This window comes from Ictalurus furcatus, chromosome 18, assembly GCF_023375685.1.
Source record: "Ictalurus furcatus strain D&B chromosome 18, Billie_1.0, whole genome shotgun sequence".
NCBI classification, from domain to species: Eukaryota; Metazoa; Chordata; class Actinopteri; order Siluriformes; family Ictaluridae; genus Ictalurus; species Ictalurus furcatus.
In genome coordinates, this window is record NC_071272.1 from 20,333,525 (window position 1) to 20,391,998 (window position 58,474).

Sequence of the window (58,474 nt, forward strand, 5' to 3'; positions counted from 1 at the left end):
TTAAAGGACCAAAGCAAAGCAGACTGCAAACTGTGCTCTGTGAATTTATCATCAAGATGAGCAGCAACTACGGCGTCTTTCTAACCTGAGAAAACGTTCTAAAGATAAATCCCAGCATAAGGAGTTCATTGCCGTGAGTAAATGCTAACATGCATGGCAACGCACAACGCTCTATCCAGCTGTGGCTTCTTTGGGAACTAATTTTGTTGACAGAGCAAAAACAAACAAATATTTGGCCATATTATGTCCGAAATGTCATTTACTCACTCAGTATTACTTTCTTTTGTTGTACGAAAGCAATATCGGACAAGCAAGAGTGCTGCGATTACCTTCGTATCGAGTGCAAACCAAACTAGCACGTGTTCCACCATTTTGAGAAATATTAGCATTGCCACAACTCGCACAAGACCGATCCATTCAAGGTTAAATTTTCTGTTCAAGATGAAGTCATGACGTGTTCTCTGCCTTAGATACTTAATACATACACAACACTTTTTTTTTCCCTTGTGGAAAGAAATGGATACACAATACCCCCCCCCGGGTGTAATCACACCAGACATCTCCAGAAGGCGAGATCCGTTTACCTGTACAGTTCATCATCTGTTCACAGGTTTCTGTAAAGATTAAATAAAAAGGTAAGGTTTCAAATCAGACTCGGAGCCGAGGAAACGTCCGAGCAAGCCCGCACGTGGACTTTCAAAAAGGACTGAAGAGTGGGAACGAGATCCTATTTTACCTGAAAGGAAGACAATCAGCGTCAAGTAAAGTGGTGCTTTGGAATGAAAGAAGGTAATCAGTCTGGACTATTAGCGTTTGAAATGAAGCCAAACTCATGGTCAAATCTCAGCTGATGTAAAATTACACAAATTAAAGCCATCAGTGTTAACATGTGCACGAATGCCAATGCATGACTGATCAGGCGTATCCACTTTCTTCATCTTTGAAGCAGGCTTTTCTTCTCAATCTTAAATGTTATTGATGAACACTTCATCTTTTCATCTTAATGGAAAAAAAAAAAAAACCCTGTCCATTTGCCCTGATAAGTATATAATATTTCCCTCATAATAAGAGGAGTTTCATTTCAAAGCAAGATTAGGTCATAAGGACATCTAGTGCAAGACAAACAACAAGCAAGTAAAAGACATAATGATGGCCCATTCATGACCCTTTATGCTAGTTGCAATATTCATTGTCCTTTTTAACACTACCATGATTTTTCCCTTTCATTTCAGCCATATTGTCAGAAGCTCAAGATCGATATGCTCCATCATCTCCGCTTTAAATAACAATTCTGTATTCGGAAATTTCAGCTCAAACTGGACCTGTACAATACCGTGCTCAAACTTCGGGAGATGGAGCGATACCACAATATTAAATATAGCTATAAACAGATAAAACGTATGATGAATGAAACACTTCAGGGTGGCAACAATAACTCTGATTCGTCACGGATTATTTTACTATAACGGCCCGACAGTGAGTGTTTTCTTTGTTGCATATAGAGTCGTATAGTGCACATATACGAGTACAGGATAAAAGTATGTAAAAGCTAGAGAGAATCAGTTCTCATAAGCAGGCACTCGTGTGAAATGACCTACCCAAGACGCTGCATTGTTCTTGATAAAATCAACATGACAGCCAGGAAAATCTGTTTTGTTAGAAAACGTGAAAGCAATTATACAGCATTTGTATTTGATTGAGTTAAGCTGTGTTTGTTTTAATTGAGTGGATGCTGGGGTTTCTCTTCATGTCCTATATATTGTTCATTGGTCACACAAAGAAAACAATCTGCCAAGCATTAATTAAGCACGGCATAAAAAGGTTCTGTGTGTAATCAATACGGCTAGCGATAAAAATTCCAAATTCAACGCGATACTATATGGTGATGTTTTGATTTGATGCATTTTTTTTTCGATCCAGGAAACATATACATCGAATATATATGTATGCATCTTAGGTTTCCATTTCCAATTTAGTAAAACATAGAACGCTATAAATGTACAACAAATGAAAAGTTATAACGACACGGGGTATTTTCGCCCGATCCATTCAGCCAGGAAATGCAGCAGAGAGGTGTTCTTATGTGTATTTGGGTAGCTTTGAGTTTTTGTCTAGTTCCACACAAAAGGGTGCTTGCTGTCTGCACATATGCGTGGATATATTTGTGATCTTCGGTATATAGTACACTCTTATTTGGCAGATTCAGCACACTGTAAATGTTTCAGTTCACCACTCTTTGGCTGACGGAATCATATCTCACCAGGAAACTAAAGCGTTTCCATACACCAGACCTTAAAAATTTGGGGGAATCTTGCTACTTGTCCATAGACATTGGCGTTTTTCTGAGCTACAGTGCTGTGAAAAAGAATTTGCACACTGATCTCTTGTGTTTTTGTGTATGTCTCGTACTAAATTGTTTCAGAAATGAAAACAAAATCTAAGATAGAACCAAGGCAAACCGAGTAAACACAAAATGCAGGTTTTTAAGTGATAATGCTGTTTATTGAAGCTAAAAAGTTATCCAATAGCAACTGGGCCTGTGTGAAAATGTATTTGCCCCATAGTTACTAATTAACCAAATCTACGAAACTGCATTCATAATGGACTGGACGCAACCAGGCCTGATTACTGCAAACCCTGTTCAATCAAATCAACACTTAAATAGAACTTTTTCAACAGGATGAAGTCGGTTAAAAGATCTTACTCAATAACACACTATGCCAAAGTTGAAAGAAATTCCAGAAATGATGAGGAAGAAGGTGATTGAAATACATCAGTCTGGGAAGGGTTACAAAGCTATTTCAAAGGCTCTGAGACTCCAAAGAACCACAGTGAGACTCATCTCCAAATGGAAAAACTCAGCACAGTAGTGAACCTTCCCAGAAGTGGCCGACCTTCCAAAATTCCTCCAGGAGCACAGCATCGACTCATCCAGCAAGTCACAAAAGAGCTAAGGACAACATTAAAAGGACCTACAGGCCTCTCTTGCATCAATAAATGTCTCCACTATGAGAAAGACTCTGGGCAAAAATGGCATCCTGGAAGAGTGGTGAGGTGAAAACCAGGTGCTAACCCAGAAGAACATGAAGACTCGTCTGAATTTTGCCGAAGCAGACCTTGATGATCCTCAAACCTTTTGGGAGAATGTTCTGTGGATTGATGAGTTGAAAGTGGAACTGTTGGAAGATGGGAGTCCTGTTACATCTGGTATAAACCAAACACAGAATTCCACTAAAAGATCATCATACCTACAGTCAAGCATGGTGGTGGCAGTGTGATGGTGTGGGGATGCTTTGCTGCTTCAGGGCCTGCGCAACTTGCAATAATTGAGAGAAACGTGAATTCTACTCTCTACCAGAAAATCCTAAAGGAGAATGTCCGATCTTCAGTCTCTAAGTTGAAACACAAGCACAGCTGGAAGCTACTTTTTCAGAGGATTGACCGTGAGCTTGATTAATTTTAAATGTTTATTACACCTCATGTAATATAAGCGGTATTTTATAACAAACAGCACACATTGAACACATTGTTCAATACCCAACCATATTGAATCAAGAGCCGTGAAGAAGAAGAAGGAGGATGAGAAGATTACGACTTTGTCACGTATACATTACAACACAGTGAAATTCTTTTTTTTTTTTTTTTTGGCATACCTCGGCTTGTTAGGAAGCTGGGGTCAGAGTGCAGCGTCGGACATGATATGAATACAAATGATATTGCACCCCTGGAACAAAGAGGGTTAAAAGCCTTGCTCAAGGGCGCAACAGTGGCAGCTTGGCTGTGCTGGGGCTTGACCCAGAGCCACCTCTGCCTACATATTAAACACAACACTACAATGAACCATATTGTTACCTTTACTAAGCAATACAACATTAAATATTTCCATTAGTGTTAATATAAAATATTTAAAACACACAATGCTGGGGCTAAACCTTTCAAATGTGAAGAAAACGTAATACAAAACTGATGCATGTCTAGTGCGCAACCCAGGAATGTGATAACACAAAGGTCCTTATTCATGTATTCACTGAATATTGAACTAAACATAAAAACGATAAGAAATAAAGCAGTTATGTAGCTTTTGGATAAATACCATATTTAACCGAAAATTTTATTGCACACATCTTTCATGTTCTTGGCTGCTAAAGACCGACATGACAGGATGCATACTGGAACACATATACAACGTTATCAGGTCAGGTCACTACCAGTCTTCTAGTCCAAAACAAACTCCTAATTCTGGAATTCGATGCTTAAATGGATTTCACCGGGAGCAATTCCAGACCAAACGTTTGCTGTTTGCTGTGACAAATTGCAGTCTGGTCCCAGACACCGCAGTTGCCCTCTAGCGCCCCTCGCACCCACTAAAACAGCCGAGTAATATCTGTAGCCGTCTCCGACGAAGTACGAGGAACGCATAGTCTCTCTGGTGATGACCAGTAATTAATTACGCCGAGGATGTGGTCCTGCATTCTTGGCCTTGAATTGTAGATCCTGTTTAGGCTGGGAAGGACCTGCTCTCATACATCATTATTCCAGCACCGAGTCACCGAGCAATCAGACTAACGAGGACTTCTCTTCACCCTCACAAACCTCAGCACCGTTTTTCCTCTATTAATTACGTTTGCTGGGTACGAGGTCACTAAACGCGACCGTATTGAACCATAACGAGATGTGATGATCAAGCGTTCGAGAGAGCAAAAAGTCAGCTGAACAAATGTTTGAGTCTGAGTTTGACGGGCAGTCTGGCCCATGCACGTCCCTCCTAAATTATGATAAAGCACAGACACAAGTCAAACACGGGACTGGAGTTTTCCTACGCATTTGTTCGCAAAGGTGAGGAGCCAAGACAAATACACTAAACGCAACTCGATCGCAACATTCATCGGAGCTTTCACCGAGACCATCAGCAGTCCTCGGCCAAAACGAATCACAGTTTCACAGCACTAATATTCGGCAAGTTTCACTGGAAACAGAGAAATGACATTGATGTAAATGTTTCCTACTAAATAAACCTTTTAATGGCTTGTTTGCAATACTCCCACCCACCAAAAAAAAAACTCTCACATCATGATGCACAAAAATTGTGTTGTTTGACTAATAACAGATTCAATTTTGGGGTAACACACCGACACTATCCGTGTCTGTTTAGTGCTCCAAAGGGTCATGTCTGTAGCTGGATTCGGATTTAAGTGGGCGTGGCAATACTAGGTTCAACACGATTTTTTTTTTTTTTAGGTTGAATGAATGCAGTTTTTCTTCGTCCTGTGAACTTCATATCTGAACATAAACTAAATATGTCCTGCCCGCTTGACTTTGTCGCATCCCGATACACACCTCTAATCTCAACTTGGTGCCATGTGAACCTTCACATCATACAGTAACATCATTTGTAAAGACACAAAGATTATCCTATGACTGTACATTATGCATCGGCACATGATTCAAACCCCTTGACTTTAAAAATGATTGGTTTAGAATCGGTGACTAACACACTTAGGAAGGGGGATAGGTTACAAAGACTGCTTCAAAGAGAGGCTTTTTGGAGCCTTCATTTAAAAGCTTTTCCTGGTTTGAATTAAGAACTAGATCTGACTCCATTCCTGTCAAACATATACATATAATTATAATATATAATTATTATATTATATATATATAATTATTATATTATATTATATATATATATATACATATATACACACATACATACATATACATACACACACACACATACACACACGCACACACATTTTTATTTAATATTTTCTTTTTGTTGTGCATACTTATGTTTTCCTGTACATGCATGTTGACTGTCTTGTGGTGTGTTGTGGTGGGACAGTGTCACTTTAGAAGATCCAAGATCTTACACTCCATTGACTACTTAATTACACTTGCACCTGCTACTCATTTAGGTCTCGAACACACTCTGAGGAAGGCTGTATAAGAAAATGCATCAGTGTGGCTTTTAATTTTTGTACGTCCTAATGTAACTAGCCAAATAACAAAAGGCTTTTTAACTTTTGTACCAGTTTAATGCCTTGGATTTTTCCTTCTTCATGATCGACACCCAACCAAAGAGCACCTTCTGGGATTCCTACATGAGGTTCATCCAGCAAGCAGCGTTCCAAGATGTCTATTTCTAGTATATAGTTGGTATTAGGAACGTATTTTTGAGTGATAACTAATACTGACCATCTCCAGTGTTACACTGTGCAGCTCCTACGCAAAATGTGTAATGGATAACAGGAGGGTCCAATCTTACACGCAAAGAGCCGGTGTGGGTGCAGGCTTTTCATTCCAATCAAGCAGGAGCCACACCTGATTCCACCTGTTTAATCAGTTGATCTTGGCTTTCAGTAGATTCAGGTCTGGCTTCTGCTCGATTAGAATGAAAACCTGCATCCACGCTATCCTTTCCGTATAAGATCGGAACTTGGAATAAATGGCACTGATCTGTAGTAGTGATAAAATCATGGAGTCACCCAAGCCTAAATATGAACAACTTCTAAACGCACAAACGTTAGAACAAGCCCCCTATCGGAGTGATTCTGGCACAACGTGACACCAAAATGAAGAGATGGAGGTGCAGTTTTGTTTTTAGCTCTGCAACATCATTTTGCTCATTGCTAAACTAGAAGCTGTAAAAAAAAATGTCCCCGTTTTTCTTTTATTTGTAAGCATTTCTTATGAGCATGCACCAAGCAGGTAACATAGTAGCATCCATAAACAAGTCCACGCAGTTGTGTGAGAACGGTGTGTGATTGTTAATCCTGTTTGGAGGAGGTGGAGAGCTCATTCCTTTGTGCCTCATGCTCACGAACAGAAGCTTCGCATGCTCAGGGAGGGACCCAAAACTCTACACTCTCTTCCCGTGGCACGAAAGGCTATTGTCTGTCCCCCACCTTGGGAAAAGTGCGAGAGATAAGGTGCTCGCCAGGCACAAAGCTGCGAGCAATGAGGGCACCAAGCCTGCCTTTGGGCTCATCAGCTGCCAACGACGACAAATCAGACTTTGGCATGATAAGAGGTACAATTTGTGTTTTCATTTTTCCATGTGCTCCTGTTGATTCATCCTCGACCCTCGTTTCAGTGGGACACACCCTTCTCAATTAAAAGGATCTAATCACTCACTATGGTGGCCATTTTGGAGCATTTTTGCGTACCGTCAGAGGTAGACTTTCAAGTGGTGAAAATTCCTTTAGTGGTGAGACATCTTGACCCGCATGAGTTCTTTCGCTGCCTTTCAAAGAAAAAAAAAATAATAATAATGAGAGAGGGAGGGAGAGGGTGATGTTTTCCTTTTCATGCTCAGCCTCTGAAACTCCATCCCTCTTTTCTGGTGTCATTCGTTCTTTTGTGTGGGGCAGTAGTGGCTCCCTTTGACACTGCACTGGTTATCCTCTTGATACCCGACTCCACCGAGGATCCGCACTCTCGGGCCTTTGTTCTTCAATCACCTTTCCTTCTGCCTGGATGAGGAAGCTCACTGGCAAACTGTAATACCCCAACACCCCACCACCCCCCACGACCCTGCTTTCTTTCCTCTCTAGCCTTTACCTTCCCTTCATCTGCTCTTAGGGTGCAGAAAACTATCGAGGACTTGACAAACCTTGGCGAACCTCCTGTTTAACATACAGTGAACTTTTTAAAGTTATGTATTAAAATTGGTGTGGATGTACTCTTCAAAAACACACACACACACACACACACACACACACACACACACACACACACACACACACACCTGAGGAGGACAATAAAACAAACACACCACCAGGCCTCTCTGATTCAGGATCCCACAGTCTGATAATTCCTGTGGGATTTCAACTCAATTCCAAAGCTTCTTTTCAGGCATTTCTCGAGGCGGGGGTTGGATTCTCACGGAAATCTGCAGATAAGAGGCACCTCTCTTGACAGGCCAAAGTGGCTGCCATGTCACGGAATGAGATAAGGAATGTGATGAGGGAGGGAGGCCACAGCGCCGAGTGACGGCACAAAAACACTTCCCAGCTGCTTTCCAAGCCACGTCACGGCTCTTCAAAGCATTAGACACTTTCCTTAATACAAACAAGTCTGTGGTCAGGTATTGCCTCTTAACCTTTTTGTCAATCATTGTTTTTTTTTTTAAAGCTTTGATCACAGACATCTTGCAGTTTGCCCTGATCCATCAGGGCGTCTTGTTTAACGCAGAGCGAGACAAAATTTCAGTATATGCAAGTCATTTCTCTACCTAAATATTCCAGATCGTTTCATAAATATCTGGCAACTCCATGTTAGGTTTTATTAGGTACAGGTCACTTTGTATGCATACTATTACTGGCTAGTAGTCCACAATGTGTGTGTAAGCACTTTTCTATTCCATCCATCAACAGAGCGGGACCACCACTGAACTGCTATTATTTGGGTGGTAGTTCATTCTCAGCACAGCAGTGACCTGGACATGACACTAGTATGATTGGATCAGGTGCAGCAGTGTTGCTGAGACCTAATCAACTGGCAAGTCGGTTTTTTCGTTCTATGACGGTCCTGAATTATGACTCCTACTTGATTAATAACGTAATCTGATAAAGTGCTGAATTAAGCTGAAGGAGCAAAAACGAAGACCTGAAAAACAAGGTCGTTATTATTCCAGTTCGTTTGCAGCTCTGAGTCACAAGCGGCGCCAACTCTCCGCAAAGATCCATTAGTCCGAGAGACGTGTTTCATATGAGTTTGTTTAACTTTTCCTGGCACTGGTTCAAACAGCTGTGTGTTTGGCTGTAGCCTGTGTAAAACCCTTGACCCTGGGGAGCCTTGATCACTGCTCCACTACTGTACAGGTCCAAAAAAAAGGTGGTGTATGATGTATGGAAAGGAGCAATGGGTCCAGCTGGGTTGCGAGAGGCCTTGGTTGCTGGATGGAAGCCTGGCTGTTATTCCAGGCTCATCTCAGACACCTCCGCGGCATCACACTGCAAGATTACCTTTTGCAATCTTTCACAGTCGAGGCACACGTCAGAAAGAGACCATGCTGGCTGCACCTGGAGGTCGACATAATCGCACGCCGAGAGATCCATGGTGTAGTCGTAAGAGACGGCCCTGCGGTTCAGATGGGCTTATCGTTTTTTGTTTTTTTTTTAATGTTTAACCCAAAGGGTTTAGGACTGCTTACTGGTACGGACTGCGATCTAGCCAGGACGCCAATGGACTGGATGCTTGACTGATGAAATGGGATCAAGTAGGTGAAAGTCTGGTTTCATGTCTTCAGTCTGAATCAAATTAGAGCCTGTTTAAAAGGCACACCGATGTAGCGCCACAGTTAAGGCTTCAAGAGAAACAAGCACAATGAGACGTGACATAAGAAGTTGGCTCGGAAACGCAGACTGTGGCAGCGCTGATGAGGCTTACGTTACGGACTCGCCTGCAGAAACGCTGCCTACACCACGGCACAGAAAAAGCAAGACCACCCTCTACGACTCATCCACCAGCAGCACTTCTCCTCAAAGCCTCATTTCACTTACCTTGTTCTGGCTTTTCCATTTCCACAGAAAGTCAAACAGGGTGCTAGGGGGAACAACCATAACCACAAAACCTGCACTAAAAAAAGGGGAGCTTTTAAAACAGGGTTTATCTCCTGATTTATTCATGGCATAAAGAAATAAGTGTGTAAATCAGCAGTTCCCAAACTAGGGCTCGTGTTCCATCGATATCGTTTAGGATCGAAAGTCGAAATTGTTTAATTTCTTTCTTACTTTTACAAATGAATATTAGAAATATCATTCAACTATGAAAAGGGATTTTTTGTGGGGGTCACATTTAAATAAATCGTATACAACAGGAGTTGAGCGACGATGACGGACCTAGATCTACTAGATTAGTAAACACTTTTGCGAATGTTAGGTCAGTTTCGATTTGAGACGCAGCCGATGACGACCATCACAACAACAGGAGACGGTTTATAAAAGAGTTGCTTTATAAAGACATGCTCTTACGTTTATCTCACTTTAATCCTCCAGATGTACACAAGTTACGCAGGCAAGCATGCGTACAATGCTGCTCGTGTCGTCGTGGTCGCTGCACGCACACGCAAATATGATTTCTCCTATAACGTTTGAGCCGTACGCATCGATCGACGCAGGACGTGACCCGACCCTTTCAAACACACCTCCCGACTGTTTGAAAAGCTGTGTCGAGAAACGCAAACTCACATTTCCCACTAGATTGGCAGGTCAGTGCAGGGAATATTCTTTGTTTTGTTTTGCTTTCACTCATTATAGATATGTTACTGACATAAAAGTGTTACAGTCAACCTGAATTCTAAACGTGTCATTTAATAAATAAATAAATAAATAAAAGATGTAAGGAGGTCAAGGCTTGGGGGTCACATCAAACTCCTAATATTTATTTGGGTCTTTTGCCATAAAAGGGTTGGAACCCCTGGTGTAAATGATCTGCCATCATCTGATCATCTCTTGAATAACCCCCTCTACATTTTATACACAATCCAGACCACACCACAAGTGCTGCCAAATGGTCAAGGTTGTTTACCATTACCCAAATTTGCTCATCAGCTCAGCATGCGAGCGCTCAAAAGAAGCTCCCTATCTGCTACCATTAAGAACCCCCCCACCCCTCCTCTTCCCCCCCCCCCCCCAACATTCACATCCACAGGGAAACATACAAGAGGGACAGCTGGTCAATAAAAATATCTTAAAAGGACACTCGTACATGTTTATGTTCTTTAAATGTCAAGCTTAATAGGGAGGGCATGATAAGAGCAATGCAGAGGCTTGTCGAAATTTATCTCTCGACTGAAGAGGCTGAATGCTTTTAAAGAGCAAACCACGATACAGCAAGCATTAGCCTGAAACGGGACGTTTTGGGGGAAAAAAAACTAAAAATAAAAATCAGATAAGATTTCAGCCTAATTGCTCTCCATGTTTAAAAGTGGAGTTATATAGAGTAATGTTTTCAATCTTGCTCTGCATTTAAGGCTTTCAAACAAGTGGAACAGGTGTGTCCATTGCAGGAGAGAAAAATATCAGAAAGATCCTTTTAACAGATACGGGGCTGCATCTTCAGGATTATGAGTAGACTCCTGTGATGTGATTTTATCAAACTCCATATTTGAAGACCGAAGGAAAGAAGTCACATCCTCAGAACTCACCGAGACAGACGGCGATTTCTTCACTTGAGACGAGGGAACGGCGTACACCGGGTGAATCCTTTCCGTACGTTCATGGAAAACCGAGCTCCTTCTCGTTTGATGCATCTACATCTAACATGGACCTCAGAAGACCGTTTCATTTACTGAAAGCCCATCAGCATCATCTCGTGTCTCTTCCTTCATGGAATTTTCCTTGAAGTGTAAGGAGTAAAACGCTCATCCAATGCGGTTAAAGGTCATCTATGTACACCAGGGTGGTGTGATGATGCATTTGTTCTTAGTCATTACCAGCATCCTGTAACATCGTCCTGTTTTCCTAGAACACTTCAAAATGTGTTTCATTCCTCTAGTACCACAGCAATTTGCTAAAGGATTACATTTTTTACATTTAAATACCAACAAATAACACTATTTATCCATCAATACTGACATTTATTGCTGTGGAACATCCATGGAACGAGTTCATTTTGGTTTTCACTGGAGTTATAGCAGATAGATTATATTATATATATATATATATTTTATATATAAATAAAATATAGCGTGGCACATTTCAGAGAAACCACAAAGTGTAAACGTTTGGCCTGAAAACTTCCCGAGGTCGGAAAACCTTTGACGATTACAAAAGCACCGACACTGGAGACTCCTTCCATTAACTTTAATCATCTGACCAAACACCCCCCCCCCCAAAAAAAAAACCTGCACACCATATCAATAAAATTGTTTTTCTTTGTTAAAAAAAATGCAGTTTTTAAATTTGTTTGTGGAGAATCTGCTCATTCAAGACCCTGTGAATGAGCTTTTGCTATAATGTTACTGTTACTATAGAAACAGTACCACAATATAAACCTGTGATTTGCAAATGAAAGGGAAAAAAAAAAATTCAACACCTTGTGATCAATTAGATACGAGACTCGCACCACGGTATAAAATAACAATGTAGAACAAAAAGTACTAGGAGGCCAGTGGCTACTGCGATATTGCCTCCACGCCAGCCTTCTCTTTTCCAACTCGAGCACATCCTGCGCAAAGCAGTCTGACTGTCTGGTGATTTTCAAAAGTTTTAAGCTAGCAGACATAAATGATATCTAATGTAGGAGTAAATTCTCCCTCATGCTGCCAATACTTATTTGGCTCAGCAGAAGTAGCTCCAAGTCGGGTCCAAGCTCTTCATGCAAATCTGAAGTATTAGCTCTTGATACCGCGTGCACCTTTTTTGCATTCTTTAGGGGGGAAAAAAAAAAAAAAAAAAAAAAAAAATCAAGACTAGCGTTAACTAGGAGGCGTTATAGTTTGAAATTTTCCCAGTATAATATCGGTTAAGCTTTATTTGAAGGGTGCCTACATATGGGCTTCATAACACATTCGTAACCGTTACGTTAAGCTTTTAGAACACAGTGCAAGTCTCATGTCAAAACTCGTCAGGTGACATTACAGGCTTTAATGAAATACGTCATAAGAGTGGAGATAAAAGGGCTCCAGTTCATAATACATTCATGAACATGACATAAATCTTTTATTAAGTAGCATTAGACAATTCATTTAAAAAAAAGAAAAAAGAAAATGATGTCAAATATTGTCATGTGACAGTTTTATGCGATTTCTCAGATCGGAGTGGACGCAAAAGGTCTCGTGATTGATAACCAGATAACATGAGCGCACGTACAAGCTGTTGAATTTAGTAATTGTTACCTTACTTTTTTTGAGCCGTTTAATGAATCTATGCAGGAATACGACGCCTCTGGAGGTCCGTCCCATTTAGAACATCCTTATGAACTTCGGAAGCATATATGCCGATATTATGAATAGTTTAAGTGCATGAAAATCAAAGTGATGGTGTAATAAATGGAAAATGTTCTACTATGAAGCACTCCCATGTAATATGAATCTTATGTGACGTATGCCAACATTATGAACGATTTATACGCACCTATAATGTTTTGACATACGCCTTTCATAAAGCATCCAACTCGGTTTTATAGAAGCTTAACGTAAGGGTTATGAATGCGTTATGAAGCCCATATGTAGGTACCCGTCGAATAAAGTGTTCCCATGCATCAGTTTCACAGTATTAATCGCTGGCTTAACACAGACACTGGTGGTGAAAATTAAAGGAATAAATGTAGCGCAAAGTTTTCGTACAAACAGGTCGAAAAAGTATTGAATAAAATCTCACATCGTCAATATTTATCCCATTTAAAGTCATTATAAAGCAGAGCGAGAGGACGGCTGTGTATAACGGTGTCCAACTGTGGAACATTGACCGCGTTATCAAACCAGAAATGAGACAGCTTTACATTTTAAACCTCTTAAGGTGCTTTCCAGATCGGACCAGAATCTAGATGTTAATCTCTTATAATTTCAAACCATGATGCTCAACTGTGAACCCAGCCACAAACATCTACTAGCAGTACTGAAGCGATGGCGGGGCGACGTCGCGTTAAATAAAAGCAGACATCAACGCTGGGCTTTGGAATCTGAAGATACGAGTTCTATGGTTGGAAACGGGCCTGATTATAGCTACACAGAGCACTTGTAACAATCCCCAGGAGAAAGGTGCAGTGAGAGATACCATCGTGTCTGAGTGCCACTTGTTGCTGAAGTAAAAGAGCCCTCATGACAAACTCATGCAATCCTGATGAGGATTTCCACCCTCAACTTCACGCACTCGTATGGGCAAGAAAATAAAAACGCCAATCCCGCCCAAGTTAGTCTTTTTTGCAAATATCCGTCTTGAACCTGCATCCAGTTAAATCAGTCAGTGATTGGTTATGGTTTAAAATTTCTCTCTCTAGGCCCTGCCTCACAGATTTCCAAAGAAAGCCGAGCGTCTCGGGGTCCGAGGACATAATTCTACATTGAACTATAAATCTGTAGACATGGACAACTCCTGCAATATTTGTTAAGAGAGTATACACTACACTAACGTAACTAGACCAGTCGAAGACGAGGACGAAGCTGGTGCAAAGTTACAACGGGGGTTCAAATTTGATTTTTCGCCAAGCTGTTCCTATAAGCCAGGAAAAAAAGGTGTAGATGGATATCGTCATGTCTGAGTGTCACTTGTTGCCAAAGTGAAGGAACCCTCATGATACACTCATGCAATCCCACCAAGCATCAAAAGGGCGAGAAAATAACCGCACGATCCTGCACGGGGTTACCTCGAGTGTGACAATGGGCAATCACCGAGACTTGTGCAGATACCCCTTATCAGCGCATGTGTGAAAGATAAAGTGCGGCGATACAAACGGTTCCATTTCGTGTGGTGAGCTTGCTTACCAACATTAAAACCTTTGTACCACCTTCAAGGTTTTAAAAAAACAAAAAAAAACAAACAAAAAAAAACCCACATGCACGTTTTAGAAATGATCAGAGTCAGGCCTTCTTCTTTGTTTTTTTAAATCTAGATGTTTATTAAGAGTGATGTTTCATGATGAATTGCAAAGAGAAAACACTTCACGGTACATCGTTAACTCGTTGAATCTGCTAACCATGACGCTACAAAACGTTTTTCTCTTCACCTTCACTTCTTTTTGCACAAAGAATATTTAAGAGCATCGATATTTCTACATAACTACAGTAAAAAGTGGAGTGAGCTTGCATATCATCAAATAGAAACCACCTGTTGTTTATCATCCTATTTTACTTCCTATGTCGCGATTGCTTTATTGCTTATTTCTTATTTCCTTTTAACTCGGCTGTTGGATCGAAAAGAAAAAGAAAAAAAAAAAGGAAAAAGATAAATCGTGATCCCGACTGTTACTTGAAATGTTGAAAAGGTATCATGCGGACCACCTGAATAAAATCGAGGAACAAGCTGGATCTGTTAATGCTGCTGCAGATCAAGTAAAATGTCCGCTGGGAGATGTGCTTCGGGAAATCATTTTCATGATAGGGGCTTGTTTGGTCAGGTTTAATACTGTCGAGAGGTAGGGTCTGTTGTGTTCTCCCTCATAATGCTTTATATTATTAACAGCAGTCGAAAAACGTCGAGCGAAAGCGCCGTGAACGTGGGGAAAGAAACGAGACGTGGCACACGAGCCAAGTACGAGATTAGACCCGATCGTCATTCTGACGCGTCTCTCGTTTGTTGGAATTATACGGGAGGATAAATCTCACTTCCAGCATGATATTGATCTGCTCGTTCTAAACGTTCTGGTATTGACCCTTCAGCTCGATGACTCCTTAATGAGGTGGGGGGGGGGGGGGGGGGGAGGGGGGGAGAAAAAAAAAATTTTTGTATTAAATAAAATGGCCTTCAACATTCCGTCTTTCGTGTTTTCACATGCTGGTCATTTAATAACCCTCATCATGAACGGTCCCTTCTTAAAAACCCTATGGCTTAAAATGACTGATAACCAGATGCCTGCATAATTAAAAAAAAAAATAATAGTAAAAATAAATAAAAATCCCTTACACGTTCTTAGCTCCTACCGTGAATTGTTGAAATGCTTTTTTACTTTCTAGTATAATTTAATTAGGCAGAACGCACAGAATACTGAACAAAAACAAACTAAATCTTTACAGATATCAGGGGGGTTTAAAAAAAAAAAAAAACAAAACAAAAAAAAAAAATAATAAAAAAAAAGAGGAGTGTGGTAAGGAGTGGAGCGATATCAGTTCTACTTTGTCTAAGGGGAATAATGGTCAATTTGTACACCCTGTACCCTTGGAAGAAGGGTAGAGCAATTTTTTTTTCCTTCCCTCACGGACACCCGGTGCTCCAGAGCTTGGTCGTTAACCTTCGCGCACTTTAGCAGCCAACGCGTCGCACGTCTTCTTGGCATCTCCTAAAAGCATCGAGGTGTTGGCTTTGTAGAATATGGGGTTGTCCACGGCCGCGTAGCCCACACCCAGAGATCTCTTCATCACGACGACCTGAAAAGGTGGAAAGCACAGATCCTGCCGTTTAACCACAGCCGAGTCGATTGGATTCCAAACACGAGGAAACAAAACATCTGGATTATAAGAAAATGCTCAGCAAAACAACAAAAACAAATACGCCACTTGTTTAATGCAACGCTCCTTTTATCCTAAATGTAGTCCATCAGCCGAAACGCGTTTGGTGTCGAGGCTGTTGCAAACAAGCAATGGAAGTCGGTCTCGCCGTCAAACCAGATCCAGTTCTCGACAAAGTGACTTACATTTTAAGCTAAAAATTTCCCTCTCTAGGTTTCGCCTTACAGAATCTCAAAGAAAACTCTGAAATGTGTCAAGGCAGACAACCGCTGCTGTTAAAAACAAAAACAAATTTTTTTAAAAAGGTTTCATAACTTAATGATAATTGAAATCAATTGTGTGAAAATTTGGGTTAGCATGTAGGGAAGATTTGAACTTTTAAACATTTTAAAAGATGAGAACCTTTTTAGCTTCATATTTGTAGAGCCGATACACAGCTCAGGGGTAAGCAGGGTAAATTCTGGGAGTTTGATATTTAGGACATAGCGGTCATCTACAAACCATGAACAAAGCTTCACAGAACACTGGTTTAAAGAAAGAGGAAAAAAAAAACCCCCCCAAAAAAAACCACAGGAGGAGAGGTGGTGATCTTGGACATGCAGAATCACTGATTGATTGCAGTGGAAAGCTGGAAGGGATGCAGATGACCATAGGAAATATGATCACCACTGATACTTTAATTAAAGTTGAGCGCATGTTGCCAGAGTATGGAGATTTGAGCAAGAATTTATGGAAAAACTGATGAGATGAGACCCATTTCCATTACTATTTATCTACATACCAGTGGAAAAATAAAAGAAGCAAATCTCGACACCAAACCTGTTTTGCCCAAAAGACAGGGGAAAAAAAAAATTGCACACCTTTAATTTTTGGCCAAGCTTTTCCCCCCATTTAAAGACACCTCTCTGCAAAATATTCCCCGAGTCACTGAAGTTACGGCCAAACAGCACAACGTTATTATTTTATTCAAACCCTGTACTGCACCTGTATGTAAAAATGTGTTAGACTTTAGCCTTGTATTTGTACATTAGTGAGAGAAAGAGAAAGCAGCTCATGCTTCCAGCATCTAATGGTTATTTAAGTATCTGCCATTTACAAAATTAAGCGTCATTAGTGTCTCGGGCGCAGGACCCGAGCCGAGCACTTCCTGGGAAAGCGAGCGAGAGCCGTGCCGTGATTGGGAGCATCTGGTTGGGAAGCAGCAAGCCTTTTTTTCTTTTTTTTTTTTTTGCTAATTGAATAAGTAAAACCAGGAGAGGAGTGCTTGTGCGCTGCTGGTCTCTTTGCACCGGTGGGGCTCGAGATGCTGAAGGATACTTGGAACAAAATGGGATGCTGCGACCTTTTTAACGATCGCTGTCCGTCCTGCGGATGATCGCCAGCAGCAGGGTGATGAAGGATCGGGTTCGAAAAGGGCAAAGTGAAGTTCCACCTGACTGTCATCTCCCTGCAGCTTCTGCTACATCATCTCGCGCTCTATTCAGGCTGCAGCTGGGCTCGGTAATGTACAAAGGCTCCTCATAATCTGAGTGCAATCAGTACTCTGGCAGCAGATTCGCAGCCTACCAGCCAATAGCGCAATCTTGATCGTTCAACATCGTGTCATTAGCAGTGCCACTACAAAGTTAGTTTAACTGCCTCTTGAACAGACCACTCAAAAAAAAATAAACCCCACCAAAGAACCTTCGAGACAAACTTCGGTTAAATAGTTTGCTCTTGTCTGGAAACGCTGCTAAATAAACAAGTACAGTGGGAAGTCAATCCACAGTCCCCATACACCTCAGACTTCTGTAACCTGAGGGTGTGGATACGAGACATCAACCTATATTGATGTCATTTTCACACGTACATTTGGTGAAGTGTGAAAACCGAGCCCCGGAGCAGTCCAGACAAATGATCTCTGGCCTTCTTGAAAACGGTGGTCTGTGGCTTGCTTCCACTGAGCTGTGGTGTGAAAGCCAGCCGCGCTCCGTGCCACATGCCGAGTAACGTGACTGATTCGACTCGTCAACTTGCACTCTGCTTCGTGTTTCGTGAGGAGTTGTAGGGTTGTGATTCTCAGCGAAGTAGACGGAATGCTTTACTGATGTGTTAAACCAGAGTTTCATAGGACTGGAGCGCTGGAATTAGCGCACCTTATTTGTTACAACCTTGTTGCGCCGAGAGCGTCGAGGAAAACGTGCGTTAATAACTTCTTAAACAAGAACAGCTACTCGTTTGTAGGTATTCATGCAGTGACATGCCATGCATCCAAAAAGCACGGCTTGCCTCTTGAGCATTAGTAACAACAAAAAAAATAATAATAGTAATAATAATAAATTATTACACAACAATAAAAGAATGAACCTAGTGCCTACCATTGTGCAAACCTGCATACACAAAAGTGACACACGGTACTGTTCTATCGAGACATAGTTCGGGAGGAATTCTTCTATGGAAAAGCATACCCGATTACGAGCCCCTACTCCAAACAAGCCCAGAATTGGTCGTGGGTACGAACTCAAGTATTCGGGCGAAGAGTGAAAACGCTCTTGGATAAAAGTACGAGCTCTGAAAAGTCAGCATTCCCATGAGACCGTGTCAGACATCTGAACTGTTCTAAAAAGCAACACTTGCACCAATGATGGGGAGGATTAGAGGCCTCAGATTTACTCTCAGTTACGACCCTCAGGATTAAAAAAAAAAAAAACTAAAACAAACACACATGTGATGCTCATCCTAGAGAGAGAGCACTATACCTCACATTAATGTCACCTGTACATGGATATAAAATGTCTGGTTTAATAAACCAATCGGAGCGTTTACACCATCACCACTGGTGTTCCGTAGGCATCATTTCTCCTGCGCATTACGCAAAATACTTAGGTAGCAGTGTGGCGGGAGGGAAGTCAGCCAAACACTCCACATAACAGGAGCAGGAGGACGGCCAGAGATTATTTATCCTGAGAGAATGATCCATTTCCTTTTTCTTTTTTTTTTTTTTTTTTTAAAAAAAGAGAATGTTAGCATGTATTTTAAAGCTGAAGGATAGAGAGTAAAAAAAAAATCTTTAAAATGATTGTGTGATGTTAATTAGGGTAAAATTATACATTACACATTAAATGCAACAGTTCTGAACAATAAAAGTACGCAAAATTAAAGGGGAGCGCAAAATTAGAGGTCAGCATTAAATTGGACCTTTTTAATCATTCTCTAAACAGAGCGCGAAGCAAAGACTGATGGGATTAGTATAATTAAAAGGTGTTGTAACCTTCTCAACTTTCATTAGTTGCTTCTAATTATTCATTTCCGTCATCAGGGATAATCTGAATGGCTGTCGAAGGCCTGGATTTAAAAAGAGCCTAACATTACTGATCTCACTTATTACTGAAAATTTAATATTGTTGGATTAAAACAAATGAAGTTTCAGTACAAATTTAAAAAATTAAAATAAATAACTATTCTGGAGGTGCAGAGTCGAACGGAACGGTTGACGCAAGTATTTAATTAATGGGACATCAGGATTTTATTTGTCTTAATGCTGGGTTAATGATGCGGTTTCAGAACGGGAAAGGGAAATCTCACCTGTTTGGACTTCCACACTTCCAGCACTGGCATTCCAGCGATGATGGAGTTGGGGTCTTCCTGAGCGGCAGAGTTCACCGTGTCGTTGGCTCCGATGACCAGCACCAGGTCGGTATCTGAACACGGCCAGAATAACACACGAGGACAAGATGAAAATTAACTGTGGTTAAAAACAAAAAAACAAAACAAAAACAACAACAAAAAAAAAGCCACCAGAACACTATACCAGGGAAATCATGGTTGATCTCTTCCATCTCGAGAACGACGTCATAGGGGACGCCGGCTTCAGCCAACAGCACGTTCAACTGGCCGGGCATGCGCCCAGCGACGGGGTGGATGCCGAACCTGCACGCAAACAAAAAGTCTTACATACCCGCCGACTCCAAAGGACAGATGACTGTAGACCTGCGTACTACAGGAATCTACAGAGAAGAAGTGTTTGACCTTGCCTGACCTACTAGAGCTGTGGGTCAGACCGTTTGAAGAGATTAAGAGAGAGGAGAGGAAATAAGATGTTACCGGGTCTATCATTCGAACGCTGGCAGTAGTAAAGACGCACGCTGAGGGGGAAATCGCTAGAGGAAGAGGATCAGGGCCCCGAGGCGGCAGAGCGCCTTTATGACCCGACCTCGCTGTAAAAAGCCCAGATGACGGCTAACAAGTCCAGGGCGCGCACACAGGAAGTGGCATGCTCGCATTTATCTCCACTCAGAACACTTACTGGAAGAGTGGCTTTGTTGGAAAAAATGACCAAGGGAATGAAATTCTCATTAGAGTATGGGTCACCTGTCACCTCTGATCAGCATCTCATAGCGAGACTGGCTTCTTTTCACTCCGACAACACACAACCTGTGTTTACAAGCGAAAATTCTCATCCGAATGAGCCGTTTATACACACACGCAAAAAATTTGCACGCCGTAATCTGAAACGTTGAAGCAACAAAATATTTCTTCATTAATCGGCAACATTAACACGTGAGGATACATTTTTTAAAAATCTAATATATCTGAACATGAAAAACTTCAACAATTATTCTACGTGCCTGCAGCTCCTTCTCTCCCCCCCCCCCCCCCCCGGTGCCTTGCTGCTTTTATATCTTTTTTGCCATGTCTACATTAAAAAATGGTCTCCCTAAACACTGAAATATCTTTTTAACCGCCTTTTCAAAAGTTTAATATACATATTTTTACATTTTGGTTCATGTGAAAGCTGTTTTTCAAACCCCTGAAGCATGGGGATCGAACTCCCAACCCCAGAGGTGCGAGGTAAATGTGCTAACCACCATGCCACCTTTCCTCACAGAATGCCCCCCCCCCACTTAATTTTTTTATTATTATTGTTACATTTATTACCATCAAGATGTGCTCATGAAAGAATTTTAAGTACACCTGAGCAACCGGTTGTATTGTTATGGTATATTAAGTAACATGAGGCTTTTTTGTTTAATAAATCAAATCTACAAAATTGAAACTTGTACTAAAATTTAAATGCCTTGTGCAGCCAAAACGTACACTCGGATAAAAAAAAATAAAATAAATAAATGTTGTTGTACCAGACTCAAACAGATACAGTTGTTGCCTTTTCAGCTAATCAGCATTCAGGAAATGAGCATCACCTCCTCATGTTGAATCTGATTCATGGTGAGCCACCACGATTCTAAAAAAAAAAAAAATCTGATTCCATTTTGATTCTCAATGTACAGATGAAGGACCTCCTGTGCCAGCGTGTCACTGTAATAGTCATCTGTCGGCTGCGAGTAAAGCGAGTCACTGGGAGAAAAGGCTGTGATCAGCTGCGTGAGAGGACAAACATCAAAAGTCTCAGACGTGGGATTTGTCAATCAGCATCTCTTGGTAAGCTGCAGCTGGAGTGGGTGGGGGGAGGACGTGGACGATACAGCATCCAGGCCTGGCTCGGTGTTCACCATTACTTCAAGCACGCAAACACACACACACACACACACACACACACACACACCTGTCGTTTTGAAAACACCAAAACATGTTCGGCTTCATTTCTGGCATGACTGTTTACGACTTGGTGCAGACTCGGGACAAGAAAAGCCGTGTTGTGTCGGCAAACAGAGAACATATGCGGGTCGCCGCTCTGCCCACATCCTTCTATACAGGACGACACCCCGAGCTAATTATCCCCAAAAAATGAGAGAGGACGGGGGGGGGACCTCTGACGAGCACGGGAACACTAACCTAATCTGTCCACTCTTCGGCCACCCATCTACCCCTCTAATCAACTGCAAATGCACTAATAGGAAGCAGCTGTTGGGCTCCCAGATCAAACGAAAGCAGGGAAATTACACAAGCTTCCGGCCTGCCTCTCTCCCCGCCACTCTACTCCTCCATGCGCCAGTGAAATGGCTGTGCCCGACCAGGTGGAGGTTGTGTGTGTGTGTGGGGGGGGGGGGGGGGGACCACAAATACGAGTGAAACGGGGTCGACAAAGTCATTTGACCATGCTACAAATTGCGTTCAGTAGGGGAGACAAATGTCAACGAAATATACAACCCAAACCCCCAGCACTGAACTCTCAGCAATACAAAGACACGGCTTCCAACAGAGCAAAACGCTGATCAATTCTGAACAACACTGTCTGGCCAACACTTCACCCCCCACCCCCCACCATCTGAGCAGAACTGGTTGGCAAGAAATAACATCCTGGAACTGATTAGAGAGTGTGTGTGTGTGCATGTGTAGTGTGCTGTGAGACCCTTTTAAGGATCTCAGGAGTCAGTAATTAGCCTCTCTGCATGTTAAGAGTGTGCCCAGAACAGTAATGATAACCGCTATCTAATAGGACATGGGGGGAAAAAAAGAACCACACACACACACACACACACACACACACACACACACACACACACACAATCATAGAGCAGAAGATTGACATTTACAATACAGTACGCAATATTTCCAATGTGCCAGCTTTTGTGTATTTGGTCAACAGCTGATGGCTCATCAGCTCATCATGACAGGCGGAGGAGTTTCTTTAATTGCAGGATGATTAACAACGCTCCCACTTTTAGATTCAGATTTTGATTCACAAACTCCTGAGAAAGTGAAAGATGGATATGCAACATTAAATAATAATAATAATAATAATAATAATAATAATAATAATAATAATAGGCCTGTAACCTGCTTTGCTTTTGATACGTGACACAAAAGGGCTGAAACTTTTCCATTAACAATAGCGGATTTTAAATGAATAATCGGAGTACAGTGCCACTGGGGTAGGGGGAGGGGGGGGAAGGGTACGCGTACATATACAGATTATATATTATACTGTATTAATGCCGTAGTGTACGCGCGTACATACCTGACTGTCTTGCCCTGCTCGGTCAGACTCTTGACGAGGTCAGCAATGGGATATTGAGCTTTAGCTGCACACAGACCATAACCTGCAAAAGAGTGGACAATTCCTCATGAGGCATGCGTGTGAATTTTTCTGTTAGCTTGTGTAATCTGAGAAACATGCATTCAAAATAACAGAAGCGACAAACGTATTTTAGCACGCAGCAGAAGGACGACTCGAGACCGTTATTGTAACGTTGCACGAATATAACGTAAACGTCGATCTACCTAAATCATGTCTGCACTTGTTAGACTAGCAGCATGTACAAAATACAGCAATGTGATGTTCCAACATATGGAACAACAAACCGTAGTAGGACTTTCATTTCTTTCAGTTCATTTATCTTTTTTTTTTATGTAATCATTGACTCTGTTAAAAGAGGGAAAAGAACATTTCAGGACACACACGGTTATTGGAAAAATAATCAACTTCAGGGGTGGTGAGAGTCGCTTCATCACACCACCCAATCACTGATCACAACACTGAATCTTTTATTCCATACATGCAACAAGGCACTTTGGAAACAAATTGAACAATCACCCCCACTAAACAATCTTCCAAGTTTTAAGGGGTTTTTTGGCAAACGTTAAATATCTTTCATTTCATTCAGGATTGTTCACATTGCATCATACAAAATCACTCTATGCTGCTCAATTATGTTTAGTTTACTGCCAGTTGACATGGTTTCACTGGTGATAGTTGTAGAATTATTATTATTACTACCAACACCAATACTACTACCACCACCAATACTACCAATAATACCAATACCACTGACACTAATACCACTACCAATACCACTACTACCACTAATACTACTAATACTAATACCACTAATACTACCAATACCACTACTACCACTAATACCACCACTACTACCTATACCACCACTACCACTAATACCACCAATACCAATACTAATACCACCACCACTAATACCAATACCACCACCAACACCACTACCACATTACATGAAAAATGAATTTAGCCCCTTTCTAACACTCAAGGTCGCTTGGTAACTCCAGGTTAACCCACCTATGGGATAACAGATTGATATCTTCTTAAAAAAAAAATAAAAAAATAAAAAATACAATTTTGGGGGGAAAATTACTGAAAATCAGAGCCACTTTGTTGCGTAAGGTCACTGCCGGTGTGACTGCCGTGTTCGTTCTGTGAAGCTTGCAGTTGGACGATCACGGATGTTCGGAATATCCAAAAAAGTCTTTGATCCGCAGAAACATAAGGACTGGCGCAAGAACTAAAACGTGGACAAGCGCCTAGCATTATTAAAGATGTTGAAAGTTCTTGTGCTGGAAACTCATAATAAATGGGGGGGGGGGGGGGGGGATGCACAAGGATGAGGACAGATGAAATATCGAAAAAGAAAGGTAAAATAATAGAAGCCCCAGACATTTCCAGGCCTGACACTGACCGGGTCATGAGCGACGGTTTTAAAGCCTTGCATGAAAAGCGCCAGAACCTTCAGCTCACCTCAAAATGTTCCGTACACCGAGAACCGTACTTATAAATTCTGTTCCCATCCTGTAACTTTTACAACTCCAAGCAATCATACCTTCCCATTCTCACAGCGGGGTACATACTGCACTAAAACGACCTTAGCTCCAAAAGGACATTTCTTCTTAATCGTACCAAAACCAACATAGCGGACCCTCCCTTCCATATTTAGACCAGAAATATGACCAAAGACATTTAAATACACATCAAAGGGAAATGGATATGTCGTGAAATTGTTTTAGTCTTTGTTGACGTTGTCTATATTCATCCACTTGAGCACCTGAGGGCTGCTATTTTAAACCCAGTGTTTATTTGTGCTGGTGAGATGTAGTACAGCGAAGCACAGAAAGCAAAAAAAAAAAAAAAAAAAGGTTCAAAAGTCACAGGTTCAAAGAAATAACGTGAAAATAATTAACAGTGTGACAAAACACACACCACAACCTGCTGTCCACAAAAAGAAAAGGAAATGAATCATTTAAAGCTTCAGTGATGTTGGATAGGATTTGACGGAGCAGTCACAACGCCGGCCAAACCCTCGGCTTTAAAACAGCGTGTTGCATGTCAACAATCCCCATGTGATCCTAATGATTTTCTAACTTTTTTTTCCTTCTTTTTTTCAAAAAACAGACATTTCTCCTAAGGAAAACAATCATGCCCAGAAAAATCCGGTGTTAAACCTTAAAAAAGACCTAAATGTTTTTGCAGGTGTCAATCAGACAAAGTGACTGCGACTGCTCCAATTATAAGAAATGTGAAAATCCAAACACGGCTGTGGCACTTTCACAAAACCAGACCTAAGCGAGAGAGAAAGATAGAGAGGGCACAAGAAAGCAAAGAAAGAAAAAGAAAAAAAGAAAAAGAAAGAAAGACAGACAAAAAGACTACAAAAACAAAGGAAAGAAAGGAAGAAAACTATAGAACAAAAGATCGGACAAACATTAGATAGAAAAGAATAAAACAAAAGAAACGAAGATTAGAAAGATAAACAAAAAAAAAAAAAAAAGACCATTAGAAAGAAAAGAAAGGAAGTAAAAGAAAATAGAATAAAAGATTGGACATTGGACCATAAAAACATTAGATAGAGAGAAAGAAAAACAAGCAAGCACACAAACAAAAATTACAAATAAAACAAAGAAAGAAAGAAAATGAAAGAAAGACAAAAAAGACAGAAAGACTATAAACGTTGGAAAGAAAAGAATATACATATTTTATATAAACCTGGCCGTTCATTAACTTGAGGACCGAAAATAGGAAACGCAACACAAATCAAGTTGCTAATTCTTCGGCATGATGAATTATAATCTCCTGAATGATTTAGTATTCCATAACCACATTACACTAAACCGATCGTTTTATTACGTTGTACGCGAAGAGAAAAAAAAAAAAGCGACGCTTCAGACTATTAAAAACAAATCCTGTTCAATCAAGCATGTTTGAGGAACCAAATAATCCTAATTGGAATGATCACAGTTAGAAAATCTGGCATTCTAGTATTTGCAAAGCGATGTATGAAGGTTGAGACTCAGAGTTTCCATAAAAAGAAAAACCCGCCTGACAACGAGCAACGTGTAAAGACCTCACTTCTGGTCTTTACACCAGAAGTGAGAAAAAAAAAAAAAAAAAAAAAACCACACAAAAAACCAAGTGATGTAATGGCCATCAGACAGGGTTACTTAACACTTCCAAACAATCAATCATGTTGTCTGTGTACACGAGTCTCTCTCACACACACATCCCTTCAGTCACCTGGGACGATGATGATGTTCTGGGCCTCCTTGATCAACTCCACAGTCTGGTCCACATTGACCTCGGTGTGGGTGCCCGTGATCTCCATGGGTTTGCCAGAGCCGGTGGATGAGGTTCCGTAGCCGCCGAGGATGACGTTGGCCAGCGAGCGGTTCATGGCCTACGCAGGAAAACACAGAATTGGATAAAATATACACGATGGGTTAACTGTCAAGCATCAGTGCTTCTATCCTTGCGCAACACATTTCTGAGATGTAAGAGCACCTCTTAGTGGAAAACTGGTTTTAAAAAAATAAATAACTTTTTTTTTAAACCCCAAAAGCTTGATTGATATTGGATATTGACATTTTATCATCTACACCACGGGGAGTTTTATGCTGTGAACGCACATCATTCGGCAGAGGAACATAAACGCAAGTAGAAGTCGATGCCTACAGTGTTGAAGAAATAGAGTCATTTACAAAAAAAAAAAAAAAAAAAAAATTTTTTTTTTTTGGGAAAACCCAGTGAAACCTCCAGAGTAGGTCAGTGAATAGGATGGCTATGTGATAACAGCCTAAAAATTCCCTAGTATATGTTATAAATAAATTACATATATATAAAAACGAAGTAGGCCCTATGCGATATAATTAACATGGAAAGAAACCTAGCACGTTTTCGCCTCACGTGCTTACTCGCACCTTCTACAATGAAACCGTAGATCCTGGCACCTCTGCAAGCACCCATCCATCACGCATGTGTCTTTCCACATAACTCAGTATTACTTTATACTGCAAAAGAACGTTCGACAAAGTGTGACTCGATCATGTGAACGTAGGGTTACTTCGACAAGCAACCTTTGATTTTCAGTCTCGTGCATTTCGTAACATAATGAGAAAATATGAGCCAAGAATGCAGGCTTGGAAAATGTGTAAAAAGGAGCATCAATATCAGCTTGATGGAGATACTCAGTATTAGATCTGTGCACCTCAATACACAGGCATCAGTAACTGAAGTAAAAAATAAATAAATAAAAATTTAAAATAACAACAAAAAAAAAAAAGAGAAAAGTATACGACAAGCACACACACATTGACACAAAAGATGACAAGGTGCATGTGTAAAAGAAAAGGAAAACAGAAAAGTATCAGTTGCTCTGCCCTGAAGGAAAAGGCTGAGGTAAGCCCTGACACATGAGGTCAGTAAGAGGTGTAAAAAGAGCTGCCAGTCCTGCTTAGTTTTCTTTAATACATATTTGCACCAAACAACATAATTGGAGGAGGAAAAAGAAGTAGGAGAAGAAGGAGAAGAAAAAGGAGAAGTAGAAGGAGAAGAAGGAGGAGAAGTAGAGGAGGAAGAAGGGGGAGAAGTAGAAGTAGAAGGAGGAGAAGAGAAGTAGAAGGAGAAGAAGGAAGAGAAGAAGTAGAAGTAGAGGAGGAAGAAGAAGTAGGAGAAGCAGGAGAAGCAGAGGAGGAAGAAGTAGGAGAAGAAGTAGGAGAAGCAGAGGAGGAAGAAGTAGGAGAAGTAGGAGAAGCAGAGGAGGAAGAAGTAGGAGAAGAAGTAGAAGGAGAAGTAGTAGGAGAAGCAGAGGAGGAAGGAGTAGGAGAAGAAGTAGGAGAAGCAGAGGAGGAAGAAGTAGGAGAAGAAGTAGGAGAAGCAGAGGAGGAAGAAGTAGGAGAAGAAGTAGGAGAAGCAGAGGAGGAAGAAGTAGGAGAAGAAGTAGAAGGAGAAGCAGAGGAGGAAGAAGTAGGAGAAGAAGTAGAAGGAGAAGAAGTAGGAGAAGTAGAGGAGGAAGAAGAAGTAGGAGAAGAAGTAGAAGGAGAAGTAGAGGAGGAAGAAGTAGTAGGAGAAGAAGTAGAAGGAGAAGTAGAGGAGGAAGAAGTAGGAGAAGAAGTAGGAGAAGCAGAGGAGGAAGAAGTAGGAGAAGAAGTAGGAGAAGCAGAGGAGGAAGAAGTAGGAGAAGAAGTAGGAGAAGCAGAGGAGGAAGAAGTAGGAGAAGTAGGAGAAGCAGAGGAGGAAGAAGTAGGAGAAGTAGGAGAAGCAGAGGAGGAAGAAGTAGGAGAAGAAGTAGAAGGAGAAGTAGTAGGAGAAGCAGAGGAGGAAGGAGTAGGAGAAGAAGTAGGAGAAGAAGTAGGAGAAGCAGAGGAGGAAGAAGTAGGAGAAGAAGTAGGAGAAGCAGAGGAGGAAGAAGTAGGAGAAGAAGTAGAAGGAGAAGTAGTAGGAGAAGCAGAGGAGGAAGGAGTAGGAGAAGAAGTAGGAGAAGTAGAGGAGGAAGAAGAAGTAGGAGAAGAAGTAGAAGGAGAAGATGTAGGAGAAGAAGGAGAAGAAGCAGGAGGAGAAGAAAAAGGAGAAGAAGCATAGAAGGAGAAGTAGTAGAAGGAGAGGAAGAAGTAGGAGGAGAAGAAATAGTTGTTGGTATAAAATACATTTCTAAAATGTATTTAAGTATATAATAATTTGATGTATTTTATTAAACGTACACATGCAAGGAGGCACACAGGGACATGTGGGCGGAGCTAGAAACACTGTCACAATTGTATTTGACCAATCAGTAATTTCAAGTTGTCCTGATGATGTTTCTGCCTCTAAAAGCTTCATGGACGAGAAGCTCCTCATAGTTTCACAGATACTGTGATGTTCCAGGAGAGGAGAGACACGTTCACAGTGAACAGACCTGTAAGATGCAGGGCAGCACTTTTGGTTTTCACGGTTGATTAAGAACCAGGGTGTGTGAAATACTGAGGGGATTCAGACTCTTACCACACACATGATGTAGGACAGGATGGCTCCAGATGAGCCGATCAGCGCTCCGACGATGGTGAGCAGGTTGTTGTTGAGCAGGAAGCCCTCGGCACACAGAGCCCAGCCTGAGTAACTGTTCAGCACAGTGATGACCACTGGCATGTCTGCTCCACCGATGGCTGCAGTCAGAGTCACCCCCTACACACACACACACACACACACACACTAAGCAACCAGCAATAACCAATTTGTTTATTATTTTAAAGCTTATTATCATGACCATCATGTTTATGATTTCAAGTTTATTTTCCTATAAGTAGTATACCCTAAGGTGTTTTATTCCTCTTATACCACAGTAATTTTCCAACATTTATTATTTAGTGTTAGTTATCCATTTATTATTGTGGAATATCCATGGGGGGGAAAAAAAAGAAAAAACAGAAAAAAAAAAACACAAGCTTCAACTCCTCTGTCTTGTAGACTTTCCTGTCTTAAAAAAATAATAATAATAAAATTAAAGCGCTCCCTTTTTTTTTTCTTTTTTTTTTAAATTAAAGCTCTCAATTACAGCTTTACCTTTAACGACGTTTTTTTTAAAGTCCATTTCTGTGGAGTGTCGGCCAAGTCCCTATGTAAGATGTTACTATAGAAACGGTAACGTATTAGAACAAGCGTTAATATGAACCTGTGATGTGCAGCAACACTGCTGTCAGAGCCGTTACAGTTAATCAACACCTCCTGTCCACATTCAAGAAGTCAGCAGCTCTGTACTGATAAATTGCTTTAGTGCCACAGCAGACTAAAGCGGTCAATAAGAAAGGAGCATGGTCTGACAACGTGGCGAGGTATTTCACACAGATCAGGTACACAGCACTTGAACGTCAAAATACAGAGCGAGTATTCCTCATGGTTGTATTACTCAGCAGCGTACCCGACCTAGACATCTTGGGAAGTGGCACAGATTCGCCTATAAAATGCCTGTTGTTAAAATCAAATCTCAGGTGTTTACACTTAACCATGATGACTATCAGGAGGGAAAAAAAAAAAAAAAAAAAAAAAAGGGTATGACTAATATACCAGACTATTTTTTATTATTGTTTGCAAATGGTAAAGAGCCAAATGGTTTAATGGCGAGATTCAGGTAACACTACATGCAATAAGCAACAAAGATACTACCAAACAAGCACTAACAAAAAGGTTCCCTGGGGGCAGCACTCAAGCTGCCCCACGCTCACTATAAACCAGGGGCACCAAAACTTATCCGCAAAGGGCTGGTGTGAGTGCAGGTTCTCATTCCAATCAAGCAGGAGCCACACCCGATTGCACCCTGCCGATCTCGGCTTTCAGTAGATTCAGGTGTCGCTTCTGCTTGGCTAGAATGAAAACCTGCCCCCACACCGGCTCGTTCCGGATAAGACTGGACACCCCTGCTCTACACGTTTTGTTTATGATTGGAGGAGGAAGAGCAGCCTCAGTTTGATCAACAAAGGCTATTGTATCGTTATAAGTCGATTCTCCTGTGCTGGAGGTGAGAACTACATCCTTCTGTTCTCTCGTTGAAACCTGGAGTAGTTTGTTAAAGGTCATTCAAGTTTTGTCGACACTCGAACGTGTGTTACGGGGTTCCTTCACTAGATAGTAGCCTACAGCATAAGTCAAATGTTATAGCCTCTTGACATAATTTTTGTTTGAGGCCATGTTGTTATTTTATGTTGTCCTGCTTCAGCAAAAATCTATGTTAAGCACATCTGGGTTACAATTGCAGTCCAGGTAACGCGGCTAAGCTTGATATTTCCTTGTAAAAAGTCAAAAGAGCAACACACACCTGCTTGACGTGTTTAGGGGAGTTAAGCCATCTGAGGCTGTTTAAGTAAATATGCATTAACTCGATCTTTAGCGGTTATCAGCCTAAAGGCACTGGCTCTCTCACCATGATGGCCGAAAGGGCGGAAACGGAACCGAGACAGGTGAGGCCCACGGTGTAGCTGGGATCCATCATGTACGGCACAATGCCTCCCACGCTGGCAGCCATGAGGCTGGCGTTCAGAACGTGACGGCCTGGGAGCATGAGCGGGGCGGAGTTCAGGAGACCTGCGGGGCAAGGAAGCGAGATGGGACTTTAGAGATAACACAAGGGTTAACATAAGAGCTTTAAACTAAACCAGCTTTGTGGATATTCCGCTGCATGCATGGGAAAGGAGGTTGGGTCAAACAACAAGATGCCACAAAGGTTCCAGAATTGTACAGTGTCGGAAAACGGGCCAAACAGTACGAGGCTATCTAAAAAGGTGCTTAACTGATCAACCACTGGATTAGAACGATCTACCCACGGTGGACCAGACGGTCCGTAATCGGCCTTATCGTGTTTGCTTACTTCTGGACTTGTCGGGTTTGTGATGCAGATGGACTGGAATTTTTATTCAGCGTACTCTTTGAATAGCCGCTGGGGAAAAGAAAAGAAGAAGAAAAAGAAAAAAAAAAAAAAAGCCCTGACCAAACTGAAAAACGCACACGAGCATAAAAATGGGAGTTTGTAATCTTCTGCATCAGCACAGACCTCCAGGTTCCAGAGTGGGAAAGCTCCTGGAGATAATGTGTTCCAGCTTTCGGGGAGGTTGGGGGGTGGGGGGGACAAGTGGAAAATGACTGGGGGGGTGGAGGGGCTAAATTAGTGCCAAATTCTGAGAGGTTCCGCCTGGCCAAGCTTTAAACACAGGGCATGTGTGGCACTGCTGGGGCAGCTGGACAACAAACAACACAGCACCAACAACAACAGGGCTTTAAACGAGCACCTTTGGGGGGAGGCTGAGTAAAGAATAACATTGTTCGATTGACTGGAAAATGTTTCAGACTGTGATGCTTAGTTTGTCTAGACATTTTTCCTTTTCTTTTTTTATTAATGTAATTTACAATATAGTCAGTCAATGGCTCAATTTCTTAATCTCAGCCTTCTTTTTACTTATTTCTGGTCCTGAAATAGACCCTACCCCCAAGTTGGCCATTATCAAGCTGACTCAGCTCCACACCTCAATCTTAAAAGAAAAGGCAATGATAATTGGATTTTTAATTGCAATTCCCTCACACGCCACAGAGGGTGCTAAAAATTACTATTGTACATTTCAAATTGCTCCAAATTGAGAACAATTCAAAAGATAAGGAGAAGAAGGAAAGGGGGGGGGGGGAGAGAGCATTCACCTTGCAGTTTGCCGTACGCGACTAGGGAACCGCTGAAGGTGACGCCCCCGATGTAGGTGCCCAGGTACGCGATAATCTTGGTGAGGTTGGCAGCAGGGTCTGTGGCGAAGTGCGGGTACTCCACCATGTACTCGGCCACGCAGGTGAGCACGGCAGCCAAACCGACCAGACTGTGGAAGGCAGCCACCAGCTGAGGCAGATCTGAAATCTGGATCTTCTTGGCAATGGCTAAACCTGTGAGCGGGGGAAAAAGTAAAAAAAAAAAAATTTATATAATTCTTTAGCTCTGCTGGGAAAAACAGTCATGACAAGTTCGAGGTGTGTGTTTAAGACTGGCACAGACCTGGAGGTTTAAATTAGCATCTGGAACCATGCAGACCCTGCGTCGGACGGCTTCAACTCCATTCCAGCAGGTTTCCAGGAATAATTAGCAATTTAGATTAAATGTGACTGGCTACAAAGACTCCGCTGCTAAGCAGAGTGTGACTCATGACCTGATGACCATTACCTGAGCTTACAGGCAGCTCACTGACTCACCCGTTTACACACTGACATATACTTATTTGGGTGTTTGGAGACTTCAAAGGAATGTGTGAATTCTGTACATCTGTTTTTACAGCACTGCACTAAACACACACACAATTTCACTCACCGGTGGTGCCACCCACAGCCATAGCAGCGCTCATCTGACCCAGGAGCTCAGGGGAGGGCTTCAGGACGCCCAGAGTTGCAGCGATGCCACCTGCCACTCCGATCATACCCAGTGCGTTACCCAGGCGCGCCGTGGACTGAGTGGATAGACCAGCCAAAGCACCAACACAGCATAGACCAGAGCCCAGGTACATCATCTGAGCAAAGAGAAAAAAAAGAAAAGATATCAGAGACGATCGCTCATAGTTACAAGCAGCTGGATGGACATCAATTTGCTAATTATGAAATTAATATTAAGAAATGAAAAAGAAATAACACAAATGCACTCAGTACTCAGGTGTATTTTGAAAACCAGAAACTTTACATTCTCAAGTGGCACAAAACACTCATTTTAAAGTTATAAGTACCTATATGAGTAGGTTTGCTAGTTTGACATGTATAACTCAATATCAAATGATTAAATATCTCAATTATCTATCTTAACTAAAACAGCACTTTAACTGTTTCTAATGAAATTCAATATTTCCAGTTATATGAATATGTAGCTTCTTAAAACGTGCCAACAGTGGCAGTTTGTTCGGCTCTTACTGGTATTCGTGTAGTGGTGAGCAGGAACACTCGGACTAGCCATACTGATTTATACAATTATGAACACCTCATATATTTATGCACAGGAAATAAATACAATTAAAAGTCAAAAAATTGCATACCAAATATGTGTGGCTACATTTCAGACTTGTTTCAGCTATTTCAGTTTTTAAAAATAAATAAATAAAAAGTTGAGACAGATGGTTAGCAAAGCGATGACATGGGTTTCCTCTGGGTTCTCCAGTTTCCTCCCGAAAACATGCCAATAGGTAGATTGGCGAAGAGAAATTGCTCTTAAGACGCGTGTGCGCACGCAGACCTGCGGTGGAGTGGTAGCCCACCCAGCGTGTACTCCTGGCTCACGCCTTAGCGTTCCTGGGATCGGCTCTGAATCCACCACGACTTGGACCAGGATAAAGAGCTCACTGAAAGTGACTGAGTGAATGAGACTGGTGCTATTACAATTTCCATGAATGAATGAATGAATGAATAAATGCAGCAAATAATAGAAAAAAAAGCAAACAAATAATGAATTGACAAAAAGGTCATAAAATTAACAAATTAAAATGAATAAAAATTAATGCATAAATAGTAAAAAAAAAATAAACAAATAAATAAAACCATAGAAAAATGTACACAAAAACCATGTTAACTACCCCTACATAGTTTGTAGCCACAAAGGACTTTTGTCAAAGCAAATGCTTACGCATGTCTTGCTGCTAATCTGACCTGTTCTATGTTGTAGCCGCTGTGCAGAGCTGCTCCATAACCTCCCACGAAGGCGCCAGCCGGGAGCAGGTACAGGTAGTTATACTCCGGGGGGTCCGTGGGCCGCTTGAACATATCCAACATCCGCTGAGTGACCAGGAAACCACCTGCGGTGAGGTACATGCACGCGTGCACAGATACAAAACACAAGTCGTCAGAGACTCGATTTCAGTGTAGAGTGTTTGTAAAGCATGCTGTACTTATAAATAAATAAAACAAGGTCACATAAATGAAGCGTGATTCACGCCATGACACACTTATCCTTAACGAGTGAATTTCGCATTAAAGGATTTGTTAAGGATGTGGTGGGTTTAGTCAACTCAGGCAAAGTGGTCTTGTGTTTAAAAAATAAAATAAAAATCTGTGAACTAATTCACTTAGGAAGGCCTTTGCTAATTATATGAAAGCCTTGTTAACAAACATACCCACATCACAAGGGTCTAGTTCGGACCAAGCAGCGATCATGGCAGTCATTAATGACACACGCACTGCAATAAATTCCAAGCCTTTTTTTTTACTGAAAGTGAATTGGAGAGGGCATTGTTATTTTTTCCCTTTGCGAGCACTTGTAACAATAAAAATTTAGGAGCGGGGGGGAAGCAAAAAAATGTTTGCATTTCTTGCTCTGATGGTTTATGGCTTGTGGCTTTGACTGTGGAATGAAACGCTGTGTAATGTATGAAAGCAGGGGGAAGGAAAAAAAAAAATAAATCCACCTTTAAAACTGAAATTAAACACCTGCGTTTAGACAAAATAAATATAGAAATTCAGACACTTTATACGAGCTGGAACATAAACAGGACAGACATCAGACAGTAATAAGCCGTTATGGCAGAGTGTGATAAAGCAGATGGGAAAAAACGGACAATAAATGTTTCAAGACCTGGGTCTCTGTCCTTACCAGACGACTGCGGCACCAGGGTGGGAAACCATATTGGATTAAGTATTTGCAATATTCTGGCTACCCGCTGATTTTTAAAAGGATTTCGAGAGTGATTTACGACAAGGCCCAGAGCTCTTTGAAGCACGAATGTAGCCTGTAACATTTCCCGCATCAGGTGTGAGCTCGGCCCGAATCCTCCCCACACCCTCCCCCTCAGGCAGTGGAAGTGGCAGCTCATCTAATGAACACCAGTTTTTGGGTCAGTCAGAGGTCAGAGCGGCACACGGCAGTAACCGATCAGCCCTGATGCTTCCTGTAAGACACAGCTAAATCTCCAGTCAAGTCCTAAGAGCTTGTTTTACTTAATAATTCTGGATTCTGATTGGTCAGAAGGTGTCGATTCATTTTCTATGAACAGCAGCTCTTACGGGAGTGCAGCTGGGTTTATATACACAGTTGCGATCGAAATTACACAACCCCCATTGCAAATCAGGTTTATTGTCAAAATATACAGGACTTTCAGCTGTTCGCAATGAACAAATCAAACAAAAGCAATTGAAATAGTTCAACACAACGAAGGTTTCCTGTGGTTTCCCCAAATTCAAATGAAAATGCAACTTATGATGACTTCCAGTTTCAAAATTATTCAACCCCCACGAATAGAATCCCAACTCCTCTACGTTGTGTTTATACTCATGTGCTTGCAAACTTTTTCAATTCATCAATTAGTGGTATTTTCCCAATTGTAGTATTTTTTCACCCAAATAATTGTAGTGCCATAAAGCTTAGCGGTGGTGACACTGAATTCATGCAACCGTGGTGCAGCCCGTTTATAGCCTCATTATATATAATATAATATATGTGTGTATTTTTTTTTTTTTTATATACACACACACACTTATATACAGCCTACCTTTTAACTTCCACACATTATATTAGGTTGTGTTCATCTGTGAAGATTATCTTGATGAATAAAACGTATAAGAATCATAAACTTCACAGAGCTGATTTTCTGCAATAATAAAAAGCCAATGGGGGGGAAAAAAAAAAATCCTATTGGTTTTTTGTCGAGCGAACCAGGGTGATGCTAACATCCGGGTTGGCCTACATATGACCCCTGCAGCACTCTACACGTCCACCACATAAAAACACAACAGTAGATTTTCAACACGTCCCTTGTTGAAACGGTTAAATGGTTTCCACGTAGCGGACATCTTCGCTGTTGATCTGCTCAAACTGTTGGAACGTGTCTGACCGACCGGCCAGCACAATCACTTTCTAATTATTATGACCATCGTTATAATATCTGTAAAGTCTTCGATTTGACACTACATTGTAGAACCATTTAATGTTTCGTCAGTCAAGTCTTACAAAATTTTCCAGTGTTCAGACGGAAGAATACGAGTGGCGTCCCTAATAAATATAGTTAACTGAAGTTAGCAAAACACGCTAACGTTAGCCAAGTCAAACATACACTGAGAAGATCTTATTGCACGTTAATTTTCCTTTTACTGAAACAGAAAGCGTATCTTTCAAGCGGGGAAAATCAAGTCGACAGGAGAGCATCAACTAAAACATCGATAACGTGAGATGGGAGGAAGGGGGCGGGGCTTCCATGGAGTGTCAGTTAATATGGATTTCAAAACGATTGGCTCATCTGCCATTTTAATTGAGGGGAGGAGCTCCCATGTATGATAGTTGGTAGGTCTGAACTAAACCCAGTAGTAGTAATAATATTATTATTATTATTATTATTATTATTAATATTAATAACACTTGCCAAACTTTAATGACTAATAGTGATGCGCTATAATCTACTTCTAATGATAAGAGGGAAGTTACCAGATAGAGAGAGGAATGTTTATTTATTTATTTAAAACACCGTCATGGCCCTATTGTTGACGCATCTTGGTTCCTGAATCACGGTCTTCCATCTTCCTCGATCAGCCAGCACGGAAACCCCTCCCACTAAAGGCTTTGCCCAATTTCTCCACCGTTGTCATCGGGGATCAAAAATCGGTAAGGTTGACTGGGTGTTGATAAATTTGGAGTTTTATAAATAAACATGAAAGCAAGCCCGTCGGTAAACAGAGTCTTGTGTTTCCTAAGCACATGATCAGTAGCATGTGGAGCGTTCTGTTCTCACCAGCGACGTTGACGGAGGAGACGAAGGCAGCAAGTACAGCCAGGGTTTCTGCCGTGTTGGACGGGGCATATCCTCCACCCATCAGCGAGAGCCCACCGACAGCAGTCAGACCTACACACACACACACACAAAAAGGGATCAAAGAGATTGTACAGGAAGGAAACAGGACAGCAGAGAGGGAAAATTACGACCCCTTAAGGGGTCAAATAAAACACGTATCCGATTTGCTACGTTTCATAAGTGAATCTGCATATTACGTTTTTTTTTTAAAAAATACATATTATAGTCTGTGACTTAAAAATGAACCATGGTCAAAACAAGTTAACAACATTAAACAACCCAAGTGATCGAGTTGACATGCCTCCTGGGGCTGGACTCTTGATAAGCATCACCTCTCTAATCGTTTTCGAATGCTTCTGTGGTTGGAGGGACTGCTGACTGACCAAAAAAACCCTAAAGTGGCCTTTAGGTGGTCAGAGGGTCTCTTGAGTCAATGAAGTGTGCAACGGTTGTTGAGCATTTCCTCTCACTTTGTAATTCCAGAGGAACAATTGATCGCAGGCCGGCGCACGGAACCCGAACGCACGCTACCTCCATGCTGCAGGAAACGCTGCAGACGAACTGTAAACCTACACAGGCACGCATCCGCGTTCATACACGCACACAAACACGCCTCTGGACATCTGTAATAAAACCTTTGATGAAAGGAAAACGGATTCAAGGACACACACTGGGGTGTGGGGGTGGTTGGGACGTTAAAAAATAGATTTGAAACTGTAGCTCGCATGAAGCACTCGACGCCTGGATGAAGTTTCCTTCACAAACATCTACAAGGCATCATTAGTTACGGCAACACGGTGACTCGAGAAGCAGCCAAGAAATGGTCAAGTCATCGAGTGCGGCGCTCCTTTACAGTCGTGTAGCTTCACGTGGCTGCAAGACTCGATCCGACACGTTCTTGCTATGTTCCAAAAGTTCATTTCGAGGGCCCAAGACATTGCGTAATCCTGATTTCACCCGTCTCAGGTAGATTAAAGAGTCTGGACAGTACTCTATTCTGGTTGAATGGAACGCTGCCATTCATCCCACGGCGTGTCGCTCTTACACGTTTCACGGACGAGAAATTCCACACAGGTGTCCTAACGTCTCGTTCGGTCTGATTCAAAAGACGATCGCTTTGGGCTCGGGCCAATTTCCAGCTACGTAGAGAAGAACCGCTATAGAGTTCACAATGTGTCAACACCACCTCCATAGACATGTGGGGGGGACTAACTAACTAACCAAATAAATAAATAAATAAATAAATAAATAAATAAATAGTTGTGGAAAGGTAGCAAGCGGTTTTTACAGGAGCTGTGAAGTGGGTCGAGAAAGCTAATTGCTTCAGTGGATGCCCGCGTGGTCTCATTCAGCGGTTTACAGTTCACGGGCTCTTTAATGTGGGCCACCGAGGACTCATTAAAAGAATGAAACGTTTCCGAGTCCCTCAGCTAGCCAAGAGAAACGAAGCAAAATCTTAACGAAGCGTCCTGGCTGCGGGAGACATCCTCCACCGTGAAATCATGTCTATTCAGGCTTACGCTCGCTCCACTTGTTTTTTTTTTTTTTTCTTTTAAAACTTACACTCGTGAGTCAGCTTTAAATTGCAGTCTATATATCCTTAGACCAAACAGAGGCGATCGCTTCTTTAGTTATGGCGCAACATATTTAACCAGGATAACATCCTAGACGACGAGATGCCGTGTATTTCCGGAGTTGTGCCGTACATGCGTTTCTGGAGCTACGCCGATGGTGACGGAGAGCTGTAGAGTCGTCACTGGGAAGCGACTGACGCGTCTGAGTGGTAGATAAAACATTATTACGGATGGAGAAGCCCTATAAAGTCTCCATTTGCACTGAGGTAGTGATATTCCAGCCAAAAAAAAAAAAAAACCCACCAACTGGTAAAAATTCCACCCTCTTCCAAACTAATAAACTATTTACTCTCAACCAAGCAATGTTTGGAAAAGGCAATCATGCACAGGAGGGAAAAATAAATAAAATTTAAAATAATAAATAAATAAATAAAAAAGCACCAATGACCCATGTTTGCTGCTAACGAGCTGCTACTGTAGAGGAAGACCCGCCCCTAAGGGTGGGACGTATACTGTACTTTCTAGAGATCATTTAATGACAAAACCCAATGTTCACTGTTTACCCATAAGTGACAAACAATAGAAGTTAAGTGAGAATCTATCCCAAAACTATTGTTTTGTATAATTTTGTAACTACACCATCATAATGGTGTCTGTGACACTAAGGGACAAGGAAAAAAAGCTCTGAAACACCCATTTCGATTTCACGCCCAGGGGTAGAGGTACTTTTACAGTTTATCCACAAAACAGATTTCCACATTAACATGAAACTTGTTGGATTCATCATTCGGATGCAAACTTTTGCACCCGGTATATATTTTGCCAAATGATGCAATCAATTTGGACAATTTAAAAAAAAAAAAAAAAACAGTCACACGTATAGCGATTTTTATCACTGCAAGTCACCACACACAGACTATAAAATTGTTAGTACTGGTTGCCATAGTAACATTAATCAGTGGGTGGCACAACCGGCATTCCATTTTTGACGACCAGTTTTCTTGATGCTAAATGAAACATTCTGTAGGGAGAGCGTTGGTATATAATTCACCAGTATATATTTGTGTGTATATATGGTCACTGGACACGCCCACACCTGATCACCAAAGGTCACTGTCGCTCAAGTCGCCAGCTCTCATTGAAAATGAACGGTTTCCAGTCGGTTTGTAGCTGCGAGTCGCTTGTACGTGTGAATATACTTTAAAAAGTTCACATTGCTTTTGTGGATCTTTTGCAAGGAGAAGAAAAAAAAAAAAAAAAAAAAAAAACAAAACAGTGGGGGGAAAAAAACGAAAAAAAAGAGGCTTTTCTTGATGCTGCAAACTACCAGCCACTCTAATCAATCACTCAAAGCCCCATCAGTAAAGTCACTAATAAAGACACTCACCAGAAATGGCGTTGGTCACAGACATGAGAGGAGAATGGAGGGCGGGCGTGACCCCCCATACAGTATGATATCCCACAATTCCTGCCAGGCCAAAGGTAGTCACTATCTGAGTGAAAGCAGCGTTGGGTGCGCAGAGCCCGAGTCCGAGCAACGTGGTAAGACCTGAAAACCCAAAAACATACACAGAACTTGTATTAATAATTGCGTTTTAAACCATTAGCATAATCATATGTATAAAAAATAAATAAATAACCGGGGGGGGGGGGGAGGCCACACTTGGTCGAGGAACATCTTTACACCCTTATCGTCATTTACGATGCAAAGATATGAATATGCAAACGATATTAACAAGCAAACTGCTTGTTAACAAGTCCTCCTGCCATGACTAATATCCAGCCAGCTTATTAACTGCTAGCAAGCGAACACACAGTCATGTGAAAAAATAAGTACACCCCATGGAAACTGATGGGGTTTTTTTTTTTTTTTGGACAAGCAAATATCTGATCCTGTTTGAAACAATGCCTATTAATAAAATTGCTATACTTGAACAAAACCACAGAGATCGATCAATAGATGTGATGATCATCTTTGGAAAAAGTAAGTACACCCTTGGCCTCAGAAGCTAGTATTGCCCACTTTATCAGAAACAACTTCTTGCAGGTATTTTGCGTCATTATCCTGTTGAAAGGTCCACTTTCGGACAGATGGCTTTGCATTATCTTCAAGCACTCTTTGATTCAACTATGAATTCTGCATCATATCAATAAATGCAAGCTGTCCAGACCCTGAGGAAGCAAAGCAACCCCAAACCATAACATTTCCACCACCATGCTTCACAGTTGGTATGAGGTGCTTCTAATGAAAAGCTGTCTTTGGTCTGCGCCAAACATGTCTGTTGTTTGAAATCTGCGCTGTTTGTAGATTATTTTCCTTACAGTGGAATGATGTATTTCAAATCATTTGGAAATCTTTTTAAATCTCTTGCCAGACCCACAGGCATCAACAACCTTTTCTCTGAAGGCCTTACAGAACTCCTTAGATCTTGACATGATGACACCACATACCTCAATAACAAAGGGAACACCAGACACTAGATATGAGAGGGGTGTAAATAACACAGGTTCCACCTGCACTCCCTCAGCAGGTTCTAGTCACTGGCACCCAAAAAACAAATAAATTTCCATGGGGTGTACTTTGTTTGTGCTTTGACTTGAATCGTAAATTTCTCAGCGATTAGTTTAGCGTTTCAATTTGTTCCTCTGTTCATTTGCATAATGGTTTGTGATGGTTCAAGTTCAACTCCAAAAACAGTTATAAATTTGAACCGAAACGCCACATACCTATATAGTCAGTCAATATTATTAACAATAGATTAATTATATGGATTTTTAAAAACTATAATGCTCCAAAAAAAACCAGCTCACGCACCACCCACACTGCGGGATCCTGGTGAGCCACAGCAGGGGGAATCAGGACGTGTGAACGGGCTCCCCTACGGCACTCTGCGAGAGTGGCTTTGAGGGGCTTTAGCGTACCTTCCCTCTTTTATTATTCCCAGTTTCCTGGCATTTAGGAGGGAACAGAGGGGTTAATCAGGACCGTGTGTGTGTGTCTGTCTCTGAGACGGAGAAAGACAAAGAAGCTGGTTAATTAAATGTCAAATTCTAATTCCTGAACCGAGGTCTGTCCCGATAGCGAGCCGATTACATAAAACCATGAAAGAGCAGGAAGATGAATTTGCGTGTTTGTTTATCAGCGGGCTGTTGTGGGTCGCCTGAGTGAGGAAGTGTGTACTTTTATCAGAGGCCAGATACTACCTCTCCTCACACAAGTGCCGCTCGCCTGCCTGCAACCAATAGAATCCATTTGCTTGGATTGTAGGGGTTATCGTGTCCCGAGTGCCAATAAGAAGGAAAAGAAGAAGTCAATCTCTTATGAGATTAGCGAGCAGCACGAACAAGGGACTGGAACAAAAAAACAGAACAAAAAACAAAACAAAACAGACCGAAAAAGAAAGAAAATGACAAATTATTTGAAAGATTATTTTCTTTTTTTTCCAGGAAAGTCTACAGTTATGTTTTTAAAAAAAAAAAAAAAAAACAAAAACAAAAAAACCCACACACCTTCATAACTCCAGGACCACCCCGGCAGCTAGCTAAACGAAAAAGGAGAATGAAAGAAGGATGAAGGAAGAAGCCAATCCGCTCTTGTGCTTTACCTCCAGTGTAGGCGCTGGCTGTGGTGAGCGTGCTTGTAAAGGGTGTCACAGCAGCAGCCTTCTCTTTCTGCAGCTCCTGTACGGATTTGGGTTTGGGAGGTGCTGCCACCGGGATGTTATTGGGCTGCGGTGCGGGAAAAAGTACTTTTCCATTCTGCAGACAGACAGACAGGGGGGGGAAAAAAAAAAAAAAAAAAACGGACAGGGTTTAAAAGAAGAACTGCAATCTATTAACCTCAATTGAACCGGACTTACATTTATATGAACCTAACAAATCTACACACCTATGAGTGCTTTCACATCTATCGATAAATTTGCTGAATCTGAATCAGAATAATCGATTCTTCCGGTTCATTTGTGATTTGGTTTGACATGGGTTGATTCAGAGTTGAATCGCTTTCTCGCTGGTCGAGTTCACTTGGATACGGGCCGAGACCGTCTCGCTCGGACCAGAGAGCGACCGGCGTGAACGCACCGGGGTTCCGTTCAAACGGACGGAACGCTGCACGTGTGAACGCAATCTAAACGACTGGAAGCGTGCGGGTACCTGCATGACGATCGAACCCCGGATGACGTGGTCCATTGTTCCGTAGTCGAAGACGTCCTTCACCTCGAAGTGGAAGTGCTCCTTGTCTGGGCTGATTGCACGGATGAGCTTGGTGATGTTGTTGGAGTACAAGGTGCTGGATTGAGTTGGAAGGCGACTCGGAAGATCTGTGAAGCCAACGTGGGTCACTCCCTGCAAGATAAACAAAATAAATAAATAAATAAAAATAAAATAAAAATCACAAAACGTAGATTTCCAACCAACTACATACATTTCGTCTGGCTTGGGGAGAAATTTTATTTATTTATTTTATTTTTTTTTAAAATCAAGCCATATTAGTTTACCAGGAATTTTTATTCAGAATTTTTTTTCCCCCCCGACAATTCTCATACTGCCTCTGAAATGGCTTCGGTGCCACCTCCTGGTCCGGGCTAGTTCATATTTTTTCCCAATAAATTCCAATTTAATTGTACGACTCCAGACATCACGATAGATGGAATCTATAAGCAATTCCTGATACGGTCATCAATTTTCCCAAGCCTACTCGGGGCACGTGGCGGCGTACAAGTCAAGCTGTTTATAACCCAGAATATATGGAATTACGTAGACCTACTTTGTGAACCGTGAGCTGTCCAGGGACCGTGGTCTCGATGTTGCCCCCTGCCTCAGCAGCCAGATCCACCACCACCGAGCCGTCCTTCATGGTCTCCACCATCTCCTTTGTGATCAGCACGGGAGCCCTACGACCTAAACAAAAAACGCGTTACAAATACAAATTAGTATGGATGACAATTGTAGGAAAAACGCACATGCTTGAAATGATGGTTGATTATAAAACAAACAAAACTATTACATTTAAGGTTGGCTGTAAGTATGAAAAGCCAAAGCCTGTGAAGTGCCTTTCAGGCCAGTTTTACACCTAACGCATATTCGTTATTGTAGTTATGGTAAGTTGTGCCTGCATAGCAGTTACAGGACAGTTAAGAGAGGAAGGCACAAACTAACATTGTTCTAGCTTACCACATTAAGCATCGCAATAACACCACAACGGTGTCAGAACTGCAGAACCAAAACACTAAAGAACACTGACTGACTACACCAATCAGTTAAAAGGGAAAATCTAAAAACGCAGCCAAAAATTACATACATTCAAGTTACATAAAATAAACATTTCAGCTGTATACAGTCTACACTAACTGAAGGTAGACAAATATACAGGAAACTTGTAGGGGTTTTTTTATTATTATTTTTTTTTTAAAGATTGTACTGTATGAAGCGCATAAATCTGTGTGGATCTGGCTCATTTTGTGAATTAAGCCTTCTCCTGACATAACGGGGCCTGAGACAATCAGGAAGAAAGCTGCAAAGTGAATAAATAAATAAATAAATAAATAAATAAATAAATATTCCAACACTTTAAAGAGCCTAATCAAAAACATTAAACAAGCATCTTTAATTTTGATATTAGGGCAAGTTCCCAACAGTTTCAAGATGTTGGGAATTCATTTGTGCTCCAGATGAATGATCTTCCTCCCAGCCATGTGGTTTAAAGACGCAGGAGGGGTGGGTTTACCCCCACACCATTTTACACTGATTAGAGCCATGATGAACGGTCAGGATGAGCCTGTGCCGGACCGGTCTGGGTGTATGCCGCGTTCGTTCTTTCTTCGCTCGTTTCAAAACGAAACGAGAAGTACGTGCAAAAGGAGGATGCTGGCTTTAAAAACAATACGTATTACAAAAAAAAAAAATATCGTCTTTCTCCCCCGCTTTCATCATTCCATCATTTTAGGGCTAAAATGAAGGAATGATCTTGAATAACTGGTAAGTCTGTCTTTAAAATAAATAAATAAATAAATAAATAAATAACATTTTCCAGATGCTGCAATTTAAGAATTTATTAACAATTTATAATGAATTAACAATTTATGTTAAATCACTCCACATTTACTCCTGCATATCCTATTCGTATAATATCTTCTACGGAAAGAGAACAAGGTTCCAGAGGACATGTTAACCTGAGATTTCTAGACTTTGTGGTGAAACGCAGAAACAAAACGTAAGACATGACGCACGGACTAATCCCTCACCTCCTGATCAGGTTTCTGGTCTACACAGATCAGTTTGTGTTTAAACTTCTTTCCCGTGTCTATTCTCAAATTGGCTAGCAGTTTCCTACATTCCCCCACAATGCCGTTCGACTACCTGCGGACAGTGGTGCGGTGGGAAGTTCATCTCGACCTAATGAGAGCGATACGGCGTTGTTCGATTCATTCAGTCATTCATACAGCTGTAATGCATCGTAGGACTTTTGAGTCCAGCATTTGTCATCTCCACTACGTCTACACTGGATTTCTCATTAAGATGACGTTGAACGTCGCTGGAAACCAGTAGTGGGGGGAAAAAAAAAGAAGCTCTTGCGCTTTTGTTTTCAGGAGTTAACGGAGAAACCTGAGCATCATCACTTGTGATTGAGATAGTTAAACTCCCCCCACTCATAGTAAACACCACTGTAACTGCACTAGTCATAAGAATACTCCTGGATGACCTCAGCTCAAGCGTTAACTTCTGACAGGGAGAAGAAAATACAACAACAAACTAGCATTATTAGCATATTTCAACATAAATGTTTTCAGTGTTACAGTATGGAAGTCTATAAGAGGCTATTAGTAACAATTCCTTTGTCATGACAGATTTTTTTTTATTATTATTGAAAAATTAATTAATAATATAGGTCGACCGATTCATAGGTTCTGACGATTAATCAGCACCGATAACTGCTGGATTGCTGGAACTCTCGGTTATCTGCAAAAATCCACACCAGTAGTTTTTCCCGGTTGAGTCCGTAGCCAGTGCGGCTGAGGAGAAGGGTCCGCTGTCGTTATACAGCACGAGAGCGGCCTCTAGAGGCAAAATAAAAACTATCACGGACTAATTTTGCTGTGTTATTTGAAGTGGTTTTTAATTCATTTTGGAGGTCTCGATTGTTTTTTTGTTATTTGGAGCGTTACTTTTAGGTTCAGTTTGGATATACATCTCGTTTACTTTAATATTTATTAACAGTTAATAAATATACAAATAATGAATATATATTTCTTTTTTTTAAAACTACAGTACATTTTCATGGTATAGTCAGTAGTGTTTATTTTTGTAATAAAGTTTGGCGATATTTTACTTCGAGTGTTATGTTTTCAGTCATTATCAGTTTTAAAAACTATCGGTTGATTAATCGGTTATCGGCAGGAACCGCCCGACTTGGTCATCGGTATAATCCACCATCGGTCGAACTCTAATCCATAATGTCCCGATTACACCGACTGCATTCACTAGTTTCAGACTTTTAAACGTTTTGTATCTCAACCACAAGGAAAGAGAGTCAGATTTCAGTTCAGGAATTCAAACGAGGGGAAACAAAAACAAACAAAAATTACAGTGAAGATTTTCTCAGGTCACCACACAATCTTATTATACAAGCACCAAATTAAATCAAAACAGGCTACTAGTACATCTAAGGCCCCATCTGCCCATGTCTCAAAATGTAGACAAACTTTCCTTTAAAACAATTCTCATCCACAAAGAGCATGTTGGAAAATATCTCTGTCCAACATTCATGCAAGTATGCCAGTCAGTTACGGCATGATAGTACTACTTTATATTATCGAGCTGCATATTGAGCGGCTCAGGGTCGTGGTTGGCCAAAAGCTCGAAAATGAAAACGGACAAACGAACAGCGACGATGAGGCTGAACTACTGCTTAAGGTTACACACTTCAATACAAAAAGGGTTTGCTGTTTGCAGCCCTGGAGCAGTGGATCCAGCAGCAATCCAGAGCACATCACATTCTGTCCCACCACAACACCGGGGTGTAACAAGGAAATGAAGCAAAGTTAAACCGCAAGAATGTTATCGAACACGAAATTTGCAGAGCATAAAGTAAAACCTGTTCAGCAGCATGGTCTACATTTATAACGCATGCAAAACTGCAACAGAGGTTGAGAAGGAAAGAGAGAGAAAAAAAAAAGAAAAGAGAGAGAAGCTGTGCCACCTCAACTCATTACCACCACTTTCTAATAAGGGGAAAGTTTGCATTTTCTTGTGTGTTTTTAAGCGACGTGCAACATCGGTCATTTGTGGCAGCTAATTAGAAATGTGTACTAATTAGAAATGTGTACCAAGACGTACAAAAATAAGCCTGGAATCGTGCGATGACCAGTATGCCCTGTGGCTTTATGAAACAGGTGTGTGTGTATGTGCGCTTACCCGGGATAAGAGCGGTGCTGATAAGGATGTCGACTTCCAAACACTGCTTGGCGAACAGCTTCAACTCTGCTTCGATGAACTCCTTGGACATCTCTTTAGCGTAGCCACCCTGGCCTTCTCCAGACTCCTTCACGTCCACCTCCAGCGGCTCGGCTCCCAGAGACTTAAACTGTTCCAAGGCTGCAGCTCTGCAGGAGTGAGAGTGTGTGTAGGTAAAAGGTCAAACATCACATCACAAGAACCCCCAACAACCATTGCGTTCAATTTGTCAAACAATTTGTTAGCAAAGGCTGTGTGGCAGGAGCATTTAAAATTTTTCGTTTCAAGACACATGAACAGGAGAATCGACAGGCCGCCAAGCTTCTACATTAACAGGAGAGCACTGCCATCTAGTGGCAAAATACAGGAAGTGCAGCAGATGGAGGCGATATGTTAAACACAGGGGTTTAAAATCTGATGCACTGAATTTCTAAAGCAAATCCAAGAACAGATTTGTGGGCTTTTGTCTCTACATATAAATAAACTTCACAAATTGTGGCACTGGCAGGGGGGGGGGGAATAAATAAATAAATAAATAAATAAAAATCCACACAGGTGCCTACTTTTGATCTGCGAAGCCACAGCTGCTGACGGATTTAAAGCTCAACAAAAGATGAGCTTGTAGTCTACTTAAAGACTGCAGCTAATTAAGCCTTGGCTGTGATCCCGTATCGTTCGGTCTGATCGCACATGACAAGCAAACATCACAGTGCTTTGCTAAACCAAGAGCGATGCCAATCATACAACATGCATCCAGCAGCTGCAATGGTTTAGTACCTTGTGTCAAAGCCCCTGACGATAGCACCCATGGACCGGGCAGTTCCTGCTGCAGCAAGTCCGGCCACGCCCCCTCCAATGATGAGCACCTGACAGTCAAAACAACAGGCGGTGAAGTCGCACTAAGCAAGAATGAGCATAGATACCAAATGCAAAGGATGTCTTACCTTAGCGGGGGGGACTTTTCCTGCGGCGGTGATCTGACCGGTGAAGAAGCGGCCAAAGTGGTTCGCCGCCAGGACCACGGCTTTATACCTGCCGAAATAAACAGAAGCCCATTAATCACACTGAACATGTAAAATAATCCATGTAGAATGAAAAAAGGTTTGCCATATACCACAGTGCTGTTGCATTCTCGATTCTGATTGGCCAGAAGGCATTGAGTCATTTTCTATACCAGCAGTTCTGACAGTAGTGCAGCTGTAAAATCACAGGTTTATATTAAATGTGCTGATTTTAATGCGTTATGTCTATACTAACAGTTAATTAGATGCACATATGGAGGACACTCCCCATAAACATTTGGGTCTATATCTCTCTCTCTCTCTCTCTAATATATTTTATATATATATATATATATATATAAATTGTACAATATCTGACAGGGTCCCCTGAATTGAACCCCATAGAAAACCTGTGGAGTGAACTGAAGAGGAGACTCCACCAACGTTGACCTCAAATTTGAAGGATCTGGAGAGATTCTGTATGGAGGAACAGTCTCAGATCCCTTGCCATATATTCTCCAACCTCATCAGGCATTATAGGAGAAGACTCAGAGCTGTTATCTTGGCAAAGTGAGGTAGCACAAAGTATTGACTAAAAAGGGTGCCAATAATTGTTGCACACATATTTAACAAAGATTTTTTTTGGGGGATAAACCTGTGTTTTGTTTGCAATTGTTTGATATCCATGAGAGCAGAGTATTTTTGTGAATTTTTTTTTTTTAGCAAAAAGTTCAAAAAGTGTTAAAAACAATAAAGACATTTTTCACATCCTTCTTTGCTCATAATTACCAAGGGTGCCAATATTAGTGGAAGGCACGGTACATCTCTACATCTTCATCCTCATTGAAAATGCCACTTCCACATTAGCCAAGGCATGCAGGCTAGTCTAGTGTAAAAGGTTCTACAGATAAAGTTCCCAGATCCAACATTATCCTCTGATCGCAGATCCGTTCTTGGTCCAAAACTGCAGAGCCGTGGACTTGTGAGTTAAAGCGGCCGCTTGATTTATGGGAGAAGGATTTAGGACAGCTAAAAGGAAAGTAGACTTTAAAAACAACCTTCAAGATGTCAGGACCGAGTAAAGCTGTGTGTTCACACTTGGGCATAGAATAATCGGTACAGAACAGTGTCCCGGCCCTTTAAAGCCAGGCAAGGCATGAAGTAACGTCTCCAAGGCCCATGACATCATTCTAAGCATACCATGTAGTGAAAGGAGACCCAAAGAAGGCTGTGAGGAACTTACCCAGCAATGTTGGCCATGGAGCTGAGGGCATCGTAGCCCTGAGCGATGGTGACGCGTGGCACCTGGTCCATGGCCAGAACTGTAGCCTTGCGCTTGGCCAAACGATCCAACAGCTCTGGGTTCTGAGCCGGGTAGATAAAGCTCACCAGAGTGGCGCCTTCCTTCATCAGTTCCGTCTCATGTACACCCAGGGCTGGGTTCAGCATCGGGGCACGAACCTGTGACAGGAAAATACAGGGGTAGGGGGACGCAACCAAAGATAATGCTTAAAATGAAATGCCAAACTAATGCTACGAAATCAGCTTAGCTTGAGTGGCACCACAAGTTCGGAGTTTCAAACAAAGGGCTGTCAATCAAGCACGCTCATTAGAATAAGCACCTGCGCCGATTATGGATTCTAGCCATTTTTCGCCCCCTTACCCCACAGCTAGAGTAAAAACCACGCACCTTAAGCACAATGTCAGAGGACAGCGCGTCTTTGACTCCCTTGACGGTAGCTCCAGCGCTGGCGTACAGATCGTCGGGGAACTTGGCGGACTCTCCGGCACCAGACTCGACCACCACGTTGAAGCCCTGCTTGACGAGAGCGTCCACACCCGCGGGTGACAGTGCCACCCGGAGCTCATTCTCAAAGATCTCCTTAGGAACGCCGACCGTCAGCTGTTTGTAAGGAATCCCTGTGGAAAGACAAAACGAAAGAGGCCTCCTTTTATGACTATGCTTCAAAACTGTGGAACTCGATACCACTTTGGGAAATGGCCACAAGGTGCTGTGAATCGCACACACAAAAGGTATCGAAACGGTTAGGCACAAGAGCGTTTCAGTTCTGCGAGCACCGAGACAGACCAGGAGATGCTAGTATTAGCCCCTTTAGCAGAAATAACTTCTTTTAGGTGTTTTGCATTAATTGTCCACCTGGAATTTGAGACCACTCTGCAATATTCTTTCAGTTGCAAGATGTTTGAGGGTTTTCTTGCATGTAGTCTCAAATCCCCCCACAACAATTAAATGGGATTCAAATCCGGGCTTTGACTAGACCACTCCATAACCCTCCATTTCTTCTTTTAGAGATATTCCTTGGTGGATTTGCTAGTGTGTTTAGGATCATTACCCTGTTGCCCTCATAGATAACAGTGTCAGAAACCACGTCACCGAGGACACAAATGCGAATATAATGCAAACGTACTGCAAGGTTACGTAGGAGCCACGTGCTGCATCTTTCCGATACCCATTACGCCTAACTGCTTGTTTCGTGCCCGAACCCTCAAAACGAGGCTTCGTTTGTTTGTTTTGGAAGCAGGGTTTATTTCTATGTACGCATTTGCCTATTGTCTTCGAACAATGAGCAGAAACTAAGAGCACCACACTGTTGCTATCACTGGCATCTCAGTCTCAGCGTGTACTTGCTAACTCATCTTGAGCTCAGATACAACCCTGGCTTCAAACTCAACTGATCTGTCGCCAGAAATAACCAGCCTCAGCTGTCATTACCATTCCTGCCAGCCAGAAATAGCATGTCTCTGGCACACAGGAGCAGCCCGTGTGCACAGGACTGTTCATTCATTCTAAGCCAGGAAGCACGTCATTGCATGCAGGTAACGACGGTAGAACAAGGACAGAGGCGGGGACAGAGTGACACGGGACACGATGACCTTCACAAGGAATTATGGCGGGTTGTAACTTGGATTAGAAGACACTCGGGAAATAAAATGTAGTGTGCAAACAAAATTTTAAAAAAAATAAAAAAGTCAGTGCCAAAGTCACAGGGATTACACTACCTGAAGTTTCTCCTTTAAACAGAAGTTATTATATACATTTAGTAAACATTGAGCAACAAACTGCGAGTCTAAATTATCTCATATTACACTTATTAGAGAAGCTGTGAGACTTAGTGAAGAACTGAGAGTTTTTACCTAGTCCAGCAGAGCGTGCGAGAGCCTGGTGGGTCCTGAAGAAGCGCACACATGGCACTTTCGCGGTCCGGACCGAGGCCAGTCCAGTGAAGAGAGGACTGGAACAGCTGCTGGCAACCACACGCAGTACACTCGCCATCGGAGACACGAGGAGGAGCTGGGCAGCCGGTTCAACGCTCCTCCTGCACACAGCGCACACACACACACACACACAGAGTGAACTCAGCCCCACTGACCTATCCCAGCATGCCCTGCAACCTGCAGTCCCACCAACCCCAGCTCAGCCGGTTCTCCATGAGGTCACACATTCATAGAAAGTACACGAACACGTGTCTGCATACCCATGCGCCCTTGCACAAGCGATAGTGAAGGTCTCCTGCCAAGTTAAAAGGCTCGTAAGGCAGCAGATAAAACGGCAAAAAAGACAAAAAGTTGGCTTACAAGCGCAATCATGGCAGAACAAGGACACATACTCGGAAACGTCAAGATATCAGTGCCCGGTGATAAGAGCCAGTTTTATAGACTCCGTCAGTTCAGGGTTCTCGAGTTGCCCTTTTCCTTGACCGGTTTTCTTTCTACTTCCACTTCGAAGTCATTCATTTTACACAGAATTACACAAACAAAACAGGACACACAAACGAGAGCGCTTTATTTCCCTTTTCCTTAAAAAGCCCATGACATCCAGTAGGTCACAGGGTTAATGTCATGATTAAAAAGTTATATCATGAATTGTTAAAATAAAAACAACAAAGAATAAAAATTAGCCTGGAAGGTTTCAAAAGTAAATCTTTAAAAAAAAGTGTGTAAAGACTTTAACAAGTCGAGACATACCAGTAAAGCACATTATACAGTAAAGGCGTGATGGGAAACTGTTAATAACTTGCAGAACTTCCCATGAAAATAACTGATGCGGTTTTAAAACATTCATTAAAAGTTAAAAGACATGAAAACAGCAGTGAACACATAACTATCTACTCTAAAACTGTGTTACCTTGAGAGTTCAACGACCCTGAAAGACCAAATTAAAACTAACCTGCTCAAAAGGCCTAACAAACATGTCTGTTTAGCTCAGGTGCACACATAAAATCTGTCTGGAGTGAAACTGGTTAAATTTTACATTAGTTCCACACTTATTATTATTATAATAAATAGCGGAAATAATAATAACAGTCGAGCTCGCAGAACCGCCGGGCGCATGTTTTTTTGACCTTGACAAAACCAAAACAATTGCATTAAATACATAAATAGCATCACGTACAGGGATTTGTAAGCGTTTAAATCACGTTTAGCTCGGAGTGTGCTGCTTAGGCTAATATAATATTATAATTGAGGTGTGTTCTGATTGTGTTGTGCAGAGGCGGGCGCCATAAATACACCGACAGTTACACACGACCGCCTATTGAGCTGCACACTAGCTTGCTAACCTGCTAACACGAAAGCAGAGATTCAATGATTAATTCGCGGTGCCAGACTAATACATCTTTCATAAAACAACTTCGTTCGACTCGGTGAAAATTCAGAGTGTCCTTCCAACCCAAGTGTAAAATAAAACCAGCAGTGTTTGGTTAAAGGACGCCGGTATGAGGGACTAACCTTTACTGCGGCACACGGAGCGGTGAAGCCAAACCTGCTAGGCGGAAGTTAAAAGAAAGGGGGGGGGGACGGGACAGTTTAGCCTCCGTGCTCGCGTTTTATTGGCTAATCCTCTTCCACGTCAGCGATAAACACCACCTTTACAGGTTTAGGTTTAAAAAGAGCGGGATTCAATCACTTGTTCATTTTCATTCATTCGTCTTCGTGGCGTTTTAAAGCAGAGGTGTGAGAATTTTGTCTGACAAAATGAGCTTCGTTTAGACTGAACCCAGGGTTTAGGGAGGGGGGGTTGGGGTTGTCATGTGAACCGCAGCAAAGTTTGGTTGCAGTCAAGAAAGAAAGAAAAAACTGGTCATGTACCAATTAGGGATGGGCGATATGGGCTTAAAACCATATCACGATATTTTCTGGTATTTATTGCGATAACGATATCAGTGACGATATAAATATAGTACCATTCACCACTGATTTTGGCTACAAGTGGCCGCTGCATGCAGTCTTGAGAGCCTCAGAAACACAAACACTGATCTAAACGTAAAAGTGATTTTCTGTAACCAAACCAGTTCCAGATTTTAGAGGTAGCTCCTCGTTTAGCGATGAACTCCTCCTCAGCTTCACGTCCGCCTTCCGCCGTACTCGTTTTCGCTCTGCACGTGAGCTGGGAACGGTCGCACACAGAAATACGTCATCGACTAGGCTTTATCGTTATTATCGCGGGAAGACTAATTATTATTGTGGGGTGCATGGGCGTAACCATGCATTCTTTGGGGTGGTCGTGTCCCCCAGAATGTTGAGGAAATACCAATCTGCCCCCCCCCCCCCCAATATACAGTACAAAATATTTTCTATATGTCCCCCTTTAACGAACCCTGCCAACGGATCTGTCTTTTCTTCATCTATTCTATTTATTTATGTCTATTCTTTTTCAATATATTTCCGTTTGTTAAGGAAAATAGGTGTGTGCCCCCCTCCAATTGTACACTTGGTTGCGCCCATAAGTTCGTTGATATATTTTAGCAGCTCAGTCTGTAAGAAATGGAGGCAGCAGCCAAGCATAGAAAAGTGCAGCAGAACATACGAGCTTTTTTTTCCAGACATTAAGTAACTAGATACCTAAATAGTAGGTAACCGTAGCTTAGTATAGAAGGCATCATACCATGGCTTGGTTTGTTCTTCAGAACGTCAATTAACTTTTGATATTTGCACACCCACGGAGTAGGCTAGGCTAACGTCAGTTCCAGTTTTTGACCATTAACGTTACACCCACTTGCAAATCCTCCCGCCGAGTTCGTTGTGAACCCTCACGTTGTGACAGACTGTTATAAATGCGAGTGAAAGTGAGGAAAGTTGCACAGCATTTCGTTCCTTTACACTACATTTGGGCTAAGGACAACTAAGTGATTTTACAGATATAAGGCTCAGCATAATGCTGAGATGTGCTAGCTTGGCAACGAGAGATATGGAACTAACGTCTGAGTTGTGGCCAAATTGTAGCTATCCATTCAGAACTAGTTATGGCAGTTTGTCTTTAGAATTAAGAAAAGAAAACTCTGGGAGTACCCTTTACATAGCTAACGTTTCAGGTTACCACTATATATTGTTGTACACTTTGTACACTTATTACATAGCAAGCGAAACAGCATGATGACATTAACATAATACATGACACCAGTTACACAAACAGAATATTCAGTTTATCAAATTAAAATGATCGTCTAAGTCAGTCATTGCTCTTCTGGGAAAATAATGGTACCCGGTCACAATACAGGCAGCACAGCATTGCTTGGAAGCATCCGTGGGGAAATTGTATTTACAACATATATAGTGTTGAATTTAGTTTCATAGGTAGCCATCGCTTCTGAGTTTGTTTAAAAGTCGTGATTGCATGTTTAAATGTTAGCGTGTGTGGTTTGCCTTCACACATCTTAGCTTGCCTCTACTTGGTGTGGTTGGTTTCATAGTAGGTTATGGAGCAGAGAATACATCCGCCCACAGGATGTCCACAGCACCCTACAATTTCCCCATGCCGTGGGAGCTTCTATCACTCAGAAATCACGTGAATTCAAATGGTAACTGTAATCCTAAAACTGTTCTAAATATGAGAATTTTCAGTATCAAACTTTGGATGTTTGTGGGGACCATGGTTACGCCCTTGGTGGGGAGAATTTCTACCGGTACATCACAAATGATAAGATATCGCCCGTCGCTAATACCAATACTCAGTTATACCGCGATATAACAATACACAATGTTGGTATCATGAAGTATGCATTTCAATTTCAAACAAAACAAACAAAAAAAAAACATGGTGGTTAGCACGTTCGCCTCACACCTCCAGGGTTGGGGGTTCGATCCCAGCGCGGCTCTGTGTGTACGGAGTTTGCATGTTCTCCCCGTGCTGCGGGGGTTTCATCTGGGAACTCCGGTTTCCTCAGCCAGTCCAAAGACATCCGTTGTAGACTGACTGGCATGTCAAAAGTGTCCGTAGTGTATGAATGGGTGTGTGTATGTGTGTGTGATTGTGCCCTGCAATGGATTGGCATCCCACCTTGTGCCTGATGCTCCCTGGGATAGGCTCCAGGTTCCCCACGACCCTGTAGGATAATCAGTTTAGAAAATGAATGGATGGATATTAAAAATAGTAGCACTGTACTGTAGCTGGCCCTATTTTAGACCTGTTGTCAAGAGCTGAGACACAAAAAATGACCAGCAGGAGGAGCTGATTCACCAAGAGTGTCTAACAGACATACTCAAACCTTTCCCTTCTTAAGGTCAGCTTCCCCCTGCAAACCCAAACAAAAACAACATTGTTAATACTCAATCTACTCCAGTATACATACAGGTCAAGTCACCATATTTGCCCAGGGCTTTTACTGCCTAATATACCACATCATGTATGGTTGATTGCTTGAATGTGCATTATTTTTCGTATTTAACAGCACATGTTCCAACCGTAACATGCATAATAGGTTAATATCAATGCCCTCATTGTAATACCTTGTTGTGATTGTTTCTTCACTAACAGCTCATACACAGGGACGTTCCACATAACCTAAGACTAATAATAAACACATTTATTATTATTATTATTATTATTATTATTGTTTAACAAAATCAAATCATAAATAAACAATAAATAATGAATAACACATAACAGATTGTGCGGTTATATGAAAGAAAAAAAAAAAATTCCCCCCCTCCGCCCCCTGACCTCCCTCCAGGGGTAAGTTTTTTTTTTTCATATAACCGCTCAGTCTGTTATGTGTTATTCCTTATTTATTAACTGCCCTATACGTAATAATGAAATAAAATCTTATTAAATAAAGGTGCAGTACAGCACAACTGACAACCCTGAAGAAGAAGAACCAATAGTCTAGCTCTCTTACTGTATGTGCGTGTGTGTGTGTGTGTGTGTGTATGTGTGCAAGTCAGGACAACACTGCAGCGCTGTCCTGTGTCTCACAGCTATGTGGTTTGAAACAAAACCCAGACTCTACCGGTCTGTGGTCCTTGCTACAGCACTCAGTTGCCTGTGAACCTCTTTTGTTTTTGTGCATGTTTTGTAATCGTGTGTGCAATGTTTTTGGGCATTTGTTAGGTTAGTTAGTTAAGTTAGATCGCTCCTTTTCATTGACTTCTAGTAGTCATTTGTATATTATATTATATTGACCTGAAGCCTTTATCAATTGCTTCTTCTTTCTTTCTGCCTTTTAATAACTTGTGTACGTCAGATTTTTGTGTTGGTGAATAAAGTACTAGAATAAAGGTCTCCACACCATTTTATGCTACGACAACAACTCTAGGCTGATTGATATTAACATTTGTTGCAAATGTGCATTGTGAGATTGATTTTTCTCAGCTCAGAGAGAACGCCGCATGCCGGCTGCATGCAGACTCGCGCTGCTTTGTTTAATGGATTCCATTTGTGGAATGTGGAGGCACCGTGGCTGTTAGCCATTCGCTTTGGAAAAAGACACGCATGTCTCTAATCGCTTGAGCTTCTGTCTTCTAAACTGAGGTAACTCTAAAGGTTGTAGGTTCCCACTCTTTAATCCGGCGTCAGTTGGTCACGTCGTTATTGTGTTGGCTTTCAGCTGGACAGATCGTTATGTCTTAGCTAGGCAAATAAATTTTGGTGCACTTTTTCGTCGTTCAAATCTGAGGACTGCCAGAAAGCACTTAAGCGAAACTCTTTAACCATAAACTGCTCAGGTTTGGATGATAATAATTCACCATTCCTTGTCAATGACGTGTTTAGACGTCTCTTAGTATAAGTATCTGCTCGGTATCGTTAATCAATCATTGCTAATGTCTGGCAATTAAGGCAACCGGCAACAATTGTTCACTTGCTTAAAAGTGTATAGAGAATACTGTTTGAACTATTTTAGCTCCGACAGTCTGACCGGGAGTTTAAACCTACGGCCTTCCAAGTGGTCCTAGGGGTTCTTTTAATGATATAATAGCGGTGCAAATTTCTACAATTGAATGGCTTTGATGCCAATCTCTGTAATGTTTGCCTTATAACAAGTCATTTCTTCATTTTAAGCTCACCGTTAACTTGAGAATAGCATCATGGTGCAGGGGGTAGTGCTGCCACACCAACACTCCTGGGACCCTGGTGTTATCCTGAGCTTGGGTTACTGTCTATGCGGAGTTTCTATGCATGAGCTCCACGTGTCTATGAGGGTTTACTCTGGGTTCTCTGGCTTCCTTCCAACTCAGAAAAACATGCCAGTAGGTGTGAATGAGTGTGTGAGTGGTGCGTCCCAGCCAGGGCGCACTCTGCCAAATGCCATTCCTGCCTCCTAAGTCACTGTTCCTGGGATAAGGTCCAGCTCCAGCACAACCCTGACCCGAATAAAGCACTTACTAAAGATGAATGAATGAACGGAATCATAAAAGGGTGGATTTTTTTTGTTTTGTTTTGTTTTGTTTTACACCAGAAATCGACCCTGGCTACAAAAAAAAAAGTTTGAAGTTGAGAAGCCCTTCGCTTAAAACAATGCTGCAATCAAAAGTGAAAGCGAATAGAGGAAACGAAGCTGCGGCACTTAATTGTGCAAGTCTAAAATTTCATCTAGGATGTGAAAATGCTGAAGTAGTTTTTTTTTTTTTTCTCCTGAGAGATGGCTTTATTTGAAGGTAACAGAGATGAGGGGAAAAAATCATTCATCATTCCACACCCAAACCTCTAGTTTAAGAACCCTGATTAAAAAGTGTAAAAAAAAATAAATAAATAAAAATTGAAACTAAACGATTTTACCGCAAAAAAAAAAAAATGATCACAACATATTTTACAATGGTTCCTACTACAGCTACCTCTGTCCTAGATTTATTACTACTGTGGTCATTATGTCATCTCTCAATTAATAATAATTGAAAACATG

At 41.6% G+C, this 58,474-nt stretch overlaps 1 protein-coding gene across 2 annotated transcripts; it reads right to left on the reverse strand.

Annotated features, from left to right (window-relative positions):
• Positions 1–15,422: 15,422 nt before the first annotated feature.
• nnt (nicotinamide nucleotide transhydrogenase) lies at positions 15,423–53,121 on the reverse strand. Of its 2 annotated transcripts, none has more exons than XM_053648525.1 (22): positions 53,088–53,121; positions 51,495–51,676; positions 50,029–50,258; positions 49,582–49,799; positions 48,282–48,369; positions 48,115–48,203; positions 47,299–47,486; positions 43,652–43,785; positions 43,039–43,230; positions 42,492–42,645; positions 40,274–40,435; positions 37,253–37,363; positions 34,185–34,330; positions 32,869–33,064; positions 32,217–32,450; positions 30,952–31,112; positions 29,040–29,219; positions 26,301–26,460; positions 23,004–23,085; positions 19,896–20,014; positions 19,670–19,785; positions 15,423–16,024 (listed from the first exon to the last, which is right to left on the reverse strand). In XM_053648525.1, exons 2-22 carry the CDS (start codon positions 51,631–51,633, stop codon positions 15,884–15,886), a joined length of 3,240 nt encoding a protein of 1,079 aa, XP_053504500.1. In that variant the 5' UTR covers positions 51,634–51,676; positions 53,088–53,121; the 3' UTR covers positions 15,423–15,883. The 2 variants fall into 2 exon arrangements, with proteins under 2 accessions (XP_053504500.1, XP_053504499.1); XM_053648524.1 differs by lacking the exon at positions 53,088–53,121 and adding an exon at positions 51,968–52,218.
• Between the last annotated feature and the right edge of the window lie 5,353 nt (positions 53,122–58,474).

Excerpts from the sequence above, each read along its gene's own strand:
- nnt (XM_053648525.1), bottom strand. The coding sequence starts at position 51,633 with ATGGCGAGTGTACTGCGTGTGGTTGCCAGCAGCTGTTCCAGTCCTCTC. Across the intron at positions 32,451-32,868 it reads GGCTGTGGGTGGCACCACCG|GTTTAGCCATTGCCAAGAAG; the intron begins GTGAGTGAAATT and ends CCCCGCTCACAG. Across the intron at positions 26,461-29,039 it reads TGTCCTACATCATGTGTGTG|GCCATGAACCGCTCGCTGGC; the intron begins GTAAGAGTCTGA and ends TTTCCTGCGTAG.